The sequence below is a fragment of the Chionomys nivalis genome, chromosome 2 (genome assembly GCF_950005125.1).
Source record: "Chionomys nivalis chromosome 2, mChiNiv1.1, whole genome shotgun sequence".
Taxonomy (NCBI): domain Eukaryota; kingdom Metazoa; phylum Chordata; class Mammalia; order Rodentia; family Cricetidae; genus Chionomys; species Chionomys nivalis.
The window spans coordinates 74,110,047-74,182,135 of NC_080087.1; the positions used below are offsets into that span (position 1 = coordinate 74,110,047).

Consider the following 72,089-nt stretch of genomic DNA (forward strand, 5'->3'; position numbering starts at 1 on the left):
CTTAAACAGCATGTAAAAAATGCCCTTATAGAAATGGATGAGAAGTATAACAGAAAGTTTGAAGAATTGAGTAAATCAGTGAATGATACCCTAGGAAACCAAGGAAAAACAATCAAACAGATAATGGAAACAGTTCAAGACTTAAAAACTGAAATGGAGGCAAAGAAGAAAACACAAACAGAAGGCCAGCTGGACAGGGAAAATCTAGGTAAACGAATAGAGACTACAGAAGCAAGCATAACCAACAGAATACAAGAGATAGAAGAAAGAATCTCAGATTCTGAAGATACCATAGAGAAAATAAACACGCTGATCAAAGAAAACAGCAAGGCCAACAAATTCTCATCACAAAATGTTCAGGAAATATGGGACACAATAAAAAGACCAAACCTAAGAATAATAGGAATAGAAGAAGGAGAAGAAGCACAGCTCAACGGTCCAGAAAATATATTTAATAAAATTATAGAAGAAAGCTTTCCCAACCTAAAGAAAGATATACCTATGAAGGTTCAAGAAGCATACAGAACACTGAATAGGCTGGATCAAAAAAAAACATCCTCTCGCCATATAATAATCAAAACACAAAGCATACAGAATAAAGAAAGAATACTAAGAGCAGCAAAGGAAAAAGGCCAAGTTACTTATAAAGGTAAACCTATCAGACTTACACCTGACTTCTCTATGGAAACCATGAAAGCCAGAAGGTCCTGGATAGATGTACTGCAGAAACTAAGAGACCATGGATGCAAGCCCAGACTACTATACCCAGCCAAGCTTTCGTTCACTATAAATGGAGAAAACAAAATTTTTCAGGATAAAAACAAATTTAAACAATACGTAGCCACAAATCCAGCCTTACAGAAAGTAATAGAAGGAAAATCACTAACCAAGGAGTCCAACAATGACCACAATATCTCAGACAACTAGAGACTCTTCACCAGCGCAACACAAAGAAGGGGAACACACAAAATTTACAACTTAAAAAATGACCGGAGTTAACAACCACTGGTCATTAATATCACTTAATGTCAATGGACTCAACTCTCCTATAAAAAGGCACAGACTAAGAGATTGGATACGAAAACAGGATCCAACATTCTGCTGTTTACAAGAAACACACCTCAACCACAAAGACAGGCACCTACTCAGAGTAAAGGGTTGGGATAAGGCTTATCAAGTAAATGGACCTAAGAAACAAGCAGGGGTGGCCATACTAATTTCTAACAAAGTTGACTTCAAACTTAAATCAATCAGGAGAGATGGAGAGGGACATTTTATACTCATAACAGGAACAATTCATCAGGATGAAGTCTCAATCCTGAATATCTATGCCCCTAATATAAAAGCACCCACGTACGTAAAAGAAACATTGTTAAAACTCAAGGCAGCCATCAAACCGCACACATTAATAGTAGGAGACTTTAATACTCCTCTCTCACCAATGGACAGGTCAAGTAGACAGAAGCCTAACAGAGAAATAAGAGAATTAATGGAGGTAATGAATCAAATGGACTTAACAGACATCTATAGAATATTCCACCCAAATAGGAAAGAATATACCTTCTTCTCTGCAGCTCATGGAACCTTCTCAAAAATCGACCACATACTCGGTAACAAAGCAAACATCCACAGTTACAAAAAAATATTAATAACCACCTGTATCTTATCAGATCACCATGGATTAAAGCTAGAATTCAGCAACAATGCTACCCCCAGAAAGCCTACAAACTCATGGAAACTGAACAGTCAACTACTGAAACATACCTGGATTAAGGAAGAAATAAAGAAAGAAATTAAACTCTTCCTTGAAGACAATGAAAATAAAGAAACAACATACTCAAACCTATGGGACACTATGAAAGCAGTTCTGAGAGGAAAGTTCATAGCACTAACTGCCCACTTAAAGAAAACAGAGAAAGCACACATTGGAGACTTAAGAGCCCACCTGAAAGCTCTAGAAAAAAAAGAAGCAGACTCACCTAGAAGGGGTAGAAGACTGGAAATAATCAAACTGAGGGCTGAAATCAACAAAATAGAAACACAGAAAACAATTGAAAGAATCAATGAATCAAAAAGCTGGTTCCTGGAGAAAATCAACAAGATTGATAAACCCCTATCCAAACTAATCAAACGGCAGAGAGAGAATTTGCAAATTAGTAAGATCAGAAATGAAAAGGGAGACATAACCACAGACACAGAGGAAATTCAGAGAATCATTAGATCTTACTACAAAAGCCTGTATGCCACAAAACTGGAAAATGTAAAAGAAATGGATGCTTTTTTAGATAAATACCATTTACCAAAGTTAAACCAGGACCAGGTGAACAACCTAAATAGACCTGTTAGTCGTGAAGAATTAGAAGCTGTTATCAAAAACCTCCCTTCCAAAAAAAGTCCAGGACCAGATGGTTTCAATGCGGAATTCTACCAGAACTTCCAAGAAGACCTAATACTTATTCTCCTTAATGTATTTCACAATATAGAAACAGAAGAGTCATTGCCAAATTCCTTTTATGAAGCTACAGTAACTCTGATACCAAAACCACACAAAGACCCAACCAAGAAAGAGAATTACAGGCCAATCTCACTCATGAACATCGACGCAAAAATCCTCAACAAAATTCTGGCAAACCGAATCCAAGAACACATTAGAAAAATTATCCATTATGATCAAGTAGGCTTCATACCAGAGATGCAGGGCTGGTTTAACATATGCAAATCTATCAATGTAATCCATCATATAAATAAACTGAAAAAAAAAACCATATGATCATTTCATTAGATGCTGTAAAAGCATTTGACAAAATTCAACATCCCTTTATGATAAAAGTCTTGGAGAGATTAGGGATACAAGGGTCATACCTAAATTTAATTAAAGCTATATACAGCAAGCCAACAGCTAATATCAAATTAAATGGAGAGAAACTTAAAGCCAGCCCACTAAAATCAGGAACACGCCAAGGCTGTCCACTCTCTCCATACCTCTTCAATATAGTTCTCGAAGTTTTAGCAATAGCAATAAGACAGCATAAGGGGATAAAGGGGATTCAAATTGGAAAGGAAGAAGTTAAACTTGCATTATTTGCAGATGATATGATAGTGTACATGAGCGACCCCAAAAACTCCACCAAAGAACTCCTACAGCTGATAAACGCCTTTAGTAATGTGGCAGGATACAATATCAACTCCAAAAAATCAGTCGCCCTCTTATACACAAAGGATCTGGAAGCAGAGAGAGAAATAAGAGAATCATCACCTTTCACGATAGCCACAAACAGCATAAAATATCTTGGGGTAACTCTAACCAAGGAAGTGAAAGATCTATTTGACAAAAACTTTAAGGCATTGAAGAAAGAAATTGAAGAGGATACCAGAAAATGGAAGGATCTCCCTTGCTCTTGGATTGGGAGAATCAACATAGTAAAAATGGCAATTCTACCAAGGGCAATTTATAGATTCAATGCAATCCCCATTAAAATCCCATCAAAATTCTTCACAGATCTTGAAAGGACAATAATCAACTTTATATGGAGAAACAAAAAACCCAGGATAGCCAAAACAATCTTATACAATAAAGGAACTTCTGGAGGCATTACCATCCCTGACTTCAAACTCTATTACAGAGCTACAGTAATGAAAACAGCGTGGTACTGGCATAAAAACAGAGAAGTCGACCAATGGAATCGTATAGAAGACCCGGATTTTAACCCACAAACCTATGAACAACTGATTTTCGATAAAGGAGCTAAAAGTATACAATGGAAGAAAGAAAGCATCTTCAACAAATGGTGCTGGCACAATTGGATATCAACCTGTAGAAGAATGAAAATAGACCCATATCTATCACCATGCACAAAACTCAAGTCCAAATGGATCAAAGACCTCAATATCAATCTGAACACACTGAACCTGATAGAAGAGAAAATGGGAAGTACCCTACAACATATGGGCACAGGAGATCGCTTCCTATGTATAACCCCAGCAGCACAGACATTAAGGGCAACATTGAATAAATGGGACCTCCTGAAACTGAGAAGCTTCTGTAAAGCAAAGGACACTGTCATTAAGACAAAAAGGCAGCCTACCGACTGGGAGAAGATCTTCACCAACCCTGCAACAGACAAAGGTCTGATCTCCAAAATATATAAAGAACTCAAGAAACTAGACTTTAAAAGGATAATTAACCCAATTAAAAAATGGGGCACTGAACTGAACAGAGAATTCTCAACAGAAGAAGTTAAAATGGCCAAAAGATACTTAAGGTCATGCTCAACCTCCTTAGCGATCAGAGAAATGCAAATCAAAACAACTTTGAGATATCATCTTACACCTGTCAGAATGGCTAAAATCAAAAACACCAAGGATAGCCTTTGCTGGAGAGGTTGTGGAGAAAGGGGTACCCTCATCCATTGCTGGTGGGACTGCAAACTTGTGCAACCACTTTGGAAATCAGTGTGGCGGTTTCTCAGAAAAATTGGGATCAACCTACCCCTGGACCCAGCAATAGCACTCTTGGGAATATACCCAAGAGATGCCCTATCATATGACAAAAGCATTTGTCCAACTATGTTCATAGCAGCATTATTTGTAATAGCCAGAACCTGGAAGCAACCTAGATGCCCTTCAATGGAAGAATGGATGAAGAAAGTGTGGAATATATACACATTAGAGTACTACTCTGCGGTAAAAAACAATGACTTCTCGAATTTTGCATGCAAATGGATGGAAATAGAAAATACGATCCTTAGCGAGGTAACCCAGACCCAAAAAGAAGAACATGGGATGTACTCACTCATAATTGGTTTCTAGCCATGGATAGGGGCCACTGAGTCTATAATTTGTGATCCTAAAGAAGCTAAACAAGAGGGTAAACCCAAGGAAAAACATATAGATATCCTCCCAGCTATGGGAAATAGACATGACTGATGGGCAAAAAATTGGAATCTTGGGGGTGGGGTGGGATGGGGATGAATGGTGATGGGGAGAGAAAAGTGTGAAGGAGAGGATGAGGGGAACTGGGGGAATCGGGGTGATTGTGGATAAAGGAAGGTTGGATAGTGGAGCAGGGAAACTCATACCTTAGTTAAGGGAGCCACCTAAGGGGTGGCAAGAGACTTGAACTTGGAATGGCTACCAGATGCCCAGGGCAATGTCCCCAGTTAGTCATTGGGGCACCTGAGGATAGGGAACCTGAAATGAACCTATCCTATAATCATACTGATGAATATCTTGCATATCGCCATAGAACCTTCATCTAGCGATGGATGGACATAGAGACAGAGACCCACACTGGAGCACCGGACTGAGCTCCCAAGGTTATAATGAGGAGCAGAAGGAGAGAGAACATGAACAAGGAAGTCAGGACCATGAGGGGTGCACCCAACCACTGAGACAGTGGGGCCGATCTATTGGGAGCTCACCAAGGTCAGCTGGACTGCTACTGAAAAAACATGGGATAAAACCGGACTCTCGGAATGTGGCGGACAATGAGAGCTGACGAGAGGCCAAGGAGAATGGCACAGGAACTTTCAACTGGCGATAGATCGAGAGAGAGACAGAGACCCAAATTGGAGCAACGGTCTGAGCTCTTAAGGTCCAAATGAGGAGCAGAAGGAGGGAGAACATGAGCAAGGAAATCAGGACCACGAGGCGTGCACCCACCCACTGTGACAGTGGAACTGATCTCTTGGGAGCTCTTCAAGGCCAGCTGGACTGGGACTGAATAAGCATGGGTTGAAACTGGACTCTCTGAACATGGCAGACAATGAAGGCTGATGAGAAGCCAAGGACAATGGCACTAGGTTTCGATCCTAATACATGAACTGGCTTTGTGGGAGCTTAGCCTGTTTGGATGCTCACCTTCCTGGGCCTGGATGGAAGTGGGAGGACCTTGGTCTTCCTGTAGGGCAGGGAATTTGGACTGCTCTTCAGTATCGAGAGGGAGGGGGAATGGACTGGTGGGAGGAGAAGAGGAGTGGGGATGGGGGAGGGGAGTGGTGGGAGGGGGCAATGTGTGGGAGGAGGGGAGGGAAATGGGAAACGGGGAGCAGTTGGAAATTTTAATTAAAAAAGAATAAAAAAAATGGAAAAAAAAAAAAAGACCAAACCTAAGAATAATAGGAATAGAAGAAGGAGAAGAAGCGCAGCTCAACGGTCCAGAAAATATATTTAATAAAATTATAGAAGAAAACTTTCCCAACCTAAAGAAAGATATACCTATGAAGGTTCAAGAAGCATACAGAACACCGAATAGGCTGGATCAAAAAAAATCCTCTCGCCATATAATAACCAAAACACAAAGCATACAGAATAAAGAAAGAATACTAAGAGCAGCAAAGGAAAAAGGCCAAGTTACTTATAAAGGTAAACCTATCAGACTTACACCTGACTTCTCTATGGAAACCATGAAAGCCAGAAGGACCTGGATAGATGTACTGCAGAAACTAAGAGACCATGGATGCAAGCCCAGACTACTATACCCAGCCAAGCTTTCGTTCACTATAAATGGAGAAAACAAAATTTTCCAGGATAAAAACAAATTTAAACAATACGTAGCCACAAATCCAGCCTTACAGAAAGTAATAGAAGGAAAATCACTAATCAAGGAGTCCAACAATGACCACAGTAACTCAGACATCTAGAGACCCTTTACCAGCACATCTCAAAGAAGGGAAACACACAAAATCTACTACTAAAAAAAATGACCGGAGTTAACAACCACTGGTCATTAATATCACTTAATGTCAATGGACTCAACTCACCTATAAAAAGGCACAGACTAAGAGATTGGATACGAAAACAGGATCCAACCTTGGTCTTCCTGTAGGGCAGGGAATTTGGACTGCTCTTCAGTATCGAGAGGGAGGGGGAGTGGACTAGGGGGAGGAGAAGTGGAGTGGGGATAGGGGGAGGGGAGTGGGGGGAGGGGGCAATATGTGGGAGGAGGGGGAGGGAAATGGGAAACGGGGAGCAGTTGGAAATTTTAATTTAAAAAGACTAAAAATAAATAAATAAAATAAAATATAAAATCTACTAAAAAAAACATAGGTGGGTAGAGTAAACAGAACAGAATGCTTGGAGGAAGAGGAAGTGAGCTCAGATGCAGGGCAGCTCCTCTCAGAGACAGATGCAAAGCAGCTCATCGCCAGGGCAGATGCGATGAAGCTCCGACCCAGGATGGACGTAGGCTAGAATCTTCCCGGTAAGCGTACCTTGGGGTGCTACACAGATTATTAGAAATGGGCTAAATTAATACGTGAGAATAAGCCACAAAGAGGCTAGATATAATGGGCCAAGCAGTGTTTAAAAGAATACAGTTTGTGTGTTGTTATTTCGGGGCATAAGCTAGCCAGGCGACCAGGAGCTGGGGCGGCAGGAACACAGCCCGCAGCTCCTACTACAGGGGGGTGTGCCTGTGCTCCATTCTCAGGGCATTTGACCAGCCAGTCAGGCACTCACTTACCCTTCCTGAGGGATGGAACTTCTGGTACAGGATCCAGGCCACTTGCTGGCCATGGACCTCACAGACAAAAAGGCACACTTGCTGGGTGGAGGCTCAGTGGGACAAAGAAACTCATGCAGTAGTTGGCCTCTCCACTTTGTACTCAGTCCCTCAGCCCTGAAGCAGGCTGAGTTGGGGGATCCTATGACCCCGCAGATGGAAAGGGGTGTTTGAGGGGCAAGCTGGGATGAGATAAGAAGAGTAAGGCAGAAGCCAGGTAGAAGCCCCCACTGAATGGTCAGAGAGTTTAGGGGAATGGTGCCTGAGCTCTCTTTCCAGGGAGTCCAGCTGGCCACCGGTCAGGCACACACTCACCCCTCCGAAAGGACAGATCTTTCAAAATCATGTCTTCTAAGATGTGTGGATTGATATCCGGGTCTTCTATTCGGTTCCATTGGTCCTCCTGTCTGTTTTTAATCCAATGCCAGACTGTTTTCAGTACTTTAGCTCTGTAGTAGGGTTTGAAGTCAGCTGATTTCTAACTTAAGATGCATGGGGTTATTCCATTTTTCCCTGTAACTGTTAAGTTTTGCTTGGTTACAGAGTATTTGGACAATTTTAGAGAAGGTTCTAAGAGGTGCTGAGAAGTAGGTATTATTTTGTGTGTACAGGTGGAATGTTCTATAGATATCTATTATACCTTTTTGAGTCATATCTTCTGTTAGTTCCTTCATTTCTCTGTGGGTTCTGCCTGACAATCATATCTAGTGATTCTAGAGCGGTGTTGAAGACTCCCACTGTGTGGGGTTTGATCTGTGATTTAAGCTTTAGTAATGTTTCCTTTTTAAAATTTATTTTTATTTTTGCCAGTATTTTTAGTATTGAATATTTTTTAAAAGAAAACAAACTATCTTTTTTTTCATTATACATACCAATCCAAGTTTCCACTCCCTCCTCTCCTCCCATTCCCTCCACACACACCCACCCCACTCCTATCCACTCTTCAGAGAGGGTAAGGCACACTGCTTTGGGAAAGGTCCAAGGTCCTCCCTACTATATCTATGCTGAACAAGGTACCCTCCAAGGAAAATGCATTCCCCAAAGTCAATACAAGCAGTAGGGATAAATCCTGGTGTCATTGCCAGTGGCACCTCAGTCTGTCCCAGCCATGCACATGTCAACCACATTCAGAGTCTATTTTGGTCCTATGCTGATTCGTCCCCTGTCTGGCTGTAGTTGGTGAGCTCTCATTTGCTCAGGTAGACTATTTCAGTGGGTGTCCCCATCATGGTCTTGACTTCTTTGCTCACATTCTTACTCCTTCTGCTCTTCAGCTGGACTTTGGGGGCTCAGCCCAATGCACTGCTGCAGATCTCTGCCTCTGTTTCCATCATTTGCTAAATGAAGGTTCTGTGGTGATATTTAAAGTAGTCATCAATCTGATTACAGGGCAAGGCCATTTCAGGCCCCCTCTCCTCTATTGCTTAGGGTCTTAGCTGGGGTCATCCTTGTGGATTCCTGGGAATTTCTCTAGTGTCAGGTTTCTTGCTAATTCCATAAAGGCTCCCTCAATCAAAATATCTCTTTCCTTTCTCTCATCTCCCTTCTTCCTCCATCTCAACTATCCCGTTCCTTTTCATTCTTCTCCTCCCTCCCCTTCTACTCACGTTTCCCCCTTCTGTCCTCCCTTCTGTCACTGCCCCCATCCTCTCAATTTTGTCGGGTGATCTTGTCTATTTCCCCTTTCCAGCTGTATCTATATATGAATTTTTTAGGGTTCACTTTGTTACTTAGCTTCACTAGTGTTATGGACCATAGGTTCATTATCCTTTGCTTTACAGCTAGTATCCACTTATGAGTTAGTCCGTCCCATGTTCATCCTTCTGTGTCTGGGTTAGATCACTCTGGATGGTTTCTTTTCTAGTTCTATCCATTTGCATACAAATTTAAGATGTCATTGTGTTTTACCCCTGAGTAGTACTCCATTCTGTAAATGTACCACTTTTTTTTTTACCCATTCTTCAGTTGAGGGACATCTAGTTTCTAGCTATTACAAATAATGTTGCTATGAACATAGTTGAACAAGTATCTTTGTAGTATGATTGAACATCCCAAGAGTGGTATTGCTGGCTCCTGAGGTAGGTTGATTCCTGATTTTCTGAGAAGCTGCCATACTGATTTCCAGTATAGTTGTACAAGTTTCCATTATCACCAGCAATGGAGGAGTGTTTCCCTTACTCCACATCCTCTTCAGCATAAGCTATCATTATTGTTTTTGATCTTAGCCATTCTGACAGGTGTAAGATGGCACTTCAGAGTCGTTTTGATTTTCATTTACATGATAAGTAAGGATATTAAACATTTCCTTAAGTTACTTTTGATCATTTGGGTTTCTTCTGTTGAGAATTCTCTGTTTAGTTCTGTACCCCATTTTTAATTGGATTATTTGGAATTTTGACATCTGACTTCTTGAGTTCTTTGTATATACTGAATATCAGTCCTCTGACTAATGTGGGGTTGATGAAGATCTTTTTCCATTCAGTAGGCTGCCTTTTTTGTCTTATTGATTGTGTCCTTTGCTTTACAGAAGCTTCTCAGTTTCAGCAGGTCCTATTTGTTTATTGTTGCTCTGTGCTACGGGGGTTATATTTAGGAAGTGGTCTTCTGTGCCCAGGAATTGAAGGCTACTTCCCAATTTATCTTCTATTATCTTCAATGTGGTTGGATTCATATTGTGGTCTTTAATCTATTTAAACTTGAATCTTGTGCATGGGGATAGATATGGATCGATTTTCATTCTTCTACATGGTGACATCCAGTTATGCCAGAAGCATTTGTTGAAGATGTTATCTTTTTTCCATTTGCAAAATTATCTTGGTTTGTGTTTTTATGTTGTTTTCTGTATTTCAGTTATCAAATCTTGATCTATTTCCTTCACCTTTTTGATAGTTCTTTCTTGGATTTCTTTAAGGGATCAATTGTTTTCTTTGAAATTTTTTGTTTGTATTTTCCTCTTATTTTCACTTCTGTAAGGGAACTTTTCATTTCTCTTTAAGGGTCTCTATCATCGTCATAAACTTATGTTTAAGCTCACCTTATTTGGCTCTGTCTACATTGGGATGCTCAGTTCTTGCTGGTGTAGAGCCACTAGTTTCTGACTGTGCCATATAGCTCTTTATATTGTTGAATGTATTTTTACACAGTTGTCTACCCATTTCTTCTTCCAATGGGTACAGTTGTGGCCTGTGGGTTAGGGGACTGCTGTTCCTCCAGGTTAATCCATGGCCTTGCTGGTGGTCACTGATGCAGCTTTTGGTCTCCCCCACCTGCACCCTGGGCCAAGGCTCTGGTGGTCACTCACCCATGTGTATGCGGGGCCAAGGCCCCAGTGGTTGCTCCTCCATGTGTAAGAGGAGCCTAGAGTCAAGTGATCACAGATGTGGTGAGGGATTGTTGGAAGTGTGTTTTGACTGTTCTCGGGTCTCTGGGACTTTGGTGAGTGAGAGTGGGGCTTGGAATGTGCCTCCAATAGCTAGAGCCTAGAGAGGATGGCCCTCCAACTGGGAACCCAGACACTCACCTCTCCAGGTGTAGTCAGGGTCAACTCTCTTGTGGTCACAATTGTAGTGGGGGATGCTTTGAGGCATAGGGAGGCATAGCCCATGTTTCTGGGGTGTTGGTGGGTGGGGGTGGGGGTTAACATGTGGTTCTAGGGGCTAGGGCCTAGAAAGTAGGGCCATCCAGTTGTGAACCCAGACACTCACCTTTCCAGATGTAGGCGGACCAAGGCTCTGTAAATCACAGATGTGGTGGTGATGGTTCAGATCATGGGGAGGCTGAAGGTCTCTGGGGTTTTTGTGGGTGGGAGTGAGGTGCAGAATGTGCTTCTGCTTACTAGAGCATAGAGAGGAGGGCCCTTTAGCCAGGAACCCAGACACTCACTTTTCCAGGTACAGTCAAGACCAAGGCTCTGGTGGTTGCAGATACCAATGGGGGGAGGTGTTGTGGGGAGGCTGCTAGCAGGTCTCTGGGGCTTCAGTGTGTGGAAATGGGGTATGGGATGTGCTTTGGGGGTTAGGGATTAATGAGCAGGACCCTTCAGCCAGGAACCCAGTCACTCATCTCTCCAGGTGAACTCAGGGCCCAGAATTTCAGTACAAACTATAAGTAGTGGTATTGCTAATATATCTAAAACCTTTACCTCTTTTTGGAAACTTAAAAAGATTCATGGAAGCTTCAAGGAGTCATGACTTGAATTCACCTGTCACAGATCAAACAAATTCCAGATATGTAATCCTGTCAATCAACATCTTAAGTTTCTCCAAGCTTACTGTCTATTCTGAAGAGTGGACTCTCTCTCTCTCTCTCTCTCTCTCTCTCTCTCTCTTTCTCTCTCTCTCTTTCTCTGCTACCCCTTGTCTTCAAGAATACTACCATACCACAACTACCAGGAGCACAGATATGGAAGTTTCAAGGGTACAGCTTAGAAAAGATTTTCCACTTAACTATTTAACTTTATTGTTTTAATTTCTGTCTGTCCCATCAGATTTTTAGTCACTTAATGACTTCAAACTGCTCCAAATAGAAACCAGCCAGCCCGAGATGCTGAAAACCAATGTAAACTAGATGCTTCTGATGGAATTTCAAACTGTCCTGAGGCTGTGGCTTGAGCCAGAATTTTCAGACTGTTCCAAACCTTTTTCCAGTGTGCTAATTACAGGTGGTCCCTTGGAACCTGTAAAGAAAACAAAAGAGGTGTCACCCAGCCTGAACTCCTCTCATTCCTCCCAGCCATTGATAAGCATTCCAAACTTTCTTAGTATGGACAACATTCTAATTTCAGCAAGTTACAATAGATTACATTGGCCCTTATCATCAACAATAAACTGGTATGTCAGGCCAAAAGACACACAAGACAAATAAGGAATTGTACTGCCTATTAGCATAACAAAGTGCATGCTGACCTCCAAACTCTCTGGCCAAGTGCCTGTTATAGAGTCCACAGATATATTCAGTGTCCTGGCTCCTTTCAGCTCTTCTCACTCCATCTTCTAGCCCAAATTTCTTCAAGTTATACATTTCCTTTCCCCAGATTCTGATTCCTATATAACCCTGTTATTCTCTTGACTCTCTTGGTCTTCTTGGTGACTCTTTCTCTCTTGGCTTTCTCTCTGTTGATCCTCCTTTCTTGCTCCCCAAATCATGGGCTAGCTGATTCTGCAGGTTATATTTAGTCTACTACTTTCTCTCCCTGTTCTAGACTTTCCCAGATGTCCTCTTGCTGTATTCTCCATTTTATCTCTCAGGAAAAACTTCCCCTGAACCATAAAAATATAAAAACAATATTGTATTCTTTCTCCCATTATCACATTCTGATTTGAATATAAGTGTCTTTATGACATGCAAGTAGAAGGGCACTGTGTGAGAAAAGAATGTAATAATAGGAACAAAAGCACAGGACTTGGCAGTGGATGAGCAGTACTGAGTAAATTACAATATTGTGCATGTATATATCAGAGTTTCATAATGATGCCAGTAATTTTATATGCCCACTAAACATTTTTACCAAAAAGAATTAAAAGTGAAATTCAAGTATAATATTCTGAGTAGAAATGTAAGTTTATAAAAGTCTTACACCATAGGCTATTTGAATGAGGTTTGAAAGTCTCTATAAATAAAATTTATTTATTCTTTTTGCCCAAATGTCACAGAGTAAAAATACAGTTTATTGTAGATTTTTTACTTTCCAGTCTACGACTGGCTGTTGGAATAATACCTGATCTAATAATCCATTTAAACAAAACCTTAGATGGTGATAAAGATTTGAATAATCCAAGAGAATTAACAACAGAAACAGAAAAGGAACTGACAATGGTTGAGGAAAAATTACAGGAGGCACATGTGGATAGGGTAAATCCAAATCTTAGTTGTATTCTAGTCATATTGCCTTCCAGAATTTCTCCTACAGGAATTTTAATGCAGAGGGAAGATATTATTTTAGAATGGATATTTTTACCACACAAACCAAGTAAAAAATAAAAACTTACGTAGAAAAGGTCTCTGAATTAATTATAAAAGGTAAGCTGAGACTTCGTCAACTAGCAGGTATAGACCCAGCAGAAATTATAGTGCCTTTCACTACTGATGAAATAAAAAAGTTATGGGAAGACAATGAACGATGGCAAAGGGCTTGTACTAATTTTGGGGGAGAAATTAATAGCAACTCTCCCAAAAGTGGTAGACTTAACCTTATAAAGAGACTTCTTGGATTCTTCCTCAAATTGTACATGATGCTCCAATAACTGAAGCCCATACGTTTTATACTGATGCTAATAAATCAGAGAAGGCAGGTTACAAATCAGATGAATTGAGTAAGGTGAAACAAAGCCCTTATGATTCTGTCCAGAAGGCAGAATTATATGCCATTCTCATGGTGCTAAGGAATTTTAAAGAACCTCTTAATATAGTTACGGATTCACAATATGCAGAAAGAGTTATCTTGCATATTAAAACCACTGAATTTATGCCAGATGATACAGAGTTGACTTCATTGTTTATCCAGGTACAAGACATGATCAGGAATAGGCTTTGTCCAATGTACATAACACGCATATGATCCCAAACGGGTCTGTCAGATCCTCTGGCATAAGGTAATGCAGAAATTGATCAATAATTAATTGGAAGCATGTTGCATGCCTCAGAATTTCATTAAAAAATCATGTGAATAGCAAAGGTTTTTTTTTATTCTTTTTTAATTAAAATTTCCAACTGCTCCCGTTTCCCATTTCCCTCCCCCTCCTCCCACATATTGCCCCCTTCCCCCGCTCCCCTCCCCCTATCCCCACTCCACTTCTCCTCCCCCTAGTCCACTCCCCCTCACTCTCGATACTGAAGAGCAGTCCAAATTCCCTGCTCTACAGGAAGACCAAGGTCCTCCCACTTCTATCTAGGTCCAGGAAGGTGAGCATCCAAACAGGCTACGCTCCCACAAAGCCAGTTCATGTATTAGGATCGAAACCTAGTGCCATTGTCCTTGGCTTCTCATCAGCCTTCATTGTCCGCCTTGTTCAGAGAGTCCAGTTTCAACCCATGCTTATTCAGTCCCAGTCCAGCTGGCCTTGGAGAGCTCCCAATAGATCAGTTCCACTGTCACAGTGGGTGGGTGCACGCCTCGTGGTCCTGATTTCCTTGCTCATGTTCTCCCTCCTTCTGCTCCTCATTTGGACCTTAAGAGCTCAGACCGTTATTCCAAATTGGGTCTCTGTCTCTCTCTCGATCCATCGCCAGATGAAAGTTCCTGTGCCATTCTCCTTGGCCTCTCGTCAGCTCTCATTGTCCACCACATTCAGAGAGTCCGGTTTTATCCCATGTTTTTTTCAGTAGCAGTCCAACTGGCCTTGGTGAGCTCCCAATAGATCAGCCCCCCTGTCTCAGTGGTTGGGTGCACCACTCATGGTCCTGACTTCCTTGTTCATGTTCTCTCTCCTTCTGCTCCTCATTATAACCTTGGGAGCTCAGTCCGGTGCTCCAGTGTGGGTCTCTGGCTCTATCTCCATCCATCGCTAGATGAAGGTTCTATGGCGATATGCAAGATATTCATCAGTATGATTATAGGATAGGTTCATTTCAGGTTTCCTATCCTCAGGTGCCCCAATGAACTAACTGGGGACATTGCCCTGGGCATCTGGTAGCCATTCCAGGTTCAAGTCTCTTGCCAACCCTTAGGTGGCTCCCTTAACTAAGGTATGAGTTTCCCTGCTCCCCAATCCAAACTTCCTTTAACCCCAATCACCCCGATTCCCCCAGTTCCCCTCATCCTCTCCTTCACACTTTTCTCTCCCCATCTCCCCTCATCCCCATCCCACCCCACCACCAAGATTCCAATTTTTTGCCCATCAATCTTGTCTATTTCCCATAGCTGGGAGGATATCTATATGTTTTTCCTTGGGTTTACCCTCTTGTTTAGCTTCTTTAGGATCACAAATTATAGACTCAGTGGCCCCTATCCATGGCTAGAAACCAATTATGAGTGAGTATATCCCATGATCTTCTTTTTGGGTCTGGGTTACCTCACTCAGGATCGTATTTTCTATTTCCATCCATTTGCATGCAAAATTCGAGAAGTCATTGTTTTTTACCGCAGAGTAGTACTCTAATGTATATATATTCCACACTTTCTTCATCCATTCTTCTATTGAAGGGCATCTAGGTTGCTTCCAGGTTCTGGCTATTACAAATAATGCTGCTATGAACATAGTTGGACAAATGCTTTTGTCATATGATAGGGCAACTCTTGGGTATATTCCCAAGAGTGCTATTGCTGGGTCCAGGGGTAGGTTGATCCCAATTTTTCTGAGAAACCGCCACACTGATTTCCAAAGTGGTTGCACAAGTTTGCAGTCCCACCAGCAATGGATGAGGGTACCCCTTTCTCCACAACCTCTCCAGCAAAGGCTATCCTTGGTGTTTTTGATTTTAGCCATTCTGACAGGTGTAAGATGATATCTCAAAGTTGTTTTGATTTGCATTTCTCTGATTAAGTATCTTTTGGCCATTTTAACTTCTTCTGATGAGAATTCTCTGTTCAGTTCAGTGCCCCATTTTTTAATTGGGTTAATTATCCTTTTAAAGTCTAGTTTCTTGAGTTCTTTATATATTTTGGAGATCAGACCTTTGTCTGTAGCGGGGTTGGTGAAGATCTTCTCCCAGTCAGTAGGCTGCCTTTTTGTCTTAATGACAGTGTCCTTTGCTTTACAGAACCTTCTCAGTTTCAGGAGGTCCCATTTATTCAATGTTGCCCTTAATGTCTGTGCTGCTGGGGTTATACATAGGAAGCGATCTCCTGTGCCCATATGTTGTAGGGTACTTCCCATTTTCTCTTCTATCAGGTTCAGTGTGTTCAGATTGATATTGAGGTCTTTGATCCATTTGGACTTGAGTTTTGTGCATGGTGATAGATATGGGTCTATTTTCATTCTTCTACAGGTTGACATCCAATTGTGCCAGCACCATTTGTTGAAGATGCTTTCTTTCTTCCATTGTATACTTTTAGCTCCTTTATCGAAAATTAGTTGTTCATAGGTTTGTGGGTTAAAATCTGGGTCTTCTATACGATTCCATTGGTCGACTGCTCTGTTTTTATGCCAGTACCACGCTGTTTTCATTACTGTAGCTCTGTAATAGAGTTTGAAGTCAGGGATGGTAATGCCTCCAGAAGTTCCTTTATTGTATAAGATTGTTTTGGCTATCCTGGGTTTATTGTTTCTCCATATAAAGTTGATTATTGTCCTTTCAAGATCTGTGAAGAATTTTGATGGGATTTTAATGGGGATTGCATTGAATCTATAAATTGCCCTTGGTAGAATTGCCATTTTTACTATGTTGATCCTCCCAATCCAGGAGCAAGGGAGATCCTTCCATTTTCTGGTATCCTCTTCAGTTTCTTTCTTCAATGCCTTAAAGTTCTTGTCAAATAGATCTTTCACTTCCTTGGTTAGAGTTACCCCAAGATATTTTATGCTTTTTGTGGCTATCATGAAAGGTGATGATTCTCTTATTTCCCTCTCTGCTTCCATATCCTTTGTGTATAAGAGGGCGACTGATTTTTTGGAGTTGATCTTGTATCCTGCCACATTACTAAAAGCGTTTATCAGCTGTAGGAGTTCTTTGGTGGAGTTTTTGGGGTCGCTCATATACACTATCATATCATCTGCAAATAATGCAAGTTTAACTTCTTCCTTTCTAATTTGAATCCCCTTTATCCCCTTATCTTGTCTTACTGCTATTGCTAAAACTTCGAGAACTATATTGAAGAGGTATGGAGAGAGTGGACAGCCTTGGCATGTTCCTGATTTTAGTGGGATGGCTTTAAGTTTCTCTCCATTTAATTTGATATTAGCTGTCGGCTTGCTGTATATAGCTTTAATTAAATTTAGGTATGACCCTTGTATCCCTAATCTCTCCAAGACTTTTATCATAAAGGGATGTTGAATTTTGTCAAATGCTTTTTCAGCGTCTAATGAAACGATCATATGGTTTTTTTCTTTCAGTTTATTTATATGATGGATTACATTGATAGATTTGCGTATGTTAAACCAGCCCTGCATCTCTGGTATGAAGCCTACTTGATCATAATGGATAATTTTTCTAATGTGTTCTTGGATTCGGTTTGCCAGAATTTTGTTGAGGATTTTTGCGTCGATGTTCATGAGTGAGATTGGCCTGTAATTTTCTTTCTTGGTTGGGTCTTTGTGTGGTTTTGGTATCAGAGTTACTGTAGCTTCATAAAAGGAATTTGGCAATGACTCTTCTGTTTCTATATTGTGAAATACCTTAAGGAGTATAGGTATTAGGTCTTCTTGGAAGTTCTGGTAGAATTCCGCATTGAAACCATCTGGTCCTGGACTTTTTTTGGAAGGGAGGTTTTTGATAACAGCTTCTAATTCTTCACGACTAACAGGTCTATTTAGGTTGTTCACCTGGTCCTGGTTTAACTTTGGTATATGGTATTTATCTAAAAAAGCGTCCATTTCTTTTACATTTTCCAGTTTTGTGGCATACAGGCTTTTGTAGTAAGATCTAATGATTCTCTGAATTTCCTCTGTGTCTGTGGTTATGTCTCCCTTTTCACTTCTGATCTTATTCATTTGCAAATTCTCTCTCTGCCGTTTGATTAGTTTGGATAGGGGTTTATCAATCTTGTTGATTTTCTCCAGGAACCAGCTTTTTGATTTATTGATTCTTTCAATTGTTTTCTGTGTCTCTATTTTGTTGATTTCAGCCCTCAGTTTGATTATTTCCAGTCTTCTACCCCTTCTAGGTGAGTCTGCTTCTTTTTTTTCTAGAGCTTTCAGGTGGGCTGTTAAGTCTCCAATGTGTGCTTTCTCTGTTTTCTTTAAGTGGGCAGTTAGTGCTATGAACTTTCCTCTCAGGACTGCTTTCATAGTGTCCGATAGGTTTGAGTATGTTGTTTCTTTATTTTCATTGTCTTCAAGGAAGACTTTAATTTCTTTCTTTATTTCTTCCTTAATCCAGGTATGGTTCAGTAGTTGACTATTCAGTTTCCATGAGTTTGTAGGCTTTCTGGGGGTAGCATTGTTGCTGAATTCTAGCTTTAATCCATGGTGATCTGATAAGATACAGGTGGTTATTAATATTTTTTTGTAACTGTGAATGTTTGCTTTGTTACCGAGTATGTGGTCGATTTTTGAGAAGTTTCCATGAGCTGCAGAGAAGAAGGTATATTCTTTCCTATTTGGGTGGAATATTCTATAGATGTCTGTTAAGTCCATTTGATTCATTACCTCCATTAATTCTCTTATTTCTCTGTTAGGTTTCTGTCTAATTGACCTGTCCATTGGTGAGAGAGGAGTATTAAAGTCTCCTACTATTAATGTGTGCGGTTTGATGGCTGCCTTGAGTTTTAACAGTGTTTCTTTTACGTACGTGGGTGCTTTTATATTAGGGGCATAGATATTCAGGATTGAGATTTCATCCTGATGAATTGTTCCTGTTATGAGTAGAAAATGTCCCTCTCCATCTCTTCTGATTGATTTAAGTTTGAAGTCAACTTTGTTAGAAATTAGTATGGCCACACCTGCTTGTTTCCTAGGTCCATTTACTTGATAAGCCTTATCCCAGCCCTTTACTCTGAGTAGGTGCCTGTCTTTGTGGTTGAGGTGTGTTTCTTGTAAACAGCAGAATGTTGGATCCTGTTTTCGTATCCAATCTCTTAGTCTGTGCCTTTTTATAGGTGAGTTGAGTCCATTGACATTAAGTGATATTAATGACCAGTGGTTGTTAACTCCGGTCATTTTTTTTAGTAGTAGATTTTGTGTGTTTCCCTTCTTTGAGATGTGCTGGTAAAGGGTCTCTAGATGTCTGAGTTACTGTGGTCATTGTTGGACTCCTTGATTAGTGATTTTCCTTCTATTACTTTCTGTAAGGCTGGATTTGTGGCTACGTATTGTTTAAATTTGTTTTTATCCTGGAAAATTTTGTTTTCTCCATTTATAGTGAACGAAAGCTTGGCTGGGTAAAGTAGTCTGGGCTTGCATCCATGGTCTCTTAGTTTCTGCATTACATCTATCCAGGACCTTCTGGCTTTCATGGTTTCCATAGAGAAGTCAGGTGTAAGTCTGATAGGTTTACCTTTATAAGTAACTTGGCCTTTTTCCTTTGCTGCTCTTAGTATTCTTTCTTTATTCTGTATGCTTTGTGTTTTGATTATTATATGGCGAGAGGATGTTTTTTTTTGATCCAGCCTATTTGGTGTTCTGTATGCTTCTTGAACCTTCATAGGTATATCTTTCTTTAGGTTGGGAAAGCTTTCTTCTATAATTTTATTAAATATATTTTCTGGACCGTTGAGCTGTGCTTCTTCTCCTTCTTCTATTCCTATTATTCTTAGGTTTGGTCTTTTTATTGTGTCCCATATTTCCTGAACATTTTGTGATGAGAATTTGTTGGCCTTGCTGTTTTCTTTGATCAGCGTGTTTATTTTCTCTATGGTATCTTCAGAATCTGAGATTCTTTCTTCTATCTCTTGTATTCTGTTGGTTATGCTTGCTTCTGTAGTCTCTATTCGTTTACCTAGATTTTCCCTGTCCAGCTGGCCTTCTGTTTGTGTTTTCTTCTTTGCCTCCATTTCAGTTTTTAAGTCTTGAACTGTTTCCATTATCTGTTTGATTGTTTTTCCTTGGTTTCCTAGGGTATCATTCACTGATTTACTCAATTCTTCAAACTTTCTGTTATACTTCTCATCCATTTCTATAAGGGCATTTTTTACATGCTGTTTAAGGGCATCAATCACTTTCATAAAGTCAATTTTATCTACTTCTTCATGATTAAGGTGTTCATGTCCTCCTGTTGGGAGGTCGCTGGGTTCTGGTGGTTTCATATAGTTTTTCAGATTGTTGGGTGAATTCTTGCATTGGCGCCTGCCCATCTCTTTCTCCGAATGCTCCCCTCTGGATGTTCTTTTACCGGATCAGGTCTCCTTGCCTACTGATGTACCTTCCCAGGGATGGCACCCTGCAGTGATAGCTCTCCTGGTGCTCCAGTGATGTCTCTCCTGAAACCAATATCAGATCTCTGTGCCCAAAGACGGCTCTCCTGGTACCCAGATTAGCTCTCCCACTGATGGCTCTCCTGGTGCCAAGATCAGATCTCCGTGCAGGTTGGGTAGTTCGTAAACAAAGCTCCTACCTTGCTTGGTGCAGGCAGGCCAGTGAACCAAAGGAAGTCTCGCCTGCCTACTTGCCCTGAGGATTTGCCCCCAGTGCCAGACAGACTGAGCTGGATGGTGTTATGTGCCCAAAGAGGAAAGGGGGCAGAAGGAAGAAGAATAGCAAAGGTTTAAAGAAAGAGTTTTCTATTACATGGCAACAAGCTAAGGAGATTATAAAAGAGATGCCCTACTTGCTCTTTATATAACCAAACACCGCTACCTGCAGGGACTAATCCGAAGGGTACTCAAAGGAATGAAATCTGGCAGATGGATGTGTTCCACTTTGCAGAATTTGGAAAATTAAAATATGTGCATCACACCATTGACACTTATTCAGGCTTTCAATGGGCAATTGCTTTAAGCTCAGAAAAAGCTGATTCAGTAATCACACATTTATTAGAAATTATGGCCATCATGTGTATACCTGCACAAATAAAAACAGATAATGGTACAGCTTATGTTTCTAGGAAAATGAAATGGTTTTTTGCTTATTATAATATTAAGCATGTTACAGGTATACCATACAATCCTACAGGTTAAGCAGTCATAGAAAGATCAAATCAAACTATACAGGATATGTTAAATAAAAAGAATGGTGTGGAAAATGCCCCCAGAAATAGTTACATAATGCCTTATTAACCTTGAATTTTTGTAACGCTAATGAGAATGGGACACAGCTGGCAAACAGCAAAAAGCTATGTTAAACTCTGTTTTTTTCTGTGTGTCTAGAATTCCTTTTCAAGCCCTCTCAGGTTTTATGCAGAGTTAGTCGACCACATTGGGTACCACTCTGTTGTAAGAGCACAGAGCCCCTTTGTTCAGTCCAGCCTGGCTAGCTTAACCCCCAAAATAACCACACAGAAATTGTATTCATTTAAACACTGCCTGGCTCATTATCTCTAGCCTCTTGTTGACTAACTCTCACATATTAGTTTAACCCATCTCCATTAATGGGTAACGTCACTTGACTGTGGATTACCAACTGGCATGAGTCTAACCAGCATCCGTCTTGGGCAGGAAAACCATGGCATCTACCACATTGCCATTCTTCCCAGAAATCTGTTCTGTCTTCCCTGCCTATCTGAAATCTGCCCTATCAACTAGGCCAAAGCAGTTTCTTTAATAACCAATTAAAGCAATACAAATACAGAAGGACCTCCTGCACCATTAAAATATTACAAGGATTGTTTTGAAGCTGGAATTACATAGAGAAAATTAGAGTTAGCTGACAATGTATAACAGACCAGTAATAAATGAAGCAAAACAGCTATTTGATGACTCAAGACACTAAGATTCTGAACTTCAAAGATGATTCAGAGGTCAAGAGCATTGTACTACCCTTGTATAGGATCTGATTTCAGTTGCTAGGACTCAAGGCAGGTGTCTTACAGCATCATGTAACTGCAATTCCATGAGAATCAATGCGCTCTTCTGGCCTCTGAAGGCACTACACACAGAAATGTGTAAACACACAAACACAATAAAACTAGTACTACTCCACTCCTACTACCATTATCACTACTGTTACTACTAATTATTAAAGAACTACACAATTCAATTATAGGATTTATTTTTTGACCACATCCAGTCATTCACATTACAAATACATGATTTAAAAGTTTTAAGAATTTATTGCCATGGGAACAGTTCTGGTGGGAAACCAATCATTTTCTCCTGGAACACTTTATCAAAGGCTTCAGCTTGGGCTACAGTAAAGTGATTCTTCCAGTCTCCAGTCGTGCCTGGAAAATGTGAAGAAGACACAAAGATGGCTTGATGATGATCTTAACACTATCATTCCTTAACTTAAAATGCTTAACATATCTCTCAATCCTCCCTTCACATACTTGACAAGGAAGAAACAGTATATAAAGTGAAACTACCAGTGACTCCCTACATAATCCTTCTTAAGCCTTGCAATAATATACAAAGAGACATCTACCTCTGTGGAAATATTGACCCACCTTATTCTTTCCCATCCTGTCAACTACAAAATCTAACAGCATCAACACTAGCTCAAACACTAGATGACCAGATTATTTCTGTTCCCCACTATACCTGATTGCACCACACTGTTCATCCCAACAGAGTTTCTTATCTTAATTATCCAAGCTGATTTCAATTGTTCTTTCTACATTCTAGTGTTTACTTATAGAAGTTCTGAAAAGCATGCAAGCAACTTTTAAAACATCTTTTAAAATTAATTTTAATTATGTATATAGGTACACATGAAAGTAGGTACCTTCAGAAGTTAGAGGCAGTGTATCTCTTGGAGCTGGAGATACACACAGTTGTGAACTACATGACAGTAAAGATGCAGGAGACCCAGAAACAGTCAGCAGTGAATGTCCCAGGACTCCCGTTTTCAATCAGTATGGTGTTTGTAATGTATGCACACCTACATTATTTCATCCTCTGTCCTTTTCACAAACTTTGGTTTTGATAACTGCATTATAAGATATCTTGTCCAACTGTTCACACTGCATAGTGTGTACCTTCACACTGGAGTGCTCATATCTTCCATATAACAATGCTTTGTTCTTTGTTTTCTTACTAATGCCACTGTAATCATCTCTTCCTTTCTTCCAAGCAGAACTCTGAATCCCCTATCCTTGTTGTTTTTTATTTTATAGTTGTGATGCTTTGACATGCTCTACTCATTTCTATTTTGTATATATGCACAAAATCTAATATATTTGAAATGTAAAATGATTCGTAAATTGTAAAAGCTTTCATTTAATCAAGCACATCAGGCAAAGGGAACATGCTCAACATGGATTTGTTGGAAGCATTCCTGAATGAGTGAAGGAGGTATTGGCATTGTTCCATTGTGCTGATGCAGAAAAATTAGTCCCTGAGATTTTACCAAGTATGATATTGATGAATTCAGGTGAAGCAAAAAAGATTGGCAATAAAGGCCAGCCTTTTCCTTATCATATTACATTCTTTATTAAAGATTTGTTTGTTAATTATGTATATATCATTCTGCCTGCATGTATCTGTGAAAGCCAGAAGAGTTCACCAGATCTTACTACCCGTGGTTGCAAGCCATCATGTGGTTGCTAGGAATTGAACTCAGGACCTCTGGAAGGACAGTCATTGTTCTTAAGCTCTGAGTCATATCTCCAGATCATCACATTATTTTCTGGAAGAATCGTGTAAGTTAATTTTAAGCCTCTAGTAGTATTTATTAAAGAACATATGAAGAATTCATAACTAAACGGAAATTATTGACATACCATATTCAAATAATATACCATTATTTGATATGAATATAAGACTGCCATCTGTTATGGTGGGAACTTATAAGTATCCTTTTCTAATCTCAGCCTCATTGTTATCATCACTTTTAGAACAAGTTATTTTATTTTTTCCCACAGCATGCCTGGCTTTTAATAAACCAGAATAGATTCTGACATACCAGAACTTCAGTAAATTCAATATGAATGAGTCAAGTTAAGAGAAGCATGTCTTTGAAGGGACACACATGAAGTTCTAAGTTAGAATATGTCAATATCCTGTGCACCTTACAAGTAAATACTTCTTTTACTAAAAATCTCCTCAAACTCTGGTGTGTCAGGGGACAAGATAACCCTACTGCACGATGGCTTAATTCTTGTTGGTAAGAAAATTCCTAATAGTTCTAGTAGCTGTAAGTCTCACAAAAATATTTTTGTTCAGACTCTACCTGGCATTTCTTATGGCCTGTAGATAGTGGGCTTCTCCCTAGGTCTTTTTCTGTCTCTAAGATTAATGTCTTAGACATTCGTACACAAACACACACATATACACACAAACAATAACACACATATGTGTGTATGTAAATAAATATAAATATATCCTACTGAGACATATGATACATGAGCCATACTATATTTTGGGAGAGAAGAAGCTAAAATTCTATTTTGGTCTCATGCTCCACCACTCTATGATGGAGGAAGCTTGAAGGTTAAGGCTGAAGAATCTAAATTATTGGTAGAAGAAAATGAAATCCATTATTCTCTGATTCCTGCATCTATACCCAAGTTCTTTACTCATCTACAGAGACCTGATATCTGACTCATTCCTTCTTCAACAAAGTCACATCTCACCAATTATTTGCTAGAAAGGTGTAGGTGAGTTTTTCGGTGTTATTCACTCTGGCAAAGTTACTCCTTAATTTTAAAGCAATGAAACCATGCCCACAATCTTTTCCCAGCATTGAGAGGTAGCACAGACATAGAGAAGATGGATATTGCCATTCCACGAGAGACAATTCAGAATCAACTGAGTAGCCCTGAGTCTGAAGCAATTCAAATTTAGGTTGGAAAGTACTACTATATTGTAGCAGTGGTAAATGATTTGCATTGTCTTTATGGGTCTAGAGCCTTCTATGAGTCAGTAATCTTGACATATTCAATATCTTTTTAAATCATTTTGTAGGAAGTGATTTCAGTGTTTATCATCCCAGATATATCTTTGGTCCCATGCATTGACATTTTCTTTAGAGTTGAGTTACAAGATATAGGGAGCCTTACAGAGCCTCATTGCAACATGTCTACACTTCATTTTATATTGAGGACATATGCAATGCCAAGATACTCTCCCAGAACAAGTCAATTCTTTTTCAAAGTTCCTGAAACCCACATCATCAACATGGAAAGATTTCATTGCAAGTTCTGTAAGAAACCATGTTGTAATGAGCAATGACTTTTGAAACATTCCCAACTTTCTTACAGCCTCATTGAAACAACAAGCTCTCCACATATTCTGACATATTGTGAAGCTAGATATATTTTTCTTCACCTTTCCTCATGAGTTTCAAACCATTAGTAATCACATCTTCTGGGATGAGGCTAAAATTGGACATTTTATTTTCTTTCATGAATTGGAAGGAACTGTACTTGAGGACCAGATCCAGCTCATCTTTCTCTAATTTCTTTCCTAGGAAGTCACAGATCTTCTCTATAGTTCCTCTTGTATCCTAAAAAGAGAAGAAACAAAAAAAAGATGCTAATGAACAGAGAGATCTGAAAGAACAGATGCAGAGATGTTAACTGTGGATGGACACTGAAAAGGGGGCATGGAGAAAGAAATGACACCATGGAATGAAAAAGCATTGAAAGATTTGAGAAAACAGGGCATTTACAGATGGCAGAAGTCACACACACAGCATTTTATAATGAGTTGGGCTCTCAATGTGTCTGATGTCTGGACCTAAAAGACAGAGACTGATTTCTTTTAGGGAGGAGAGAATACTAGAGACAGGATCTCACATACCAAGGCTGTTCTTAAACTTACTTTGTAGTAGATGAAGACCTGGAACATGTGATCCTCCAGTTTCCAATTCTGTAATGTTGTGTTCACAGATGCATGCCAACACACCGACTAAATGCACTGGGATATTTTTTCCTTTAGACAGGGTCTCACTATGCAGCCTTGTTTAATTGGATGGAACTTGATATGGAGACTGGACTGACCTCAAGCTCAAATAGGTAAAGGATCCACCACCTGAATTTGCCTCCTAAGTGCTGGCATTTAAGGTGTGTACCACCATACACCACTTGCCTGAGCATTTAAAGAGACTTAGAGAGATACTTTCAGATAGTGATAAATGGGAATAAAGGCAGTGTGCACAAAGATTTTGAGAGAAGTTAATGTTTACACCATGTAATACTGTTTCTTATAGGTAACTGAGAATAATAGAGTTTTGCAGCACTTTCATATGATGTCAATATTCATTACTTGGGGGTATTTCAGGAAGCTTTTTTTTTGTTTTGAGTTATGCTATCATACTATAACTCAGATATCCATCACATTCATATTCTTCTTGCTTCAGATACCCATACGCTGGAATCACAAATGTGCGCTGTACCAATTGTTAGTCAAAGAAGAAAGTCATAAGAAGGCAGAAGCTTGGGATAGTGAAGACTTTGCTTTGAATTATAGCCTTTTTCATGGAACTCTAAAGGTATTATTGGTGCCAAACTTTTATTACATATTTTTCACAGATTCATAATATTTTATGGGAAGGTAAATAATCAGGACAATATCAGAAATTAATGTGCTGAATTTTGTGAACAGGAGACTTATGGAAAACTGCACTACCATGCAGCAGATACATCTGGATAATAATAAATCTTATTTAATTTATTTATTAAATTTATTTAAAATAAATAATGAATGAGAAAGTAAAAGATTTTAAAAAGGCAAGGAGTCTTTGGTATTGCTACATAAATGGAAACTTTCTGTTCCTGGACGAAAACATTGAGGAACCAAGTTTTTTTCTATGATCCAATTTTCCTGTTTTTGTTGCTTCATTATATTTTTCATTAAAAATTGCTTTTTCTGACTTTTGTCAGGGATGCACATAGGCTGGCTGTAGATTTTACATTTCCCTGTGCCCCTCTAGACCCAATCCCCCAGTCTCATCCCCACTTTTGCCACAGAAAGATCTGTGGCTACTTCCCCTATCTAGACTAGATCTCACAGATGTTCTTCTAACTTCACTGCTCCAGCTCAATGTACTATCACAACACACAAATCCAAAAGTCCTGTCTTCGAACTCACCAATGACTCTGGCTAGGGAAGAGGTAAGATAATTGCAGATCATCACCTATTCCTCATTACTTTGAGACCAATGCCCCAATGTTATCCCCAACTATGCATTAGAACATCTGAATTATCCACCCACATCTCTAGTAGATCTCATAGACCACTCCTAACATCCCTATCCCAACTCATTTTATTGTTCTACACTTCACCTCCACCAAGCATTCCCTGGGAACATCACAGGCCAAGATGGTCAGGGAAGCAAATTGACTAAATGCAGATCTTCCCCTCCACATTTGTTACTCCAAGTCCAGTCTCCTAGTCTCATTCCCAGCTCTGTGTAGAATACCTGGTTCAGCATCCCTCCCACAAATGCTGCTGCTGCAAGTGGATAAAACAGATATGGAACTCCAAAGTTGCTTCTCCCTACTCATTGCTTTGTCTGAACCCTAAAATTCAGAAGAAACTCTCTACGAACCCATATGCCACTCTAATAGGAAAGCAAGTGGGCTAACTGCAGATCTTCCTAACTCCTTCCATTCTTCCAATTCCAAACCTCAGTCTCATTCACAGATTTTTATCAAACTTTCTGCTGTGGTCTATCCTCAGTGGCCCCATTCCCAGGTGACTGAGTAGATTCTGTGAAAAACTGCTTGCTTCCCTACTGTGGACTTTCTTCTGCCCCCTTTTCCCATTCCCAACTATATGTGTCAGCTTCCTATATCCAGAAACACATTTTACCTGGAATTTCCAGTGGCCACACTGATCAGGATCCCAGGCAACACAGAGCCACAACACTGTCTAAGTATCAAACAGGTCAAAAGAATAATGAAGGAAGCACCAATGCAACACAGACAGGACCAGATATCAGTACTTAGAATTATAAGTTCCCTAATCTCAGAAGCATAGATTACAGCCTAAAAATATAATCAATATCATCCTGGAGAATATGTCTTCACTGGAGGCCAGCAACACTACTACAGCAGTTCAATGTAGCTATAGAGAAAGAAAAGGACCTTAAAACAAGAAATGAATAAATTCCATAAAGAAATCTTTCAAAACATAAATATTAGAAAAAATGAATAAAACTATTCAAGTCCTGAAGGTGAAAATAGAATTAATCTAGAAAACTGAAAGTGAAAGAAATCTAAAAAAGAAAAATTTAGGAACTTGAACAGGACCCTCAGAGGTGAGCTTCATGAACAGAATAGGTGAGATGAATGTGAGACTCTTAGACATTGAAGCCAACATATATGAAAAATGGATACATTTGTCAAAGAAAATGTTAAACCTAAAAGCTCCTGTCACAAAACAATCAGGATACCTGGGATAGTATTAAAAGATCAAGTTTAGTGATAGGAATAGAGGAAGAAAAAGAAAAAACAAGGTTAATGGCACAGAAAATATTTTTAATAAACTGAGAAGAAAATTTTTGTAACATAAAGAAGATTTCTATCAAAGTAAAAGAATCATACAGAACACCAAATAGATTGAATTGGAAAATAAAGTACCCTAGAATATGATAACTGTAATTATGAATGGATAAATGGGTTAGGGCTGGAATGGGAGGAACAAGTGAGGAGTGGAAAACAGAGAGGCTTGAGGGAGAAATGTGGAGAGAGACAGCTAAAATTAAGGGATATTTGAGAGAACATATGCAATCTAATAGAGTAGAAACTCTATCATCTATTATCTATCTATATATGTGTATATATATATATATATATATATATATCATCTATCTATCATCTATCTATTTGTCTGTCTATCATCTATCCATCTATCTATCTAAAGGCAATCCAAATAATATAACCTAACAATGGGGGAATATAGTGCCCCAAATGGCCATGACTTGTCACCAAAGAAGCTTCTAATACTGAGATAGGGTAATTGAGTAGTTGGACAAAGAGATCTCATGGGAGAACCTCTAAACAAGATTGCATTCCACAAACTGGCAGTAAGTCCCTATTGCTCAAGACAATATCTTCATAACTCATTGAATACTGAGTTGCTGGGCTGGATACTATGCAATATGTTTTCACCCCTACTTTACAGCATCTTTGTTACAGGAAGGTACTCTGCACATTATCCAAAGAGAAATGTACATATGAAGCCAGTCACAAATCCTTTGATCTACAATGATGTCCTACCTGCAAGATATGTTAGGGCACAAAACTGATGCGAGTAACCAACAAATAACTTGTCTTATGTAAGGCATATTTCTTGAGATGGAACCCATACCTGATGCTGCTTTGGTGACCAGAGAATAGATAGCTGGGAGACCAAGGGTAAAACAAAATAATACTGGTTTAAAAGCATTGGTGACAAAATGACTTCTAATGATATTCTGCCATGCTCAAATTAGTGCCTTGTTCAGACATTATCAGAGTAGCTGTCTCCTGAAACAGTTGAGAATAAATATAGAGATCCACAGACAATACACAGAGTGAGATACTTTTGAACAATCATCCCTACATGAGATGTCTCTACCAAAAACCTCCCTTGATATCTCAGAAAACACAAGAAGAAGAAGAAGAAGAAGAAGAAGAAGAAGAAGAAGAAGAAGAAGAAGAAGAAGAAGAAGAAGAAGAAGAAGAAGAAGAAGAAGAAGAAGAAGAAGGAAGAGTATAAAAACAATAGAAGAGGGAGGAAACCAAGAAAACAAGGCTCTTCACATCAACATGAGAAAAGTTCATATGAACCCACGACTGGAGAAGCATGAATATTGCCATACTAGTCTGCACCTATCCTCTGATAATATATTGAGACTTCCAGTTTTGTGATTTTTATGGGCTTCCTGAATGTATGAACATCTGGATCTCTGCTTGTGCCTTTTCTTGTGTTGTTTTCTTTCTGTTGGTTTTTCTTGTACAACTGTGAGATGACAATATTATTTCAACATATTGAGTTTTATTTTGTTATATTTTTAAAATATGAACAAATGAATGAATGAAAATCTAAGACTAGGGTAAAGATTAACAACTGAACTGTCATTTATACCCAAAAGGAGAGGAAACGATTAATTTTATTTGAAGTAATGGCATTGGATTTATTGACCATGTCAAGACAGTCTTCATGTTCAGGAGTAGTTGACCAACAAAGATTATAGTGTCTTTTACTATTGTAGAAATTAAAAATAATATGGGAAGACAATGAACCATGACAAAGAGCTTATACTAATTTTGGGGAGAAATTAATAGTAATTATCCCCAAAGTGATAGAATTAGTCTTATAAAGAGAACTACTGCCTTTTGTCTGTGGGGTCCTTGGACTACCAGGAGTCCCTGTTTCTGTGCTGAGGAGATTAATACAGACTGGTGAGTGTGTGCCATCCTTGGGCAGACAGTCCAGGAAGGGAGCACAGGGCCCCTCCAGCTCCTGATGCACAGACTTCTTTGCTCCACACGACCATGCCTCCCCCCAAGCCTGCCCTGTTGTCCAGGAGGTCCTTAGCCCATGAACAGATCCTGCTTCTGCACTGAGGAGATCCAGTCAGAGGGTACTCTTTTCCATCTGCAGGGTCCTTAGATCCACCAGCATGACTGGCTCCAGTGCCAAGGTGCCCTAAGAGAGGCCAGATGAAGAAAATTCCCCAAGTACACAATCAGTCACAGTAAAGAGTGGACCAAGACGCCAAGACTCTCCTGGCTTCATTTGAAGGAAGAGATGGGCAGGTCCCAATGCAAGAATTCCTCCAACAACCTGAAAGGCAACATGACAACACCAGAATCTAGGAATCATGCAACAACAAGACTTGATCACCCTATTCCAGAAGAAGTAGAAGAAATTTACTTTAAATAGAACATTGTGAAAATAATAGAGGACCTTAAACAGGATGTGAAAAACTCCTTTAAAGAAATGAAAAAGACAAACAAAAAGGTAGAAGAAATGAATAAATCTCTAAAAGATACCCAAGAAAATCAAGAAAAAGCATTCAAACATGTAAATAAACAGTTCATTACATGAAAAATGAAATGGAAACAATGAAGTAAACACACACCGAGAGATGGCAGGAAACAGAAAATCTGGGCAAATGAACAGGAACTACAGAGACAAGTATAACCAACCGAATACAAGAGACAGAAGAAAGAATTTAGATGTGGAAGATACTATAGAGGAAATAAACTAATTGATCAAAGAAAACAGCAAAACATCCAAGAAATCTGGGGCACCATGAAAATACCAAACTTGAGAATAATAAGGGTAGAAGAAGGAGAAGAATAACAGTTCAAAGACCCCAAAAATGTATCCAACAAAATTTTAGAAGAACACTTTCCCAACCTCAAGAAGGATATTCCGATGAAGGTACAAGAAGCATACAGAACACCAAATAGACTGGTTCAAAAAAAAACCATCCCCTCAGCATATAATAATCAAAACACAAAACATAAAGAACAAAGAAAGAATATTAAGAGCTGCAAAGGAAAAAGGTCAAGTAACATATAAAGGGAAATCTATCCGAATTACACCTGACTTCTCAATGGAAACCATGAAAGCCAGAAGGTCTTGGATAGATTGCTGCAGACACTAAGAAACCATGGATACAAGCCCAGACTACTATATCCAGCAAAACTTGCATTCACCATTTATGGAGAAAACAAGATATTCCAGGACAAAAAACAGATTTAAATAATACATAGCCATAAACCCAACCTTACATAAAGTACTAGAAGGAGAACCACAAAACAAGGAAGCCAACAACACTCATAATAACACAGGTATCTGACAACCCTCCACCAGCACAAATCAAAGTAGGGAAACAAACAAACACTACCACCCAAAAAATAATAATAACCAGAGTTAACAACCACTGATCATTAATATCACTTAATATCAATGGACTCAACCCACCTATAAAAAGGCATAGGTAAAGAGAATGGATACGAAAACAGGATCCAACATTCTGCTGTTTACAAGAAACACACCTAACCTCAAAGACAGACACTACCTCAGAGTAAAGGGTTAGGAAAAGGTTTTCCAATCAAATAAACCTAAGAGATAAGCAGGTGTAGCTATACTAATATCTAACAAAATTGATTTCAAACAAAAATCAATCAGAAGAGATGGAGAAGGACACTTTATACTCATAACAGCAACAATTCATCAGGAGAAGTCTCAATCCTGAATATCTACACCCCTAATATAAAAGCACCCACATATGTAAAAGAAACATTACTAGAACTCAAAGCATACATGAAACCCCACATGCTAACTGTAGGAGATTTCAACACTACTCTTTCACCAGTGGTGGCGCACGCCTTTAGTCCCAGCACTTGGGAGGCAGAGGCAGGCGGATCTCTGAGTTCGAGGCCAGCCTGGTCTACAAGAGCTAGTTCCGGGACAGGCACCAAAGCTACAGAGAAACCCTGCCTCGAAAAACCAAAAAAAAAAAAAAAATTGATCACATACTTGGTAACAAAGCCAACATCCACAGATAAAAAGAAATTGTAATAACCCACCTGTATACTAACGGATCACCATGAAATAAAGTTAAACTTCAACAATTCTACCCCGAGAAAGCCTACAAACTCATGGAAACTGAACAGTAAATTACTAAAGCACCCTTGGGTCAGGGAAGAAATAATGAAAGAAATTAAAGTCTTCCTTGAATTCAAAGAAAATAAAGACACAACATCCCCAAACCTTCGGACACTGTCAAAGTAGTTTCAAGAATAAAGTTCATAGCACTAAGTGCCCATATAAAGAAAACAGAGAAACCTGCTTACTCTTTGGGCTGAGGAGGAAGGAAGACTTGATTGGGGGAGGGGGAGGGAATGGGAGGTGGTGGCGGGGAAGAGGCAGAAATCTTTAATAATTAAATTAATTAATTAATAAAAAAAATCAGCAAGAAAAAAAATGAACATAAGAGCACAGTCGTCAGGACTGAGTTAGGTATGAATACAAATTATTTACTATGAATAATAATTAGAGCTGTCAAAGTCAAATATTGGATGTCCTTTTGGTAAACACACTGTAGAAATGTCCCTCCATGGACGGAAGCTGCCCTTTATTTCATGATATATATATATGTACACACTATGATAAAATTAATTGAATTCAAATTAAAAAAAAATAAAAAAAATAAAGAAAACAGAGGATGCTCACATTAGAGACTTAACAGCACAGCTGAAAGCTCTAGGAAAAAAAAGAAGCAGACACTCACAGGAGGAGGAGAAGACTGGAAATAATAAAACTGATGGCTGAAATCAACAAAATACAAACAAAGAAAACAATCCAAAGATTCAATGAAACAGAAAAGTGGTTCTTTGAGAAAACCAACAAGATTGACAAACCCCTATCCAAACTAATCAAACAGAAGACAGAGAACATGCAAATTAAGGAGATCAGAAATGAAAAGGGGGACATAACCACAGACACAGAAGAAATTCAGAGAATCATTAGATCTTACTACAAAAGGCTGTATGCCACAAAACTGGAAAATGCAAAAGAAATGGACATTTTTTTAGATAAGTACCATATACCAAAGTTAAACCAAGACCAGGTGAACAATCTAAATAGACCTGTTAGTCACGAAGAATTAGGAACTGTTATCAAAAACCTCCCTTCCAAAAAAGGCCCAGGACCAGATGGTTTCAACGCAGAATTCTACCTGAATTTCCGAGAAGACCTAATACCTATACTCCTTAATGTATTTCACAATATAGAAACAGACAAGTCGCCGGGTGATATTGGCGCACGCCTTTAATCCCAGCACTCGGGAGGCAGAGGCAGGCAGATCTCTGTGAGTTTGAGACCAGCCTGGTCTACAGAGCTAGTTCCAGGACAGGCTCCAAAGCCACAGAGAAACCCTGTCTCAAAAAAACCAAAAAAAAAAAAAAAAAAGAAAAGAAAAGAAAAGAAACAGACGAGTCATTGCCAAATTCCTTTTATGAAGCTACAGTTACCCTGATACCAAAACCACACAAAGACACAACCAAGAAAGAGAATCACAGGCCAATCTCACTCATGAACATCGATGCAAAAATTCTCAATAAAATACTGGCAAACCGAATCCAAGAACACATTAGTTTGGATGCTCACCTTAATAGACCTGGATGGAGGTGGGTAGTCCTTGGACCTCCCACAGGGCAGAGAAACCTGCTTGCTCTTTGGGCTGAGGAGGAAGGAAGACTTGATTGGGGGAGGGGGAGGGAATGGGAGGTGGTGGCGGGGAAGAGGCAGAAATCTTTAATAATTAAATTAATTAATTAATAAAAAAAGAAAAGAAAAATTATCCATTATGATCAAGTCGGCTTCATCCCAGAGATGCAGGACTGGTTCAACATATGCAAATCTATCAATGTAATCCATCATATAAATAAACTGAAAGAAAACAACCATATGATCATTTCATTAGATGCTGAAAACGCATTTGACAAAATTCAACATCCCTTTATAATAAAGGTCTTGGAGAGATTAGGGATACAAGGGTCATACCTAAATATAATAAAAGCTATTTACAACAAGCTGACAGCTAACATCAAATTAAATTGAGAGAAACTCAAAGCCATCCCACTAAAATCAGAAACACGACAAGGCTGTCCACTCTCTCCATACTTCTTCAATATAGTGTTTGAAGTTCTAGCAATAGCAATAAGACAACATAAGGGGATCAAGGGGATTCTAACTGGAAAGGAAAAAGTTAAACTCTCGTTATTTGCAGATGATATGATGGTATACATAAGCGACCCCAAAAACTCTACCAAAGAACTCCTACAGCTGATAAACACCTTAAGTGATGTGGCAGAATACAATATCAACTCCAAAAAATCAGTTGCCCTCCTATACACTAAGGATAAGGATGCAGAAAGGAATATCAGAGAAGCATCACCTTTCACGATAGCCACAAATAGCATAAAATATCTTGGGGTAACTCTGACCAAGGAAGTGAAAGATCTATTTGACAAGAACTTTAAGTCTTTGAAGAAAGAAATTGAAGAGGATAGCAGAAAATGGAAGGATCTCCTTGCTCTTGGATTGGGGAGATCAACACAGTAAAAATGGCAATTCTCTGAAAAGCAATCTATAGATTCAATGCAATCCCCATTAAAATCTCATCAAAATTATTCATAGATCTTGGGAGGACAATAATCAACTTTATATGGAAAAACAAAAAACCCAGGATAGCCAAAACAATCTTATACAATAAAGGAACTTCTGGAGGCATTACCATCCCTGACTTCAAACTCTATTACAGAGCTACAGTATTGAAAACAGCTGGTTATTGGCATAAAAACAGAGATGTTGACCAATGGAATCGAATAGAAGACCAGGATTTTAACCCACAAACCTATGTACACATGATTTTCAATAAAAGAGCTAGAAGTATACAATGGAAGAAAGAAAGCATCTTCAACAAATGGTGTTGGCATTACTGGATGTCAACATGTAGAAGAATAAAAATATATCCATATCTATCACCATGCACAAAACTCAAGTCCAAACGGATTAAAGACCTCAATATCAGTCTGAACACACTGAAGCTGATAGAAGAGAAAGTGGGAAGTACTCTGCAACTCATGGACACAGGAGACCACTTCCTACATATAACCCCAGCAGCACAGACATTAAGGGCAACATTGAATAAATGGGACCTCCTGAAACTGAGAAGCTTCTGTAAAGCAAAGGACACTGTCACTAAGACAAAAAGGCAACCCACTGCAGGGAGAAGATCTTCACCAACCCCGCAACAGACAAAGGATTGATCTCCAAAATATATAAAGAACTCAAGAAACTAGACTAGGTTAATGCTAATTAACCCAATTAAAAAATGGGGCACTGAGCTGAACAGAGAATTCTCAACATAAGAAGTTCAAATGGCCAAAAGACACTTTAGGTCATGCTCAACCTCCTTAGCGATCAGGGAAATGCAAATCAAAATAACTTTGAGATACCATCTTACACCTGTCAGAATGGCTAAAATCAAAAACACCAAGGATAGCCTTTGCTGGAGAGGTTGTGGAGAAAGGGGTACCCTCATCCATTGCTGGTGGGACTGCAAACTTGTGCAACCACTTTGGAAATCAGTGTGGCGGTTTCTCAGAAAAATTGGGATCAACCTACCCCTGGACCCAGCAATAGCACTCTTGGGAATATACCCAAGAGATGCCCTATCATGTGACAAAAGCATTTGTCCAACTATGTTCATAGCAGCATTATTTGTAATAGCCAGAACCTGGAAGCAACCTAGATGCCCTTCAATGGAAGAATGGATGAAGAAAGTGTGGAATATATACACATTAGAGTACTACTCTGCGGTACAAAACAATGACTTCTCGAATTTTGCATGCAAATGGATGGAAATAGAAAATACGATCCTGAGTGAGGTAACCCAGACCCAAAAAGAAGATCATGGGATGTTCTCACTCATAATTGGTTTTTAACCATGGATAGGAGCCACTGAGTCTATAATTTGTGATCCTAAAGAAGCTAAACAAGAGGGTAAACCCAAGGAAAAACATATAGATATCCTCCCAGCTATGGGAAATAGACAAGATTGATGGGCAAAAAATTGGAATCTTGGGGGTGGGGTGGCATGGGGATGAGGGGTGATGGGGAGAGAAAAGTGTGAAGGAGAGGATGAGGGGAACTGGGGGAATCGGGGTGATTGGGGATAAAGGAAGGTTGGATAGGGGAGCAGGGAAACTCATACCTTAGTTAAGGGAGCCACCTAAGGGTTGGCAAGAGACTTGAACTGGGAATGGCTACCAGGTGCCCAGGGCAATGTCCCCAGTTAGTTCATTGGGGCACCTGAGGATAGGGAACCTGAAATGAACCTATCCTATAGCCATACTGATGAATATCTTGCATATCACCATAGAACCTTCATCTAGCGATGGATGGAGATAGAGACAGAGACCCACACTGGAGCACCGGACTGAGCTCCCAAGGTCCTAATGAGGAGCAGAAGGAGGGAGAACATGAACAAGGAAGTCAGGACCATGAGGGGTGCACCCACCCACTGATCTATTGGGAGCTCACCAAGGCCAGCTGGACTGCGACTGAAAAAGCATGGGATAAAACCGGACTCTCTGAACATGGTGGACAATGAGAGCTGACTAGAGGCCAAGGAGAATGGCATAGGGTTTTGATCCTACTTCATGTTCTGGCTTTGTGGGAGCCTAGCCTGTTTGGATGTTCACCTTCCTAGACCTGGATGGAGGGGGGAGGACCTTGGACTTTCCACAGGGCAGGGAACCCTGACTGCTCTTGGGACTGGAGAGGGAGGAGAAGAGGAGTGGGGGGAGGGGGAGAGGGGCGGGAGGAGGGGGAAGGAAATGGGAGGCGGGGAGGAAGCGGGAAAATTTTTTTTTCAATAAAAAAATGACATCTTGAATTTTGCATGCAAATGGATGGAAATAGAAAACACTATTCTGAGTGAGGTAACACAGACCCAAAAAGATGAACGTGGGATATACTCACTCATAATTGGTTTTTAGCCATAAATATAGGACAGTGAGCCTATAATTCATGATCCTAGAGAAACTAAATAAGAAGGTGAACACAAAGAAAAACATATACTTATCCTCCTGGATATTGGAAGTAAACAAGATTGCTGGGCAAAAATTGGGAACTGGGGGATGTAGTGGGATGGGGGAAAGGGGAGATTGGGAGAGACAAGTGAGAAGGGGAGGATGGAGAGAGCTGGCGAATGGAATGGTTCCGATAAAGGAAGGGTGGATATGGGATCAGGGAAGTATATATCTTAGTTAAGGAAGCCATTTTAGGGTTGGCAAGAGTCATGACTCTACAGGGATTCTCAGGGATCCAGAGAGATGTCCCCAGCTAGGTCCTTGGGCAGCTGCAGAGAGAGAGCCTGAAATGGCCCGATCCTATAGCCATACTAATAAATATCTTGCATATCACCATAGAACATTCATCTGGCGACGGATGGAGATAGAGATAGAGACCCACATTAGAGCAATGGACTGAGCTCCCAAGTTCCAAATGAGGAGCAGAAGGAGGGAGAACATGAGCAAGGAAGTCAGGACTGCAAGGGGGCACCCACCTACTGAGACATTTGGGGCTGATATATCGGGAGCTCACCAAGACCAGCTGGACTGGGACTGAAAAAGCATGGGATAAAACCGGACTCTCTGAACGTGGCTGACAATGAGGGCTGCTGAGCAACCAAGGACAGTGGCACTAGGTTTTGACCCTACTGTATATACTGGCTTTGTGGGAGCCTAGCCTGTTTGGATGCTCACCTTCCTAGACCTGGATGGAGGGGGGAGGACCTTGGACTGCCCACAGGGCAGGGAACCCTGACTGCTCTCAGACTGGAGAGGGAGGGGGAGGGAAGTTGAGGGTGGAGAGTGGGGGAGGGGGAAGGAAAAAGGAGGTGGGGAGGAGTTGGAAATTTTTAATAAAAAAAAAAAAGAACAGAGTTTAGCCCAGTTTCTTTGTATCCACATATTTTTTCTAGATGGGCTTGCAGTGAGTAGAGTGCCGTGGGGAGCAGTAAAATCTGTGTGAGTTCTTTTTTAAAAAAAAAAAAAATACAGCAACAAACAGCAGCTTCCTAGTTTGCCAGCATGAATGGCTCTGGCTCTTTTGGGAAGTTTGACTATTGAGCATTTAAATGGGGTTTGTGCAAGTTACTTGGTGGCAGCATGGGCCAACTGGTGATCAGAGTTGAGGTGGTGATGATGGCTCCCACCCAGCAGTCTCAGGCACTAAGGGACTTCCACCATTTTGGACTGTGCAGAGCAAGCTGGAAGTACCGTATGTATCCTAGGTATGCTGCAGCGTAAGTTTTTAAGAAGCACTTAGCATTTTAAGATCTCCTGGACACCACAGAATTAAAGATTCACAATAGGACACCTTCAGACATGAAAGACCTCTAAATGGGCCACAATGTTGGATAAATGTACATAGGCTTGGGAAAGAAAAGAAAATATATAGAGTTATAAAAAGAAGTAAATGGTTTTTAAAAAATAAAACAATATATTTAAAGAGACAGTACAGACAGTCATAGATTAAAGGAGTAAAGATAATAAAATAAATATGAAAAAGTAATAGAGTAAAAATAAGCCACATAAAGATGGAATATACTCAGAGAATCTGGATTATGTACATTATTATGTTTTCTTTGAATTTTTTGACTGTGAAGAGCTAAATACACAGAGACATTTATTGTACAGGCTGATAAGCTAAATTAGCATTTATATTATTAAGGTATCTTGACTTCAGAATTTGGGTCTAAGGATATGTTGCTTTGGAAAATAGGTTCTTCTTTTGTTTCCACAGAGGATGAAAACCTGTGAACCAAAACCCCTCAAAGGTTGCCTTAAACACCCCTCAAAAAATTACTTCACCCAATAAACAGCAGGGAGAAGTTTAGAAAGAACTATGCCCATATTCCCAATATTGTCTACAAATGTGTCTTTACATTTAAAAGGGGATATGCTATAGAGATATGCATTGGTATAGATCTTGGTTCGTTGATACATATTTAAGGTCAATTTTGTTATATGGTGTATATGTATTTCTGATCTTGATTAAGGTATTGTGTTTGGCCAGCTCATTTTAAAATTGCAATGTATAATTAAGAAATATAGGCTAATAGATAATCATCTATAATAGTTAAGCTTGTAGTCATGTTAGATTTTCTAGATGTACAGAGATGTATTTCAGATAGATATGTATTCTTCAAACCTTTCAAAGACAACAGAATATGGCATTTAAAATGTTTTAATAATGTAGGACATTAAGAATGTAAGAGTCAGCCAATAAGAAGCTAGAGCTAATGGGCCAAGCAGTGTTTTAATTAATATGGTTTTTTTTGTGATTATTTCGGTTCTGGGCAGCCGGGACAAACAAGCGGCCTCTCTCTTACAATCAAACTATAAAGAATAGGCTAAACAAACAGAAAGGGGTGGAAAATACCCACAGAAATACATTCCCTAATGCTTTATTAACCTTGAGTTTTATTAACACTAATGAGAAACGAATAACAGCAGCAGAGAGACATTGGATGATAGAAAAAACTTCTGAATTAAATCAGCTGGTATATTTCAAGGATATGCTAACCTCACAATGGAAACCAGGAAAGGAGCTACATTGGGGAAGTGCTTTTGCACTTGTTTCCATAGGAGAGGAAAAGCTATGGATACCATCAAAATTGATAAAGATTTGATTTGAAGAAGAGAAACCTCTTGAGAAAGAGAAATGACAGCTCATTCACAGAGGTGACAATCATATGAAAACCTCATAAGGGCTGGGGCAGAGTTCTGTTCTTGTCTTTAAGGAAAATACTCATCTTCATAGAATCAAGAGAACTTGGACATTTAGAACCCTAAAGATGAAAAGATAGCTAGGCAGAAAGAATCACGATGCGAAGAGAAATCTGACATCATTTGCATGGTAAAATTTGATTATCCAGACATGTGTACATCCCTAATTAAAAGTAAGAGCTGGCTTTGGAGTTGGACAATGACTATCCTTCTCTAAATCCAAGCATGTAGCTAAAATAATTCAGAATTTTTGTCTCATGTCAGGAGCCATCTGGTATGGGACAGAAAGAAGATAGATTCGAAGGAAATATTTTACTTTTCTTCATGCCCATTTTGTGTATATCAGATCTTTTATTAAATACATGTCTATATGAATAATGTTTAAGTTTTCAACAATGAACACCAGATTTTCTTGTAGTAATCTTTAAAACTTCCAGGTAGAAGATGGTGCCGACAACAATGACTCCAACTGGTTAATTAAGGCATCATGATAGCGCTACGAGACCAGTTTTTTAGAGACAAGCTACAGAAATGGTTGGTGCGGAAGAATTGTCTGTATTCTGTCAGTCATGTTATAAATAAACGCTTATTGGCTAGGCAGGAAATATAGGCAGGAAAATCAGACAGGAAGTAGAATGATGTAATGAGAACAGGAGAATTCTGGGAAGGAGGAAGTTGATTCCTCCCACTCCTGCCCAGATCACCAAAGCAGCAGGATGTGATCTGCAACCACTGAAAAAGGTACTGAGCCACATGGCTAACATAGATCAGAAAAATGGGTTAATCAAGATGTGAAAGTTAGCCAGTGAGAGGCTAGAGCTAATGGGCCAATCAGCTTTATAACTTATAGAGATCTATGTGTGATGTTCTTTGTTGCCAAACAGTTGTGGGGTACTGGGCAGGACAAAAACCCCAACAAGAAGGCCTGGCCCTTTATGTAACAAATGGTGAGCCTTCTTCCAATGCTTTGGTCAGAACTCCAAATAAGAACTTTAAAAAAACCCTATTGACTACTCAAAGACCTTACACTATTATATAAATCAGTAATTTTAAACTTAACTGTCATTTTACTTTTACAGGATCCCATAGAAAGAACATTGCCCCCATGACAGCTAAAAGCAATTCTAGAAGATGACATCTCCTTTCCCCAACAAACTTTGTCCTTAGGGTTAGGGACACCATTTTGGGGAAGATTATAACTCATATAGGGTTGAGAGTTGGGGTGGAAATTATGTAGCCTCAGAGATCTGGAAAAAAAACAGAAAAAAATAAAGAGGGAAAACTGAATGGGATGATAGGTAGATTAGTATGAACTTACTCACACTAATAATAATAGTGGTAATAGAGTGAATACTTGTGAGCTATTATTTACCGAAAATTTACATTGGTATAAATTTTTGTATATTGATATAAGTTCAAATTCTATTTGTTATATTGAATTTGCTCTGATTTCTGCTTAACTGTATAATTATCTATATGTTTGTATACCTATGCAAAGTTATTTTGTCAGATTGTATACATGCATGCTTCTACCTGTGTTTAAGACATTTTGTATATTGATACAATTTTAGGATATATTTATCATATTGCATTATATATTTATACCTGTGATCAAGATATTTATACATTGTTTACATTTTGAGGTCATTGTACTCATTTGTTGCACAGTTGTTTAAAGATTGTTTAATACTCTAATATGAAGTCTTAGTCTTTAAGTTATGCAGGTGTTAAGTATTATAGGTCAATAGTCATCCATGTTTGTCTACATATAGTTAAACTAATCAGGTTCTCTAGATACATAGAGATAGATTGTATCTTTTCACATAGTTAGGTAATATTTAACCACTTAAAAGATCTGTAGAACATGGCATTTAAATAATTTAGGATTTTGTCAATGTGAGACATGATTGCTCTTGGCAATCATTGATCTCTTCCTGAGAGTGTTGAGCATCAAAGACACTCCACTTGGAGTTTGTTTTCTTCTTGGCACAACTGGTTTTTTGTCCATTCCTTGACCAATGACAAAGTGCACAATCTCTAGACTTGACCCAGCAGGATACAAGAAAAAATGCTGCCAAACCTTCACAAGACAGGGTAAGACGATTCTGAAAAATTTCCTGCCTCTGAAAATGATCTGTCGGTTACTCTAGGCCTTAGCGAAAGTTGGCTGCTTCAACATTGCAAATGAGACTTTGAGTGATTGCCTAGGCAGCCAGTTTTCTCTGTCATCTCCTGTACATTTTGGAAACTGCTTGATTGTACTCCTGCCTACTCAAGTAATATTATCTCCCTTCTCCAGTCTTCAATGGAGCTGAAGACTAGATAGTCATCATTACCATCCTCTTATGATCTAGTCAAGCCATTTCTACTACAATCTTAGATTCCTTAGGATAGAATGTTTATTAAAACATTAGGATATGTTCCTTGCTTAATATTGTTTATGCTGGTTGTAATTCTAATTTTATACTTGATATCTGTTCCTAGTGTACGTAGTTTTGTATTAGGTTTAGAACTCTCTTATTTAAACAAAAGTGGGAGGTGCTTTGGGAGCTCCTTCAGCCAATAGCCTTTAAGATACCAGCTCACTAGGGTGTGGTCTCTTATAGTATAAATGCAGCTGTAAAGAGTGTGCTGGCTCTCTCTCTTTGGACTCTCATTTCTGTCTGCTATCTTCAGTTCCTGTTTCCCATTCGTGCAGAAGACTGTGATCTGTGAGCCTAGCCCTAAATAAATAAACCTTTATAAATACTGAACTAGTGTGGGATTATTTTGTAACTTCCATCATCAATGGGAGTATTTTTAACTAAATGAACATAAAATACACAAAATTATTTTTTCTTAATGGTCTTTTGAAACAATGTCTCTTGTAGTCAACACTGACCTCAAACCAACCATACAAGCAAAGATGATCTAGAACTCCTGAAACTGACTCTATGTCTCAGAGCTGGGTTTTCAGTCAAGTGAAACACTGCCAAGGCATTTTTTAATTTTTAAAATAAGAGATATTTGAGGCACACCCAAAATACTTAAACATAATATGAATTGGAAATTTTAATGAAATGAAACCTTCAATGATCAGGTAAATGTATAGTCTATCAGTCTATTTCAATATATGTCATTACTTAATGGTGAAACATTTTAAATATTCTCTACTAAGACTTTGGAAATTGTAGTGTAATCTAGTCCATCCTGAATAACCCCCTGTACTGCAGAGCACAGGACACCATCTTTCCTAACTGTCTGCACCCTGTAGATGCCCAGTCAGATTTGTGTAGCACTCAGTACTGTTCCTGTGACTCCAGCAGTTGTATTCTCCCAGAACTCACTGATGGTTTTCTTCTTTGTCTCTTCTTGCAGTCAAGGGTAGATGACATACATTTTGGCACAACAGTAGAATAACATTACTATCCCCACTAACCACTGACGACTGCATTATCAGATGTATCAAATGTGTTCCCCAGACAGAATTAAAAACCTGTAGTGCAAGTGTGAGCTACCCCTCCCTTCCTCAGGGTAAAGTAGGGTAAAGAAGACATGGAAAACGGACTAGGAAGCTGGAGAGGAAATGTCAGATGCAGGTCAATAAAGAACATAAGCAATAATCTAACTTTTAGTGAGTGTTCATGAGCCTAACACTGACATGGCAACACTGAGGAATGTGGGGTGCTCCATGGGGTGGGTTTGTGAGAGGGTTTGAGATAAGAATGTGGTTACCTGTTTCAGGTCTTCATAGCTCAAAAGCAGGAAGTTGTCTCTTTCTCTCATGGACAGCCAGGCACGAGTGTGCTCAAACCATGAGCCATATATAACTGTGTGAAGGGAGGAAGAAAGTGTTGGTTACAAAGAATAAAAGTGAGCACTGCCTGATATTCTTCACTTTTGTGCAAATGGTAGATACCTTTATTAAGAAAATTCAAACTGCCCGGCGGTGGTGACGCACGCCTTTAATCCCAGCACTCGGGAGGCAGAGGCAGGCGGATCTCTATGAGTTCGCGGCCAGCCTAGTCTACAAGAGCTAGTTCCAGGACAAGAACCAAAAGCTATGGAGAAACCCTGTCTCGAAAATCCAAAAAAAAAAAAAAAAAAGAAAAAGAAAAAGAAAATTCAAACTGACAATACAATATTCAATGTAACAAATGACACGTACACAAACAATGAGCTAATAAAATCAAAAACACTAGTAAGCTCATCGCCCCACAGCTTTACCATCTGTTGGGTATCAATGACTGAGGCATGTGTTGGGGGAAAGCAATCACACCAATACAGTAAGCCAGAGGTTTCTGGACATGGCCAGGTTTGGACTATTTTAATTCCATCATGTCTGAAGAACTATTTTAAGTAATTATGAGAGAGATCACCTTCTACTGGTTTCCACCTCTAAGTTACCCCCACTACTCAATAGTCACTCTTCAACACCCAAGCCTCCAAAATAGACAAGTAGAGACCTTCCAAGCATAGACATCCACCTCTACATCCAAACTTCATTTACTTTCCTACAGCTATTGTGATGTGTTCACAATAGATCCTGGTCTACTGCACTCCCTTCTTGTCTCAGCCTCCATTTCACACTTGCACTGTTACCCATTATCTAAAGAAATAACTGAATCAAAACAGGAAAAAAGGTAAGAGTTAAGTCAGGGTAAGAGCCGTAGAATATATGAATTCAAGGATTCTCAGATTTAATTGAAAACTGAGGGTAAATGATCTACGGAGAAGTTGTAGAGAGAAAGGAATTCCACAAGAAATGGCAGAATTAAGTCACTTAAAGAGATTGAAAGCTGGTCTCAGGTGATGGCTCAGTGGAATGCATTTGCCTTGTAAGTGTGAGCACCTTAGTTTGAATCCTCAGGAACTATTGAACGAAATAGAAATTAAGGTTCAACACCTAATGTTTTTGCTTGTCTTCCACATTCAAGCTTTGGATCAAGAACAGATATAGTCACACGTTTGTTTCCATACAATCATGGACACACACACCTGTGCCCATCAAAAAAGCTAAAAGCCAAGCCAGAAGTGGTGGCACACATTTGAAATACTAAATCTCAGGATTTAGAGTCAAGAGAAGACTCCAGCTTCAATGTCATTTTCCATTACATTGTGAATTAGTGGCCAACTTGAGATACACCTGATTATGTCTGAAAATAAGCAAAAAATCAAAAGCATGTTAGTGAGAGCATCAAAAATAAGCCAATGACATATTCGTTGCTGATAATTAACAGTTGTTTTGCTTTAGAGGTCATTTTAAAAGATAATGTGTTTATTTGGAGGCTGGGATTACAAAGTATATGTCAAGAAGGCTGTCTCTGTCTGTTTTGTAGAAAAGGATATCTTGAACTATTGATCCACTGTATCCATCCCATAAATGTCATGAGTGAAGGCTTTTACCATATTACTCAGCCTGAATATATTATTTTCTTACACTTTAATTGATATATATCAAGTTATGAGACATAGTGGCTGTATTCAACAACAATAATTCACAAGGTCTGAGTGTTAGTGGGAGAGCAATGGTCAATAAGCAAGCAAGAAAGTACCTGCCCCCTGGTCAAGTGTTCTAGTAGGACAAAAAAGGTTCAATGACAGAATTGGCAAGTATGGTAACTTATATGATGTTGTGAAGAATGACTCCCATCAGTACAGCAACAGGTTGAGTGAAATGCTATGAAGGTATGCATTAAGATTGCATGATAGTGTTTTTATCATATCAATCAATAGAATGGGGGGAATATATCGTCAGGTTGAGGTAGAGAGAGGTTGGAAAAAGGAGAGGTAGTGGAAATGAAAGATGGAGAGAGAGAGAGAGAGAGAGAGATAATGTTATACATGGACATTCAGAGAACATGAAAGGCTCTAGAAACTTGTAGTTAATGAAATAATTTTTAAAAGATTTATTTTATTTTTATTTTTACATATGTTTGTGCATTTTCACATGCACATGACTGTGTGTGTGCCCACAGATATTAGAAGAATGCCAGTTCTCCTCAAGCTAGAGATATGAAAAATTGGGAGCCACTTGATGTGGGTTCTGGAAACAAACTCCCCTCCTCTAAAAATCCACAAGTTCTTTTAATCACTGAAGCATCTCTACAGCCCCTAATTACATAATTATGAAGAGTAATTTATTAAAACAATTTTATTGCACCAGGAAAAGTAAAAATTAGCACAAATGGTCTACGCAACAAATAAATTTGAAATGAAGAAAATACAGATACAAAATTAAATGGTGGCACTATGAGAACAACAGGTAAAAAAGTACTTACCATATACTCCTCATGATTAAACTGTCTGTAACCCATATAGATTATGAGTAGACAATTGACTCCACAAAGTTGTTATTAGGTTCTCATAAAAGTTCTGTGAGATGTGTGTACACACATAGACACTCTAGCACACACGACCCACACACACACACACACACACACACACCAGATCATAATAAAAAAGATATTTTTGAAGAAAAATATATCACAGTATGAAGGCAAGGTGGGGGACTTGGGAAAATTCAATAAGAACAAAGTTGTCATAATAAGAAGACAGGAATAGAAATTACAAGATATCTGTCCCTCTATGAAAAGATGAAATGCAAGGTTCATAGGTATAGAAAACATTTTTATTATTATATCCCATAGATAAGAAAAGAGATATTGTGTTTAGTAGCTTTTAATGTTAATTTAACACAACATATAACTAATCTTGAAAGAGAATTTGAATGAGGAATATTCTAGATTACATTGATCTCTGGGCATGTCTTTGAAAGATTGTTCTTATAGTTCATTAATAATGCAGAAAGGTGGAACATAATGTGGGCAGCATAATTCCCTACTCATCATAGTGTAGAAAAGTAAGGAAGAGAAAGTTAGCTGCAAGCAAGAGAGCAGGGCAAACATATTGTCTCTCTGCCCTTGACTGTGAAATGTAGTGCTTTAATTTCCTACCTAAACTTTCCAATAATAAACTGTAACCTGGAGTTGTAAGCAAAACCAAAACTTTTGTCTCTGCTATTGGATTTTCTTTTATTCTAGCCCTATGTTGGAATGCCCAATGCCCAAACATTGTTGGCTGTTTTACTCTTTTTTTTCTTTGCTCTTTCGGGGTGGGGGGTCTGCCTCACATATCACAAATAAATCAGACATGTAGACTTGTTCTTTCTTATAAATGCCAGCCTTAACTTCGCTTTTTTTCTAGTCAAAAAATAAAATTATCCCATCCATCTTTTGTCATTGAGCTTTTACCTTTTCCTATTTTTTTGTATATCTTTTCTTTCTTCCTTACTCTGTGACTTGCTGTGTAGCTGGGTAACTAGACCCCGAAGTCAATCTCCTTTCCTTTCTCCCCCATCTCTTTTCCATGAGCTCTCTTCCTATTTATTCTCTTTGCCTACCAGCCCTGCCTATCCTTTTTTCCTGCCTCAATATTGCCTGCTTAGCTCTCTCTTAGAACATCAGGTGTTTTAGACAGGCAAAATTTCACAGCTTCACAGAGTTAAACAAATTAAACATAAAAGAATGCGACACGAACTGGCTTTGTGGGAACCTAGCCTGTTTGGATGCTCACCTTCCTAGACCTGGATGGAGGGAGGAGGACCTTGAACTTCCCACAGGGCAGGGAACCCTGACTGTTCTTTGGACTGGAGAGGGAGGGGGAAAGGAATGGAGGGAGGGGAGAGGACTGGGGGGAAGGGAGGAGTGGAGGGAGGGGGAGGGATATGGGAGGTGGGGAGGAGGCAGAAATTTTTCAATATAAAAAGAATGCAATACATCTTTGAAACATTAAAATAAATGTTCTACAACATAAATGAATGTAGCACATCTTAAAATAATATTCCACAGCATCCCTATAAGTTGCTTTCTGTTGGAACAGATGCCAACTCAGATACAGGTGGAAAGTAGGGCATCACAAAGAATAAAAAAGAATCTTCCCTCAGAATTGTATCAGTAAACAAAGAAAGCCCATTGAAATTATCAAGAGAGAAACACCAAGTCTAATGTAATAGAAGGTCTGTTAGAACTGAAATTTCAACTGAGATTTTAAAATCTCAGTAGGAGGGACTGGAAATTTGTATTTCAAGTTCTAAAATCAACCAATGACATCTTGACTACTGTGCCCATCAAAGCTTCTTGTCATAAGTGAAGGAAAAACAAAACTTTATATGCTAAACATATGTAAAATGAATTTATGAATTCATTTTGTACACCAAGAATGCTGTACAAAATATAATTATAGGAGTCTTTCAGACCAAAGAGAAAAAATAGTTCTATCTATAAGACTGCAACAAGTATAAGTTAGCTTCAGCAGTCTATTTGACACAACTTGGTGCACCTGTTCTGAGGTGATCCATACCACAACTTGGAATTATCTGAGAAAGTCCCAGTTAAGATATTGTCCCTATCAGACTGGTATGTGGCCACATGCTTGAATTATAGTTTTGATTAATTATTGGTATGGTATGACACAGCATATGTAGCTTGGACTGGGCTGTATGAGAAAGCTGATTTAGCATGAGATACTGAAGAAGTTATCAAGCAGATTAATAAAATAGTTTCTGCTTTATTTCCTTCTGAAGATACTGCCCTAACTTTGCCCATAAACAGATTGAGATCTGAAAGTATAAGCCAGATAAACACTTTTTCCTCCTACGTTGCTTCTGGCAAGAGTGTTTTTATCACAAAGACCATAAAGCAAACTAGAACAACAGTTAAATAAGAAATAAAATGAAAACAGCTTGCACACCTTGGCAAAATCTTCAAAATGACAGACATCAATAGACTTCTCCCATTAGTTACTGAATAGTAATGTCGACTTCTAATAAAGTATCACAGACAAGAAGATGGCAATAAAAATTAGAAAGCATATATTTGTTATACTTTATCATAAAAACACATGGAACCTTACAGTGAAATGATGAATAAAGTTGTTCCAGGCAAATAGAGCTAGAAAACAAGAGTGTTGCTAATTTAATCTGACAAAATAGACTTGAAACAAAATCTAGTGAGAAATAATAAATAGGACTTCCTACTGATTAAAGGAAGACTTCAAGGAGAGAACTATACAATTTCAAACACAGATGCACCTAGAAAACACTACTACATGAAAGAACACAGGCTACCATCATGTGACATAATAGATTCACTTTTAACAATTAACCCATAGAAAGTATATAGAATTAAATGACATCACAAATAAAAACGGCCCTAAACAACATCTCCAGAATATTGTGTCCAAACACTGTAGAATACATTGTTCTCAGCAGCTCATGGAACATTCTCTAAATTAGATCATATGTTAGGAAAGAGACAGTATCTTAAAAAATATGGGGAAATTTAAATAATTCTTTATATTCTACCTGACAAGAATAAAATGACTATACATAAACAACATGGAGAAACTCTAGAGGGTAAATGAACTCATGGACATTAATTAAATCACAACATAATTGTGAATGTGTCTTTCAAGAAATCAAAAGTAAAGAGATTCTTACAATAAAAGGAAAATGAAAACCAAACACACTTTAATCTGTGAAATGCATTGTAAGCAGACCTAAGAGAAATGTTTAAAGGTCAATGTACTTACATTAAGAAATCAGTTAGATATCTAATAAATTAGTTAATGATTCACCTTAGGGCTCTCTGGAAAAAGAACAAGTCAAATGCCAAAATCAGTAGCTATAAAGTAAGCACAGAAATTAATGAAATAAATAATTTGAAAACAGCCCAACAGCAAAACAAACCAGAGAGTCAATGAAACAGATGTGATTCCTTCAAAATGTAAACAATATTGACAAACCTTAGATAAACTAACCAAAGGAAAGAAAAATTACCAAAATTAAGACATGAAAATGGAGTGTTATGACAATCACCAGTGAAATTCAGAAAATTATTAGAGTTTACCTTAAGAAATTCCACCAAACTGTAAAATCTAAGACATATGGATAAATTTCTATATAGATAAAAATACTAAAATTAAACTAAGATGACATCTAAAAAATAAACAGGTATATGGTGGGGAGAAGGCTCAGCAGTTAGAAGCATTCACTGTTCTTCTACAGGACCAGGATTCAGTTTTCAGTATCTACATGATAGTTGTCAGTGTACTCTTTCAGTCTCTGTGGGCATCAGACACATATGCAGCAAAGACAAATGCATGCAAGCAAAACACTTCTACACAGAAAATAAAATGAACCTTAAAATTAATCAGGTCTGACCCTGACCCTGACCCTGACCCATGCCTGCCACCTCTGGATTAGGAGAAGGAACAGAAGACCAGGACTAAACAACTCAGCTACCACTGAGGTCCAGATCCAGGGCCTTGAGTTGGTTTACCTCAACATAGACACTATCAGTAAGCTTCTGGAGATGGTGGAAAGTACAAGCCCTATGGAACCGTAGCCACAGGATCAACATGAGTCTGAGCAATAATAGAATATCTAAGATATCGAATAATATCCTCATCCAAGTCTAGATGAGGGTCCAGTATTGATGGTGTAGCAGAAGCCAGAGACCCTGAACATGAACACAGTTCATTACAATGAATATTTATAAGTAAAGCTATTTGGGCAAAAGGGTTTCTTCATGACATATCTTAGCTCCCAATGCTGTTATGATGAACAAATATGTTATGGAAAAATGAGAATGATGGAGTAGCAAAGTAGTACAAGTATGCTGGAACTGGACATGGCAGTTGTGATGGGTATGAGGGAGGACTGGCATTGACAGAGGAGCAGGTCATTTACCCAGAGGGATGGAAGAAATAGTTTGAGTTTTTGTTTGCTTTTCCTTTGTTTTTAAAATAAGTCTACTTATCTTTCTTTTACATTGCAGCCTTAGTTTTTCCTCACTCATTTCCTCCTAGTCCCTCACCCGCATACCTCCTCTATTTTCATCCCCAAGCATTCCTCTTCCATTTCTGTTTAGGAAAGGGAAGGTCTCCCATGGATATCAACAAAACATTGCATATCAAGTTGTAGTAAAACTATGCATCTCCCCATGTATTAAAGATGAACAAGGTGACCCAGTACAAGGAGTGGGCCCCAAGAACAGGTAAAAAGTCAGAGATATTCCATAAGAAGTTAACAGTTAGCAGTTCCATAAGAGAGCCACTCTACAAAACTGTAACATATATGAAGAGGACCTATGTCAATCCCCTCTAGGCACCCTGGTTTTCAGTTCAGTGTCTGTGAGCCTCTACGAGACCAGGTTGATTCTGTGAGTTTTCTTCTGGTGTCCTTGACCCTTCTGGCACCTACAATCCGATCTCATCATTTTCTGCAAGATTTCCTGAACTCCAGCTAATGTTTGGCTATGGGTCTGGATCTGTTCCCATCTGTTACTTGATGATGCCACTCTGATTACTGTTGGGCTAGGAACCAGTCTGGTCATAGGAGATGGCCAGCTCAGGTTACATATCTGACATTGCTATGAGTCTAAGCTGGAATCTTCCTTAAAGATTCCTGTAAGATTCTCTTGTGCAAGGTTTTTACCTGACCCCAAAATGCCCCACCTTTTCAGTACTCTCCCCAGTGTTCAAAGCAGCATTTTTCATAACGGCCAGAACCTGGAAACAACCTAGGGGCCTCTCAACCAAAGAATGGATAAAGAACATTTGGTACATTTACTCAATGGAATGTTATTCACCCGTTAAAAACAATGGCATCAGGAAATTTGAAAGAAAATGGATGGAATTTAAAAAATCATCCTGAGTGAGGAAACCCAGACTCAGAAAGGCAAATATGGTATGTATGTACTCATAAGTGAATATTATCTGTAAAGGATAACCATGCAACAATCAATGGTCCCAGAGAGGCAAGGTAGCAAGGATTGCAAAAAGGGATATGTAGTTGCATGACTGTCCCTAAAATGGGGAAAATAGAAGAAATCTGAGTTGACTGGGTGCTGGCATGGGTAGGAACATGATGATTTTACTGGGAGAATGTATGGAATGGTAGAGTATTTGAAATACATTTTGATGGGGGCATGTTAGGATTAGATATAAACCTAATGCTAGGGAAACTCATGTTTCTACAAGGGTGTTCAAAGCAAGGACTAGCTATAGTGGATAGACAGCCTAAACTGGCCATCTCTTGTAATCAGGACAATAACACCCCACCTTGTCACCAGAGAGTCATCATCCAGTGATGGATGGAAACAGACGCAGAGACCTACAGCAAAACACTGGGCTTAACTGTGGGAATCCAGCTGAAGAGAGAGAGATGGATTGGATGAGCCAGGTGGGTCAAGGTTATCACAAGGAAATCGACAGAAATGACTTACATGGGCTTATAGGAGGCCACAGGCTTTGGACTGACAGAGAGACTGCATGGAACTGACCTAGGGCCACTATATGTTTGACACTGTGTAGCTTGATTTACTTGGATTCCTAGTTGTAGAAGTGGGCCTGTCCCTATTGCTTTAGCTGACATTTAGGAACCTATTCCTCATAGTAGGTTGCCTTGCTCAGCCTTAATATAAGGTAAGAAGTTTAGTCCTACCTCAACATGCCATGGCATTCTATGTTGACACCCATGCTGAGGCCTGTCACTTTCTGAACAGAGGAGAAGTGGATTGGGAGGTAGAGTTGGGAGATAGGAAGAAAGAGGGAATGGGATGAGAAGAGAGAGGGGAAACTGAGGTCATGATATAAAATAAATGAGCAAATTGAATAAGAACTTATTTCCTCTCAAATCCCACACTCAATGATGTATTACTTCCTGGAAGGTTGTGCCTCATAAATTTGAAACTGCCATCAACTGGAAAACAAGTGTTCAAATGCCATTATATACGTGAGTCATTTTTAATTCATTCACCACATAAGATAACACCTGCTGTGGCAGGATACAAGATCAACTCAAAAAAAAAAAAAAACAGTAGCCCTCCTATACATAAAGGATAAAGAAGCTGAGAGGCAAATCAGAGAAACATCACCTTTTTCAATAGCAACAAATAACATAAAGTATCTTGAGGTAACACTAACCAAGGAAATGAAAGACCTATTTGACAAGAATTTTATGTCTTTGAAGAAAGAAATTGAAGAAGACACCAGAAAATGGAAAGATCTCCCATGCTCTTGGATAGGAAGGATCAACATAGTAAAAATGGCAATTCTACCAAAAGCAATATATAGATTCAATGTAATCTCCATCAAAATCCCAATGAAATTTTTCACAGACCTTGAGAGAACAATGATCAACTTTATATGGAAAAACAAAAAACCCAGGATAGCCAAAACAATACTATACAATAAAAGTACTTCCGGAGGCATTACCATCCCTGACATCAAGCTCTATTACAGAGCTACAGTAATGAAAACAGCTTGGTATTGGCATAAAAACAGAGACGTTGACCAATGTGATAGAATTGATGACCTGGATATTAATCCACACACCTATGAACACCCAATTTTTGACAAAGAAGCTAAAATTATACAATGGAAGAAAAAAAAGCATCTTCAACAAATGGTGCTGACCTAACTTGATGTCAACCTGTAGAAGAATGAAAATAGATCCATACCTATCACCATGCACAAATAGACTAAAGACCTCAATAAAAATCTGACCACACTGAACCTGATAGAGAAGAAATTGGGAAGTAGCTTTCAATGCATGGGCACAGGAGACCACTTCTTAGTATAACCCTAGTAGCACAGACAATTAGAGCAACAATGAATAAATGGGCCCTCCATAAACTGAGAAGCTTCTGTACATCAAAGGACGTGGTCAATAAGACAAAAAGGCAACCTACTGAATGGGAGAAGATCTTCGCCAACCCCACATCAGACAAAGAACTGAGCTCCAAAATATATAAAGATCTCAAGAAATTAGATATTAAAATTTTAAATAACCCAATTAAAAATGGGGTGCTGAACTAAACAGAGAATTCTCAACAGAAGAATATCAAATGGTCCAATAATATTTAAGGACATGTTCAACTTCCTTAGCAATCAGGGAAATGCAAATCAAAACAACTCTGAGATACCATCTTACAATTGTCAGAATGGCTAAGATCAAAAACACCAGTGATAGCCTATGCTGGAGAGGATGTGGAGTAAGGGGGACACTCATTCTTTGCTGGTGAGAATGCAAACTTGTACAACCACTTTGGAAATTAGTGTGGTGGTTTCTCAGAAAATTGAGAGCCAACCTACCTCATGATCCAGCAATACCACTCTTGGGAAAATACTCAAAAGTTGCTCAATCCTACTACAAAATCATTTGTTCAACTGTGTTCATAGCAACACTGTTTGTAATAGCCAGAACCTGGAAAAAAAACTAGATTCCCCTCAATGGAAGAATGGATAAAGAAAGTGTAGCAATCTACACATTAGAGTACTACTCAGTGGTAAAAAAATAATGACATCTTGAATTTTGTACACAAATGGATGAAATTAGAAAACACTATTCTGAGTGAGATAACACAGACCCAAAAATATGAATGTGGTATGAACTCACTCATTAGCGGATACTAGGACATTGAGCCTATAGTTCATGATCCTAGAGAAGCTAAATAATAAGGTGAACCCAAAGAAGATATATAGAGGTCCACCTGGAAATTGGAAGCAGACAAGATTGCCTGACAAAATTTAGGAGCATGAGGGCAGGGAGTAGAAGGAAGGGAAGAAGGGGAAGAGGAAGGAAGTAGTGGAGTGTTGGGGAGAGCTTGAGGGAATGGGATAGTTGAGATGGAGGAAGGACAGATATAAGAGCAAGAAAAAAAAATATCTTGATTGAGGGAGCCATTTTGGGGTTAGCAAGAAACCTGGCTCTAGAAAAATTCCCAGGAATCCACAAGGATGATCCCAGATAAGACCCTAAGCAATAGAGAGGGTGTCTCAACTCGTCTTGCCCTGTAATCAGACTGATCATTATCTTAAACATCACCATAGAACCTTTGTCCAACAACAGATAGAAACAGAGACAGAGACCCGCATCAGAGCACTTGACTGAGCACCAAAGATCCAGTTAAAGAGTGGAAGGAGGGAGAGTATGAGCAAGGAAGTCAAGACCATGAGGGGTTCATCCACCAAGACAACGTGCCTGAGCATATGGGAGATCACCAACTCCAACTGACTGGGCAATGAATGAGCATGGGATCAACCTAGTCCCTCTGAATGTGGCTGACAGTTGTGGCAGACTGAGGGGCCAATGACAATGGCACTGGGATTTGTCTCTATTGCATGTACTGGCTTTTGGGGATCCTTTTCTCTTTGGATGTATACCATGCTCAATCTGGATGTAGTGGGGAGGGCCTCGGACCTTCCACAGGTCAGGGTGATTGCCCTCTCTTAATATTGGAGGGGATGGGGGAAAGATGTGTGGAGGACTGGAACGGAAGTGGGAGGAGGAGAGGAAGTGGAAATTTGGATTGGTATTTTTTAAAGTAATAAAATGAAAGAAATGTCTTTAAGCCTATAGCAACTCCTATATTTAATAGGATACTCACCATTTCCTTTGAGGAACCATTCAAAATAATTTATCAGAGACTCTGGATTCTTAACAAGGTTTGTCTTATGTAAGAAAAAATAAGCAGACACAAGAACATCTCTGGGATTTCTGATGACATAGATCATCTAAAATGGAAAAACATATACATGAGGGTCAATATAGTCATTCACCACTTTTATCTGGAACAATTTATATGAAATGTCAATCAAATATCATGAAGTTTCTAAAGACATTTATTAATTTTATTTGGAAAAATCATACTTAAGTACAATATAGTCAAGATCCTCTTTCAGACTTTAATTTGATTTACAAATACATAACAGCAAAATGACTGAGGTCACTAATACTGTAAAAAACAAAAACAATAATAAAAATCCAACACTGATTCTATGGTTGTAAAAAACAATATCTCACAGTGTGAAATATCATCCATCTGCTGTGAAAGAGCAACTTATGTACACAAAATATTGAGTACTGTGCTCATCGATCTGCAATATGACAAACTTTTTGGTTTCTGTAACGATAACTACCAAATATAACCCTCAGAACAATTATGGTGCAGAGCTTAAAGCCAATGTGCCATTACACAATGGTGAAAACAAAGACCTACAGGAAACTAAGAAATGAAAAGAGTCAGAGAAAACAATTTCCTTTGGGAAAAGCATAACTATTGGTCACATAATGCTGAATGCTCATCCCAGAAAACATACAGACAAGAAACATTGTACAGACAGAGATAATTGTACTTAAGTAATTATAAATATGTAGATATGTATAAATATACATATACAATAACAATCAATGAAAAAAAGACCATAAATTTGAAAGAGAAAAAGGAGGGCTATATAAATGAGTGTGGAGGAAGGGGTTGGGAGAGTGTTGTATATAATTAAATTGTAATCTTAAAAATAAAAGAAATAAATTAAAATAAATAAACTTAATAAAAGAATACTTATATTTTGAACCAATGCCTTTGTGACATTATTCCAGAATTTATCTCTTTATGCCTCAATTTCTCCAGTCAAGAGTTTGCCAAATTCAGATAAGATACAAACACATATTTTTGAATGGCCACAACTCAATTGTGATATTTTTAAGAGAGATAGTTCCTCTAAGAGTGTCTTTGCAGTTTAAGCATAAAATAATATTAAGTTCTGTGGTGGAGGGACTTCCAGTAAATGTTCTTACTAACAATACTAACAAGAAGCTATGAATATTTCTGATCCTTTCTGTAGTGCCTCTGTCAGGAACATGGGTGATTCCTGTGGTTACGGATCTCAATGGACAGCTAGACCCAGCAAGACACAGTGGATACAGATGAGCCATAACTGTTGAACATCTACATGTTTCGATGCCTGTTCATGCTGTTTCACCTATGAGGTAGTCTGTGTTGGGTGATTCACCCACTGTTCATGGGGTATTTATAGAATCAAGATTAGCTAATTAATTAATTAATTACTTTGGTGACAGCAAAACAGTAATATCTACTGTACACTATAATTTTAACTCTATTTGACCTGTGTATGTAGTTCCTTGATGCTCTAATGTGTTGTTCCACTTTCTGTCATATATCTGCCAGGATCACTGTGTGGTGATTGACATCATGGTACTTTGCTTTAGTCTGAGGAGGAAACACATCAATATCACCTAGTGCATGAGAATCCCAGCTTTCCTCCTTCAACCTACAAAATCAGAGTCCATTTAAACAAGAGCTCCAGGGTCTGTCATGGTAGAATAAGTTCAATGAGCATTTGATCAAGGATTTCTCAATCACTGGATACTGACCTTGGCCTTGGAACTGAAGAAAGACTTGGGAAAAAGATGGAAGGGAAGATGAGAGCTGATGAGGCGTGGTCCTTCCTTATTGATTAAAGTGTGATATCCGTCTTCAGACTCTATCCAGGGTGAGCGTTTCCAGATGGGCTCAGATTGAATCCACTGGGGATTCCCCTTGGTCTGAATCAAGCAGACAATCTCAATCAGCCAGTTAGTTCCTGAACAAGAAGGAAAATTGATGGTGAGTAATTTCAACATTATTTGTTAAAAAGCCTCAAGTAGAATTTACAGTCACACTATTTACAGTGCAGCTGTTTCCAAGTACACAGACCTGTGGTGTGCACAATGTCTACATGGTGTTAGCACAAAGTATATTGATCTAGCACATCCCCAATGCTTCACTTGGAAAAACTGAGATTATACTCAGTATACTTCACCTGCCTCCTGAACATCCCCAGCAGTCCTGGGCCACCATCATTCTACATTCTGGTGCAGTGAATTTGAATATCCCAGATATTTCACAGGGATGAAGTTATAAAATCTGTTATAGCTAGCTAGAAAAAAATCTAGAAGAGCTCCCTTCTTGAGATGCATCCATCCTGCAGTGTGTCTGTGAGTACTGCTTGTCCTTAAGGTAAATAAATGCCCTCATGTCTATTTAACACACACACTCTATCCATGTTTGCATGTTCATTTGTCAGTGGATATTTATCTACCTTTCTTCCCTGGGCGATTGTCTGAATCTTTATCCTGAATTCACTGGCCTTCATTTTCCAAGTTATTGCACATTCCTTGTCAGCAACCTATTAGTTTACTATTGGTCAATGCTTCCTCCACCCAGCAAACATCCCTTCCCCAAAAGTCATGATGCCTTTTTTTGGTTTGTTGAGTTTGAGACTCTTTCTACAACCTGAACAAGAACCATGGTAATTCTCTACATGACATTTTACTCTCCATCACATATTCTTATATCCATGATTTTTTCCTCTTGATGTTATTTCTTTTCTTTATTCTCATGATTCTCCCTCTTTCACTCACTTTTCTACACAGAGACACAACAATGCCAGAGTCTGCCTTAGGATCCATTGACATTGTTCTCTTTTTTTCTTTCTTTTTAAAAAATTATTATTAGATTTAAAAAAAATACCAACCCAAATTCCCACTCCCTCCCCTCCTACCATTTCCTCCACACACACTCCCCCCCAACTAATCCTAAGAAAGGGTAAGGCAGCATTGCTCTCTTGCCTTAATTGATCTTCGACCTCACATAGCAGGCTGGAAGTCTTTCTCTGAGTGTGAATGTGCTGACACACAGCTCTCCTTACCCACAAAGCATTTTAAACATCTGATATATAGAACACTCCACTCATTGCCTAAATTAATGATGATCAATGTCCCATCCTTCCTCATACAGTTCAAGACCATTCTCACTAACAGTTCTTACCTGATTTGGGGTAAGTCAACATGACTGTGTCTTCATCTCTAACCACAAACTTATCACCGATTTCTTTAAGTATTTCTTTTTCAAACCCTAATGCAGGAAAAGGTATTCCTTCAAACCAAAGGTAGTCTGACATGGCCAAGAGCTCTTTGTGGGTGCTGTTAGGATTCCACCTTTAGCCACCTGTACAGCTTCTAGATAATCTTGAGAGCTAATATTTATAGTACAGCGAAAAGAAATCATTAACAGCCCATAGTTCATTCCAAAACTGACTACTGAGAGGAAGAAAGAGATATTGTAACAATAAGTCAAAGGTTGTTGTATTAAGCAATTGTGAACTCATTCAGAGATCATTCTCTAGCATTTCTGAGCCTGAGTTCATGACTCCAAACTAGAAACTCAATAATAAGTACTAGGTCATAGAAATGGGACTTACTTATCATGCTTTCTAATTCAATTTAGCTTTCGGGTGGTTTCAAATGTGCAAAAAAATTACAGAGATCATACAAAATGTTGCAACAAGCAATTTCTTTTTTAAATACTGGTTGTCTTTTCAGAAACTCAAATTTCCTTAGCTGCATATATTACTCCAACCCTTGCTCTCTCCCCATCCAACCATCTCTTTATTTCCCATATGTATGTGTTCTTTAATTTTCATTGATACAAGCATATAATCACATGTTCTTATAACATACTGAGTCCATTTAGTTCTGTTTGTACATGAATGTATTCTGAGTTGAGCACTTGGAAAGTTTCTTCAAAGGTTCCAGGAAACAGTAAAAGTAGCATAGTATGTACAACTAAGAACAAAAACTCCTGCTGCAAAAATATTTTGATTCTTGCATGTTCTCTAGCCTGGAGAAACATGTGGAAATTGTATGAAAGTTTGAGTGATGGACTACCAGATCCTGATCTGTCTCTATTCCCTCTCTCCTGCTGCTGGAATACATATTCTGCATAAGTCATCTGAACATTTATAATGTCCCATTCTGGACATATCTACTGTGCTTGAGGCAGCTTGGGACAGTTGAGGATGGTGAACAAATGTGCTTCTGAGGCTGTAGTAGTTTTCGTCTTCAATGAGGTAACAAAATGGATCCACATTAATGTCTCAACAGAGTATTAAGGACCTACACATCAGAGATACAAGTAAAACCCCCAGATTTTCTAGCTGAAGCTTCCCTAGTCTTTTGGTGTCAAGTCCTACTCATCTTTCCTTCCTAACTCCTTCTTGGCATCAAGGCCTCCAGACGTGTGTGTGTGTGTGTGTGTAGGTATTGATTTAACCATGCTTTTTTTCCATTCAGTATCTTTACCTTATGGCCAAGTCTGGGGCACTCAGGTCTTCCACTGTCTTTTTTTGTTTTGCAAACCTAGTTCAGGAACCAAGGCATAATTACAAACAAAAGAAGTTCCAGAATGTTCTGTAATGATTGCCAGAGATAAGTGGAAGCTCTAAAACAGCTGCTGGGTCAATCTGTCCCTGTGGTTGCTCAAGTGTTCCTTTCTCTCTCAGTGTAGAGACCATGTCTCCAGGCACATTCTCTCTGGGCTCTATTCCCAAAGTGAACCACAGCCTGGAAACTTTTCTCTATGGTGATCAGACCTGGGAGGGTGCCAAGTATGTCTCCAGAGGGACCTGCCTGATTTTCAAGACCCATCTGCAGCCCCAGAGCCTGATTAACCTGAAACAACTCTAGTTTCGACTGCCCCATGCAGTAACTGAAGATCCAGCAGTAGCTGAAGCTCCAGTTGCAACAGCTGCTCTAGCACCAGTTAACAAGGATGCTTGACTTTCTTTTTTTTTCTTTTTTTTTAAATTTATTTGTTGAAAAAATTTCTGCCTCCTTCCCGCTTCCCATTTCCCTCCCCCTCCTCCCACTCCTCTCCCCCTCCCCTACTCCTCTCCCCCTCTCCCCCTCCCCCCACTCCATTCCCCCTCCCTCTAGGTACTGAAGAGCAGTCTGGATTCCCTGCCCTGTGGGAAGTCCAAGGTCCTCCCCCCCTCCATCCAGGACCAGGAAGGTGAGCATCCAAACAGGCTAGGCTCCCACAAAGCCAGTTCATGCAGTAGGATCGAAACCTAGTGTCATTGGCCTGGGCTTCTCATCAGCCTTCATTGTCCGCCATGTTCAGAGAGTCCAGTTTTATCCCATGCTTATTCAGTCCCAGTCCAGCTGGCCTTGGTGAGCTTCCAATAGATCAGTTCCACTGTCACAGTGGGTGGGTGCACCCCTCGCGGTCCTGACTTCCTTGCTCATGTTCTCCCTCCTTCTGTTCCTCATTTGAACCTTGGGAGCTCAGTCTGGTGTTCCAATGTGGGTCTCTGTCTCTTATCTCCAAATGCTTGACTTTCTGAGCCATCTTCTGAGCAGCTCTAGAAACACACCTTTGAAACCTGAACCCTTCAGGGGATTTGTAGACTAGAGTTACTTTCTGACATCACACAATCCCTCTCACCCCTGGAACAAGAACCCTTGGTTCTAGCTAAAAAATCTTGATTGTAAGGAAGAGGCGACCATGTATTCAAAGCTCAGGACATTTCTGAATGTGTGGGGGTTGATGGTCCTGTATCTTAAATACTACTGATCATATTTTTGTGTTGGTTTGTAAATAGATTCAACAGCTCACTTTTATTTTAGACAGTTTTTATTTTATGACTTAATTGTGCCCTGGCTGAGGTTTTGTTTATTTTATACGGGTGGGGATTTCCTAGAGCTACTGTCACTCCTCCCTTCCCCTTCCAGACAGTAGGGTAAAAAGCAGAAGTTGCTACTGCATGCATATCAGTTGTTTTCTGACATTAATTCCAACTCTATTTCAACATAGATGGATGACCATTTTACTGAACTCTCTCTTTTTTTATCCCCTTAATGCTGGAATACTAGCTGCTGACTGTTGGGGAGAAATTGGAAGAGTTTCTGGGAGTTTTTTTTCCCTAGCTCAATAGATTCTGTTTTTGTGATCTATAAGATAATCGCATATATATATATATATGCGATTATTATATTTATATATATATATATATATATATATATATATATATAGAGAGAGAGAGAGAGAGAGAGAGAGAGAGCACATTTCCAAATGTAGCTCAGGCTGGCCACTGGTTCTTCATTTATTCCTCCTGAGTGGTGAGATTCCAGGTGTATGTTAAATGTATGAGTTATCATTATTTTCTCTTGGTTACAAATGTGTTGTGAAGATAGCCTTTCTGTGAGATAATGCTCTTAAACAGTGTAAAGTTTTGTCACTCATATTGGTTTAATAAAATGCTGATTTGGCAGTAGTCAGGCAGGAAGTATATGTGGGTGGGGAGATGAGACTAGGAGAATTCAGGGCAGAGGAAAGGCAGAGAGTCAGTTGCTATCTAGCCACAGAGGAAGCAAGATGATAATGTATTACTGAGAAAAGGTAAAAAGTCACACGGCTAAACATAGATAAGAATTATGGTTTAAGTATAATAGATAGTTAATAATGAATCTGACAAATAGACCAGAGAATTTGTAATTAATATAAGCCTTTGTGTGTTCCTTGGGACTAAATGGCTGCTTGATCAGGCAAGACAGAAACTTCTGTTTATAAATAGTGCCCAAGCATTTGGCAAGAATTTCCAAAGAAAGCCTGACAAAGTTTTAAAAAATGATTCTAGACAGATAAGAACAGAGTCAAGCACAGTTTCTTGTTAAGCATTTGTTCTTTGGTACTCTCTGTTTGCTGGGGCAAGAATTGGCATGGCTCTTTTAAGAGAGACTTCCCGACTCAGCATTAGCTGCAAAAACCTTACAACTCTTTTCAGAGGCTCTGCCACAAAATACTTAAATGGTGTTTATGAGCAGTCAGCATCAGGTTTCTTGGTAATGGCACGGACCTAGAAACTCTACCAAGTTGTGGCAATAAATGTGGTTGCCTCCAGTACCTCTGCCATGAATCTAAACTCAAAAAACTAAGAAATTGGGTGAAGCAAGCCCCCAAATATGCAGCTTTAATCATAGCCCTATCAGCAGATTAAAAACTCATGTGTTTAGGAAAAAGATATAGATATATAGTAAAAACTGATTCAGATGAAAAAAAGTTTACAGTAAACAGTGTGTTTAAAAATACATGTAGGCTTGGGAGGAAAAATAATAGAGAAAGACAGTAAAAAAGAAATAGCATAGTTAGTGTCATGGCACATACCTTTAATCCCTGTACTTAGGAGGCAGGGGCAGGTGGGTCTCTGGGAGCTTGAGGTCATCCTGGCCTACAGAATAAGATCAGGACAGCTGAAGAAAAACAAAGAAACCTTGCCTCAAAAGAACCAAAAATTAAAAAATGACAATAAAAGAAATAGAGTTTTAAAAAGCCACATAAAGATGAAAAATACACTGAGAATCTGGATACTATATGTCATTGTGTTGTGTTTGAATTGTTTAACTACTAAGGAAGAAGCAACAGCTTCCAAAAGACATTTAATTACAAATGTTGCTGGATCAATCCAACCTATATATTTTGAAAGTGTCTTGACTTCAAAATTTAAGTCAAAAAATATGTTACTTAAATATAAACCCAGTAACACAGATACTGAGAGAAACAATTAATAAATGAGACCTCCTGAAATTGAAAAGTTTCTGTAAAGCAAAGGACATGGTCAACAACACAAAAGAGTAGCCTACAGAATGGGAAACAATCTTCACATCTGACAGAGGACTGATCTCCCAAATATTCACAGAAAATGAAAAATTTATCATCAAAAGAGCAAATAATCCAAAAAAAGTGGAGTACAGGCCTAAGTAGAGAACTCACAACAGAGGAATCTAAAATGGCTGAAAGATACTTAAGAAAAGGTTCAACATCCTTAGCCATCAGAGAAATGCAAAACAAAACAACTCTGACCTTGCACCTGTAACAATGGCCAAGATCAAAAACACTGATGACAACTTATGCTGGAGAGGATATGGCATAAAGGAACACTCCACCACTGCTGGTAGGGGTGCATACTGGTATAGTTGCTTTGGTTATCAGCATGGCAATTTTTCTCAAGACCCAGAAATACCACTTTTGGGTGAATACACAAAGGATCCTCAATTGTTCCACAAGGACATGTTCTGAACTATGATCATAGCAGCATTCTTTGTCATAACCAGAACCTGGACACAACCTAAATGCCCTTTGACCAAAGAATAGATAAGGAAAATGTGGTACATTTACACAATGGAGTACTACACAGCAAAATAAAACATCTTGAAATTTGCAGGCAAATGGATGGATCTAGAAACATCATATTGAGTGAGATAACCCAGACCCAGAAAGACAAATATCATATGTAAACACTAATAAGTGTCTTTTAGACATAAAGGAAAGAAAACCAGCTTACAATTCACAATCCCAGAGAACCTAAACAACAATGAGAACCTTAAGAGAGACATACACAGATCTAATTTACATGTTAAGTAGAAAAAGACAAGACATCCTGAGTAAATTGGAAGCACGAGGAACATATAAGAGGGTTGAAGGGGAGGGAAGAGGAAGAGAGGTGAGCAGAAAAAAATGTATAACATCATGGGATGCCCCAATTTCTAGGACCTCCCCAGCAGGACAAAACCCTGGACTCTTTCCCTAATTCCCTTGACTTTTCTAGTTAGCCAGGAGGGAGTTTCCTGTGGTTAGGCTCCCCCAAAACCCAAAACCATCCACTGTAACCCCCAAGCTACTAACCATACCCAACCTAAGAGCTGAGACCTTGCTATTGAAAGACTCTAAATGCATTTGTAAGCCCCCTCAACCCTAAGACATTTTTCTAAAACCTTACACTCACTCTATCTTGGAAAAGAGACAGTCACACACACACACACACACACACACACACACACATGCTGGACTGCTTATCTGTTGGTGTCCTTGTGAATAACCACATGCTGGACTGATCATCCTCCCGTGTCCTTGTGAATAATCTTCAAACGTAACTCCATTTTGGGAATTGTTACAGGTGCAAGGTCAGAGTTGTTTTGTTTTGCATTTCTCTGATACAACCCACAGATGTTGACTCAGTTCCTGATGTATTGATTTAGTCACTGAACCAAAGGTCAGGATGGACTACAGATGCTCTCCCTTTCACCTGACCACGCAACTATTCTCCTGCCCTGGAATAGACCAATCATTGCTAGTAACCCTTTGAATAAGCCAATCCAATAAGTTGGAAAACAACCTACAGGTCCCCCCTTGTGTCTGTGGCTTTTTGCTTTAAAAGATGAACTGTAACAGCTATCGATGTCCTTCATATCCCGAACCTGAAGGGCCCTGTCATGACAGAATAAAAATCCTCTTGCTTTTGCATCAATTGCGCCCATGTGAGTGGTGTCTAGAGCAACTCCTCCCTGATGATTGGACTTCTAATCCAACATTTTGGTGCATTGGCCGGGAACTGAGTTGCTTCTGGACCCATTCCAGGCCCAGTTGGAGGTAAGATCGAGTGTTCTTATTGTCTTTGTCTGTCTGTCTGCTTTGTTTCTGTGATTATTGTAGTCTGTGTTTGTTGGTATTCTGAGTCTGTAGTGCTGTGCAGCGCAGCTTCTGAAATTGTACCTACGTAGGGACAGTATCTGTACTGGAGGATGCTCCAGTAATCTGTAAATCTGGGGGACGCCCCAGTAATCTGTAAATCTGGGGACCCCCAGTAATCTGTAAATCTGGGGGACACCCCAGTATCCGAAGGGGCTAAGAGTGACCAGGTCACTCCTCTAGTTCCCAGGAGGCACGGCTTTTTGCCGCTCACCTCCTCTGAATCTGTAGTGCTGCGCAGCTTCTGATTTTGAGTTTGGTTTTGGCTTTTCGTGTCTTTGGTTTTATGTCGTGTCCTTGTTTTTGTATATCTGTTTGTACTCGAGTCTAAATCTGGTACCATGGGGCAGTAAGTATCCACCTCTCTGACCCTAACTCTAACTTTAGAAAAAAGCTGCAGACCAATCTGTGGAAATCCGAAAGAAACGCTGGCAAGCGGTCTGCTTCCTGGAATGGCTCACTTTTGAAGTGGGCTGGCCACAGGGCCGGACGTTCAATCTAGATACTATTTTGCAGGTTAAAGGAAAGTCTTCCAGCCTGACCCTTATGGCCACCCAGACCAGATTCCCTATATTGTCACCTGGGAGAGCGTGTCCAGAGAACCTCCCCCCTTACTCTGGGTCAAACCATTTTTGTTACAGAGCACAGTGCAGGCACCAAGACCGGCTTCCCTCTGACTTTGATAACAGCAGTCTGACCCTCCCCTCCCCCCACCTCACCCCCCCCCCCCCCCCGTCTCTTTTCCCAAGCAGGAGACACACATGCCAGTGGGGTCCAAGCTGATGCTAATTCCTCCCCCACAGGACCCAGTAAGCCTGGGAAGTAGCAGTATGCTGTTTCTCTGGGGTCAGATACCCTATTAGAAAGCACATGTCCCTTGCTCGTGCTCACTCTCCTTCTGCTCCTCCTTTGGATCGTGAGACTTCAGTCCAGTGCTCCAATGTTGGTCTCTGTCTCTGTCTTCTTTCATCGCCTGATGAAGGTTAATATTCAGGGGGATGCTTATATGTTTTTCTTTGGGTTCACCTTCTTATTTAGCTTCTCTAGAATCACGAATTATAGTCTCAATGTCCTTTATTTATGGCTAGAAACCAAATATGAGTGAGTACATCCCATGTTCCTCTTTTTGGGTCTGGCTTACCTCACTCAGGAGAGTGTTTTCTATTTCCGTCCATTTGTATGCAAAATTCAAGAAGTCATTGTTTTTTACTGCTGAGTAGTACTCTAATATGTATATATTCCATACTTTCTTCATCCATTCTTCCATTGAAGGACATCTAGGTTGTTTCCAGGTTCTGGCTATTACAAACAATGCTGCTATGAACATAGTTGAGCATATACTTTTTTTGTATGTTTGGGCATCTCTTGGGTATATTCCCAATAGTGGTATTGCTGGGTCGAGAGGTAGGTTGAACCCGACTTTCCTGAGAAACCGCCACACTGCTTTCCAAAGTGGTTGCACAAGTTTGCATTCCCACCAGCAATGGATGAGTGTGCCCCTTTCTCCACAACCTCTCCAGCAGAGGCTATCATTGGTGTTTTTGATTTTAGCCATTCTGACCGGTGTAAGATGGTATCTTAATGTTGTCTTGATTTGCATTTCCCTGATTGCTAAGGAAGTTGAGCACGATCTTAAGTGTCTGCGAGGGGTGCACCCACACACTGAGGCAATGGGGATGTTCTATCGGGAACTCACCAAGGCCAGCTGGCCAGGGACTGAAAAAGCATGGGACAAAACTGGTCTCGCTGAACATAATGGACAATGAGGACTACTGAGAACTGAAGAACAATGGCAATGGGTTCTTGATCCTATTGCACGTAATGGCTTTGTGGGAGCCCAGGTAGTTTGGATGCTCACCTTAATAGACCTGGATGGAGGTGGGTGGTCCTTGGACCTCCCACAGGGCAGAGAAACCTGCTTGCTCTTTGGGCTGAGGAGGAAGGAAGACTTGATTGGGGGAGGGGGAGGGAATGGGAGGTGGTGGCGGGGAAGAGGCAGAAATCTTTAATAATTAAATAAATTAATTAATAAAAAAAATAAAAGTCATATTCCACAAAAAAAAAAAAAGAAAGCACATGTCCCTATATGATTTTCTTTGGGTTCACTTTCTTATTTAACTTCTATAGGATCACACATTATATGCTTAATGTCTTTTATTTATGGCTAGAAACCGATTATGAGTGAGTACATCCCATGTTCCTCTTTTTGGGTCTGGGATACCTCACTCAGGATAGTGTTTTCTATTTCCATCCATTTGCACGCAAAATTCGAGAAGTCATTGTTTTTTACTGCTGAGTAGTACTCTAATATGTATATATTCCACACTTTCTTCATCCATTCCTCCATTGAAGGGCATCTAGGTTGTTTCCAGGTTTTGGCTATTACAAACAATGCTGCTATGAACATAGTTGAACAGATACTTTTGTCATTTGATGTGGCATCTCTTGGGTATATTCCCAATAGTGGTATTACTGGATCTTGGGGTAGGTTGATCCCAAATTTCCTGAGAAATCGCCACACTGATTTCCAAAGTGGTTGCACAAGTTTGCATTCCCACCAGCAATGAATGAGTGTGCCTCTTTCTCCACAACCTCTCCAGCAAAGGCTATCCTTGGTGTTTTTGATTTTAGCCATTCTGACAGGTGAAAGATGGTATCTCAAAGTTGTTTTAATTTGCATTTCCCTTATCGCTAAGGAGGTTGAGCATGACATCATATAGTCATCCGCATGGAGAGGGGGAAGTAGACAAGATTGCAGGGCAAAAACTGGGAACTTGCGGGTGAGGTGGCATGGGGCAAAGGGGAAATGGGATGAGAAATATGAGAAGGGGAGGATGGGAGGAGCTCGGGGGATTGGGATGGTTGGGATATAGGAAGGATGGATACGGGAGCAGCGAAGTATATATCCTATCTAAGGGAGCCATCTTAGGGTTGGCAAGAGACTTGACTCTTGAGGGGTTCGCAGGTGTCCAGGAATATGTCCCCAGCTGGTACCTTGGGCAACTAAGGAGAGGGAACCTGAAATGACCCTATCCTATACTGATGAATATCTTGCATATCACCTTAGAACCTTCATCTGGCGATGGATCGAGGTAGAGACAGAGTCCCAATTTGGAGCAACGGTCTGAGCTCTTAAGGTCCAAATGAGGAGCAGAAGGAGGGAGAACATGAGCAAAAAATCAGGACCACGAGGGATGCACCCACCCACTGTGACAGTGGAACTGATTTATTGTGAGCCCACCAAGGCCAGCTGGTCTGGGACTGAATAAGCATGGGTTGATTCCGGACTCTCTGAGCATGGCCGTCAATGAAGACTGATGAGAAGCCAAGGACAATGGCACTAGGTTTCAATCCTAATACATGAACTGGCTTTGTGGGAGCTTAGCCGGTTTGGACGCTCACCTTTCTGGACGTAGATAGAAGGACCTTGGTCTTCCCGCAGGGCAGGGAATTTGGACTGCTCTTCAGTATCGAGAGGGAGGGGGAATGGAGTGGGGGGAGGAGAAGAGGAGTGGGGATAGGGGGAGGGAAGTGGGGGGAGGGGGCAATATTTGGGAGGAGGGGAGGGAAATGGGAAACGGGGAGCAGGTGGAAATTTTAATTAAAAAAGACTAAAAAAATAAAATAAAATAAAATACATCCAAAATAAAAAAAAAAAAAAAAAAAGCACATGTCCCGTAAAGAACCTGGACCTCTTCATTTTGGCAGCCAGGACTGGGTATGACAGCAGATAGAGAGATTGCAAGTAAGTATCCCTGTGGCTTTTGGTAAAAAGGCGAATGTGGATTCAGGAGCAACAGGTAGTACCGCAAGCCAACATCAGAAGGGCCTCACAGCCCTGATAGCATCTCTCTTCTAGGGATACCCTGTTCTAGTCATCAGGTGTTGTGTCCAGGGTGAAGCTTCTGTTTTAAAAATTGGGGAAAAATTAAGCTGAGTCACTTTTAAAAGAATGTGCTTATAAAAAACCTACAGATTGTTGTTGGTTTCTATATTTCTTACTATGCAGTGTGTCCATAAAAAATTAAATTCCCAACTCTGTTTAGATGGATACAGGAATACACTGTCTTCAAGAACTATTGCTGTAAAAGCCCTGTGACCCCGGGCCAGGGCCATGTGAACAGCCCAGCTGAGCTTCTAAACCAGCCCATGTTTAGATCTAAATTTGATACCTGACTGCTCGCAATGCTTGTGATGAGGTGGGGGCCCCGAGTTGCCCCACATGGCAAAGATCTGCTGAATCCTCTCACTCCACTACAATGGCAAAGAGGGTGTTACTGAGTGATGAGGTTGAGTTAAAATGGCCCTTTTGACTCTTTATAATGACTCTTTATAATTGGACTTCAGTGGTATCTGTATTTTGTTCCCTCATTGGTTTACTTTTTGGGGTGAGTAGATATGTATATTCTATTTCACAAGAGAAAGTATTGTCACACAACAAAATCTGAAAGATGGGTAATATTTAACTAAACATAGAATTATTAAATGAACTGCAAGAACAAGCGACCATATCAGGGCATGGAGACACACACACCTTTAATCCCATCACTAATAAGGCAGAGACAGGAAGAGTTGGAGGCCAGTCTGTTACACAATGAGAGTTAAAGACAGCCAGAACTACACTGAGAATTTCTATCTCAAAAACAAAAAATAAAATGAAAATGTTCAACAGGCTGGATGTGACGGTACATGACTTCAATCCCAGCACTCAGAAGGCAGAGGCAGGAGAATATCAGAGAAAACCTATACAGCCTGGTCTACACATAGATCTCCAGGACAGTCAGGACTCTATACAGTGACCTGGCTTCAAAAAGCACACAAATAAATAAATAAATAAACCTTCAACATTTTTATCCATAAGACCAATGCAAAGTAAAATTACTTTCAGATATTATCTTAGTCAGAATCACCGAGAGAAATATAAGCAGAACAGCACATACTGGTAAAGATATGATGGGAAAGGAACACTTAGTCATTGTTATTGGGATCACAAAATGGTACAGCCCACACACACATACCCTCATCTACAAGAGCCTTCATTAGTGGCCAACTTACCCTGGATATCTGCAGGCTCTTCCATGTTGTCTGGATCCCTGCTGGTACTTGAAACTCAGTTCCGAGGAACTGACCTTAAATGTCTTCTCCATCCAGGACCCACCTAGGTCCTCCACTCTTACTTGCATCACCTCCAGCAGAACCTCCCACCGTGTAGCCTCCCTCAGTCTACAGCTCCACCCAATGGAGGCTTGGCATAGTTGAGGATGTCTATCATAATTGAGCAGATATACCCAGTGCTGGTTTTCTTGGGACCTGAAATACTAACGCATCCTTTGCCACATCCTCTCGGGGTTCAAGCCCAGGTGAAATTTGTCCTCTAGTGCCTGGTGACCTTCTCAGTAAATGAGCCTCAACTCAGGCTGCCCAGATGTCCTCCTCTTCATTCCCATTGCTGTCACCCCTCCCTTCTTTCTCTTTTAGACAAGGTTTCTCTTTGTGGCACTGGCTCTTCTGTTGTCCTGAAGACCAGTCTTCTCTGAAGACCAGGCTGACCTCAGACTCAGAAATTTGCCTGCCTCTCTGCCTCTGGAGTGCTGGGATTAAAGGTGTATGTCACCATGCCAGGCTCCATTGTTTTCTTTCCTTTTTTGACACAGAGTTTCTCTACATAACCATGGCTGTCCTGCATCTCACTGCATAGACCAGATTGGCCTCCCCATCCCAGAGATCTCCCTGGATCTGCCTCCTGTGTGCAGGGATAAAAGGATGGCCCACCACACCCAGCTTGGTCACCTCTTCATTACTCGGAAGAGGTAGTTCAGCCTTAGAATTGACTGGCTGTCAATCTTTCAGACATGATCCCAGCATCACCCAGCTCTACTTCTTGGGACATCTAGAATCTCACTTTCCCAGGTGCAAGCGTTGTCGCTAAACAAATGTACACCATGCAGGCCTGACAGTGCCTTGTCTGTTCACAGTGCCCTGCACAGAATGAGTGCTCAGTCCACTGCTACCGATAGAGTTTTGTGAGGGAATGGACTGCTTTTTGTCCACACCTGAAACCCCTCAGCTGCTTCCCAGGCATTTGTCCATTTCCACCTGTGGTGATATGGGAGCTGGGTGTGATCTTAGACCTGTTCTGGAAGTTTTGTGAGTTAAGACCTCAGTAAACTGGGCAAACTCCCAGGGAATTTTCCTGACATCTACAGGGGATTAACATTAACTACAATATAAGATTATTACAAATTCAACCCGGCAGTGCTTGGAGAGGCTCAGTGAGAGAGCCCTTTTCCATCTTTGTGGGAAATTATAGGATAAATCCCCAATACCAGGTAAAATATAAAGCAGTAGAAAATATATTTACTCAATGAGGCAACCCAGACCCAGAAAGACAAATATCATATTACTCACTAATGAGCTGCATTTAGACATAAAGAAAAAAAGAAAAAAGTCATCTTACAGTTCAT

General features: G+C 39.6%; 1 protein-coding gene across 2 annotated transcripts; it reads right to left on the reverse strand.

Annotated features, from left to right (window-relative positions):
* Positions 1 to 22,298: 22,298 nt before the first annotated feature.
* LOC130870023 (sulfotransferase 2A1-like) lies at positions 22,299 to 59,221 on the reverse strand. 2 transcript variants are annotated; one of them, XM_057762594.1, is made up of 6 exons: positions 59,089 to 59,221; positions 57,654 to 57,862; positions 55,867 to 55,993; positions 44,150 to 44,244; positions 25,455 to 25,632; positions 22,299 to 22,411 (listed from the first exon to the last, which is right to left on the reverse strand). In XM_057762594.1, the coding sequence occupies exons 1-6, from the start codon at positions 59,219 to 59,221 to the stop codon at positions 22,299 to 22,301; spliced, it is 855 nt and encodes a 284-aa protein (XP_057618577.1). The 2 variants fall into 2 exon arrangements, with proteins under 2 accessions (XP_057618577.1, XP_057618578.1); XM_057762595.1 differs by lacking the exons at positions 25,455 to 25,632; positions 44,150 to 44,244.
* Between the last annotated feature and the right edge of the window lie 12,868 nt (positions 59,222 to 72,089).

Bases quoted from the DNA above. Each gene is read 5' to 3' on its own strand.
- LOC130870023 (XM_057762594.1), bottom strand. From the start codon at position 59,221: ATGTCAGACTACCTTTGGTTTGAAGGAATACCTTTTCCTGCATTAGGG. The intron at 25,633-44,149 runs GTAACCACATTC...TTCTCTTTTTAG, and splicing joins GCTATGAAGACCTGAAACAG to GATACAAGAGGAACTATAGA. The intron at 22,412-25,454 runs GTGAAGAAAAAT...CACATTTTCCAG, and splicing joins TTTGAAACTCATGAGGAAAG to GCACGACTGGAGACTGGAAG.